Source organism: Corticium candelabrum, chromosome 10, assembly GCF_963422355.1.
Source record: "Corticium candelabrum chromosome 10, ooCorCand1.1, whole genome shotgun sequence".
NCBI classification, from domain to species: domain Eukaryota; kingdom Metazoa; phylum Porifera; class Homoscleromorpha; order Homosclerophorida; family Plakinidae; genus Corticium; species Corticium candelabrum.
In genome coordinates, this window is record NC_085094.1 from 245,238 (window position 1) to 315,430 (window position 70,193).

The window sequence follows — 70,193 nt, forward strand, 5'->3', positions numbered from 1 at the left end:
GTTTCGTGTGGATGTTGCTTTTGTCTAGGTGTGAACATATTGTAATGCTGTTCGCGCCACACAAGGCTAACTGCACCACTCGCACTCACGTTTCCCGTCTATTGGCCAACACACACGCGACTACTGCACGACCGCCAACACACAACCGGGAACCCCCACTCTCTCTCTCTAACTACCCGGATGATAATACAACCTTACATTACCCCCCGGTTCACTAAAAGGCACGCCCTCGTGCCGTCAACTCCCAAATATCCAGTCAGAACTACCCACTATTCACGTTCAGTCCCGTCGTCGTTATGACTGTTTTTGCCGACGTCTTCTTCCTTTCCTTGCAGGACAAGGCACTTCAGCAATCTCTTGGGGACACGGGCGTACTCTCTCCACATTCAACCACTTGGAAGGCTCTTCTGGTCGGCCTACTGGTCTCACTTCAACGTTGTTCTCCGTTGTTTTGATTACCCGGTATGGACCTCGAAATGGCAGTCCAATTTTCTTTTTCTTTCCAACCTCCTCTTCTATGAAAACTCGATCGCCTATCCGAAAGGTGTGAGGTTTCCGGAATCGGTCATATTGCTGCTTGTACCGCTCTTGCGCATCCTTGATCCTCATCTGTGCATTCTCCCAAGCAACAGAAAAACCTAGCAACATGTCCGTTTTGTAGTCATCAACGTCCAGTTGACCCAGGCCAGGCTGCTCTTCCAGGACCGTCTCGGTCGGTAGGCGCGCGTCACGGCCATAAACCAAATAGAATGGCGATTCTCCGCTGGAACTATGCGGCTTGACACGGTAGGCGAAAAGAATATACGGTAGATACTTGTCCCATTCCGATCCATAGAACGAAGCATGTTTCGCGATCATGTCCGTCAGTGTTCGATTCAGCCTTTCGACCATACCATCGGTTTGTGGGTGATAGGCCGAAGTGTTGATCTTTTTCATTCCTGTCACTCTACATATCTCAGTCATCAGTTCGGATAAGAAGTCTGCTCCTCGATCTGACAAAAGTTCATTGGGCACTCCATGTCTGCATATGACGTGTTCAACTAACAGCTTGGCTATTGTCTCTGCTCTATGGTTGGATACGGCGAAAACCTCCGGCCACTTCGTTAGGTAGTCTAGGAATACCACAGCATATCGGCTACCTTGAGCTGTCTGTGGCAACGTTAGCACGTCTACTCCAACGCGATGGAAAGGTCCTCCCACTGGTATAGGTTTGAGCGGAGGTCGGCTCTTCCTACCGGCCCCGGCCCTTGACACACACGTCATACATGATCGGCATTGTCGACGTACATCATTTCGCATGCCATCCCACCAATATCTTCGAGCTAACATTCCGTACAGTCCCTTCTCCGCAAAATGTCCTGAGAACCGCCCGCTATGCGATTCAGCTAGCAATATTGGTCTCAACTTCCCAGGCACCGCTACTCGTACCCTGTGGGGTGGTCTTGTCTCCACCAAACACAATACTCCGTCAATCAGATCAAATCGTGGGCTTGCCATAGCAATCCTGCGCGCTTTCGTCTCGTCTGTCGGTAGGATACCTTCCTCCAAGTACTTTATGACGTCAGCGTAGTAAGGGTCGGTACGTTGCTCTCTGCCTATTTCCGGCAGACTATCGTCTCCTCCAGCAGGCGTTGCGATCCCTTCCGGGGTCTCCTCCTCGCTATCGGCCATGTCCACCACAGCAACTGACTGTGAAGTTGTCGACGATGTACCGCTGCATTCAGAGCCCAAATCACCCTCACCTACCGTCATATCTTGCACTGGTGCTCTAGACAACGCGTCAGCATTGCCATTTCTGCGGCCCGGTCGATACCGTATTTCCGGACCGATCTCCTGAATTGCCATGCCCCAGCGAGCTAACTTACTAGAAGGGTTCGGAGTGTTCCATAACGACTTTAGCGCGGCGTGGTCAGTATATACTACTGTACGATGTCCAAGTAGATATGCTCTGAAGTGCTTCAATGCCCACACGACCGCTAAGGCTTCCAGTTCCGTCACACCATACCGGCTTTCCGTTGGGGTAAGGCTCCTGCTGGCGTACGCCACTGGATGTAACTTTCCATCTTTCTGTTCCTGTTCGAGAATAGCTCCGAGTCCATAGCCACTCGCATCTGTCTTCACGTAGAAAGTTTTGCTAAAATCCGCGTACGCTAGAACTGGCGTGGTCACCAGCCTCTTTTTCAGGTTGCAGAACGCTCTTTGGCAATTCTCTGACCAGTTATACTGCACCCCCTCTCTCAAAAGAGCTCGTAGTGGGTGTGTGAGTTCGGCAAATCCTGCCACAAACTTCCTGTAGTAGGACGCTAATCCTAGAAAGGAACGTAATTCCTTGACATTCTTTGGCACCGGAAACCGTTCAATAGCTTCAGTCTTCCTTTTATCTGGGCTAACTCCATCCGTTGAAATCATATGACCTAAGTATGGAACTTCCCGACTCAGAAACTTACACTTCTGTGGTTTCAGCTTCAGTCCAGCTTCGGTCAGACGGTTAAAAACCTGCTCAAGATTTTGGAAATGCTCTTCGACTGAGTTTGAAAACACGATAATGTCGTCGAGATATACACCACATATCTCTTCCAATCCTGCCAAGATCACCTGCATTGCTCTTTGAAATGTGGCTGGAGCGTTGCACAGCCCGAAGGGCATGACATTGAACTCGAAGAGTCCATGGTGTGTTATGAACGCTGTTTTTGGACGAGACTGTGGGCTCATCGGTATCTGCCAATATCCTGACGCTTCGTCTAAGCATCTGAAGAACTGGGCGCCTCCTAACCTGTCAATGAGATCATCTATTCGCGGAAGTGGAAAAACGTCTCTTCTCGTAATGGCATTCAACCTCCTATAGTCCACACAGAAACGGTAACTGTTGTCCTTTTTCTTGACGAGGACCACAGGGCTCGACCACGGACTTGACGACGGACGAATTATTCCTTGTGAAAGCATGTCCTCCACCATCTGCACTATCTGAGGCCTCAGGGAAAACGGTTCTCTTCTTGGCCTTTGCATAATGGGCTGGTGGTCTCCCGTCTCAATCTCGTGTTCGACTAGATCTGTTCGTCCCAGCTCTCCTTCCAGGACGGCAAAGACATCTGCGTGTTGCAGAAGCCATTCTTTCACTTGTTTTAGGACCTCCTCGGGCAACTCACTGGCAGAGAAGTCTAATTGGGACAACAACGTTTCCTTCCTCTCCTTAACTTTCTCTGCGTCACCCTCACTCATATCCACTCTCTGTCCAGATACCGTATTCACAGTGTGTTCTCTCTCCTCATCTGGGGGCACAGCTGCGCCAAGCATGTCTGTATTCTCTCGGGACAGACGGGCAGCATCGACCAGATCACAGTCTTCCACTGTACCTACAACTTCTCCTTTGGCGGCCTTAGACAGTGTGGCCTCCCCATTGGTCACCAAAATTTGAGCCGCGCCATCCTGATCCAGTACTAAGATAGTATCCTCAGTGAGTAGCTCTCTCTTCCTCTGCCAGTCACGGTTGGGCTCAAAAATAACCGGTTCACAAGGTTTCCAATCTCCTTCCACCCGAACCTTCACAAACGTAGCGTGGTTTGGGGGAACTCGACATGCTCCAACCAGTCGGACATTGGTCCGGGCTGCGTTTACACTCGACCCTCCTGTTGCACGGCGGACTTCTACGCTAGGGGCTAAGGATACTAGTCCTAGCTTCAAACTGGCCTCTAGTCCCAGCAGACAAGGTGGCTTAGCCTTCTCTGACACAAACACAGGTACTGTGGCAGTCAATCCGTCTTTCACAGATAACTCAAGTTCGACTTGAGCCAATACCGGGATCTCCTGGTGATTGTAGTCCGTTAGCCTTACTCCTGGTCGTTTCAGATCACTACTCCGCACTTTACCCTTCCTGGCCACCTGCAAAAGTACAGCTTCCGAAACGATGCAGACAGGAGAGCCCGTATCTAGCATTGCTTCTACTTCACAGCCTCCAACTAGGATTCGGGAGTAAGGACGTGGTTCTACCGCTTCAGTGACAACCGCTACCTGCTCCTCTTCCTGTGTTGCTGCAACCGATAGTCGTAGCCGTCGGAGCTGCAAATCCTCGTATTCCTTTTTAGCCCTTTCGATTCTCTCTTCCAGGCTCACTGACTCTGGTGACTGTTGTACCACTGATACCTGGCTAGGTTTACTTCCTTGCTGTGGCTTGGTCTTGACTGGTCCCTTATCTCCTCCTAAGTCAGGACAGTCAGATGCATAGTGTCCCTTCCGTTGGCATTTGAAACACCTTATCCATGGCTTCCTGGTTGGACCTCCAAGCTTAGCTGAGGTAGCGATCCCTTGCTCAGCTTCCTTGTCCTGCTCAGTTTCACCTGGTATACGGGTTAGAGTGGACTCAGTTGTTACTTGTGCAGTATGCTGCTTGACAGCCTTTCCTCTGGGATTTCCCCTAGCAGACACTCCAAGCAACTGTTCCTCTACCGCTTCTGCCATTCGCGCCTGGCTTACACCATCTTCAAACGTATCCAAGGGGTACTTCAAGTGTGTCTTCCACTTGGTCAACAGTCCCTGTTCAAACTGACCGAGTAGTATCTTGTCTCGCAGTTCGTTGTCCATGCTGTGCCTTTCAAAAGCTTGCATCATCAATCGCTGTAATGCTTCTGCGAAGTCACTAACTGACTCTCCTTCTCTCTGACGTCTGCTGTTAAATTGGTTACGCCTGTAGGATTCCAGTCTGACAGGTTGCAACACCTTTATCAACGCATCTCGGGCTTCTTCATACGTCCTGCGTTGGTCATCTTTCAATGACTCGTACATCCTCAGTGCCCTGCCTCCCAAGTGGACTTCAAACTGCAACCGCCTAATCTCACCAGACCAACCAGCCAGCAGAGAGTATCTCTCGAACTCTTTCACAAACTGTTTGAAGCCATCTTCGTCATTGACCCTCTCCCCTGTAAACTTTTGCAACCGAGGAAGACTCCAGGCCCTCATTGCACTGGCAACATTCGACTCATGACTTTGATGCTCCTCCATTTGCCTACCTGTCTGGTTAGTAGTTCCCAACGATTGGCTGCTAGCGCTCTCTGCCCTCTCAGCAACATCCTCTGTGCGTAATTCGTCCTCCTCCAAGGGTGGGGCTATCTCTCTGGCATCCTCCAATTTCTGGACGAGCTCCTCAATTTGTGAATCCCGTTTTGCCAGCATTTCCGTATACTCATTGCGCATACGCTCCTGGTGCGCTCTCACGTCATCCAACGTCTTTTCTGTTCTATCTCTCACCTCTTCCTTGGCTTCGAGCACTTGCAGTCGAACGGATTTCCGTTCTTCTTCGAGCTCTTTCTCCAGCTGAGAGACCCTCTGCAGCGCTTCCTCTAGCTGAATCTTCTGTTCTTCTACCTGGCGGCGAAGTGACTCGACTTCTCCCTCACTCGCCATGGTCTGCCTCGATCTCAAGTTGTAACGCCTCCCGAAGTCACTCTCCAGGACGGTTTCTCCCTTCACAACGCGATCAAGGTGTGTCTGTTACCACGCCCACGAACGTTCTAGAACAGCACGTGACTCCCGCGTGAACTGCGCGTGATTCCTAGTGCACCCGACGAAACAGTCTGTCTCGCTCACTGTTTCGTTCCACACTTACGTACTGCTACGCTTGACGATTTCAGCTGCTCCGCTTGAGTCTGCTGACAGCACTCTTCTGCCGCTCGTGTACGACGTCACTCTCCCGGACACAGGCCCCCAAATGTAATGCTGTTCGCGCCACACAAGGCTAACTGCACCACTCGCACTCACGTTTCCCGTCTATTGGCCAACACACACGCGACTACTGCACGACCGCCAACACACAACCGGGAACCCCCACTCTCTCTCTCTAACTACCCGGATGATAATACAACCTTACAATATGTTAGATGGTGTGGTAAATGTGTGTTCAGTTAGCTACTATGTGTGTTAGCAGTCTAGTGTCGTTTACCTGTAATTGTAGAATTTTCAATATAACTAAGTCTGTCTTTCTTTGATCATCAACCGAACATGGAGTTTTTGTTTGCTGTTGGCCAGAAATGAGTTGATGAGTGCTGTCGGTTGGAGTAATTCAAGGTATTGATTTGCTGATCCCATTAATGCACGGACTCTGATTGCTACATATTTACACTAACCGCGTACAATGAGTTCATTTCTCAAACTACCGCGCTGCAGATTCGGCGGCCGCGGCGTAAATGTTGGTGAAACTGAATGCTAAAAAGGAGTCGTGACACTGCAGAATATTAGATGGCTCAGCTGTCTAGATACGTACTAGAAGCGAACAATGATGTCAACTATACGCACTTCGTGCACAACACGCGATGTCGCGTGTTACTCAACCTACATGCTTAGCTAATCGAATTAGCTTTATCAAGCTATGAAACCGGATCCGGGTCCCACGCACTACGACGTTCTCGAAAACGACCAGGCTCTTCTCGTGCTGAGCAATTTCGGTAAAAGCTCCTCCTCGTGTGATTCACGTGCGTTTAGCTCAGCGACTGCGCGGAAGAGCCTGGCTTGCCAGGCTAGCTGATGGCTGTCCTGTGGGACAGTCACCCAACAGTTCGTGATCGGCATACTTAGAGTATAGTCTCAAGTCTGGTTACCGTACTTGGACCGAATGTTTGCTCAAAGAACAAACTTCTTTTGGGCCCTGATCCGGGTCTAACTAAAAGTACAGTAGAAGCAAGTGGCGCATGCGCACAGACCCGGAGTTTTGACCCTCGCGCGATGGCCACACTTTCCTACCAGGCAAGTGTGGTGTCGTGCAGAAACGTCCCAGATCCGAGACAGCATGAACATGGAACAGTCAACTGTCGAGGTCTTCGCCGTTGTCTCCCCAGAATTTATCTAACTGAACCGGGACTTACGAACGACGAACAGACTCACCCGTATCGCTATCGTGGCCACTGATGGGGTCAAGACTGACAGAACGATCAGATGGTGAACGAGCATGAGCTCTGCGGTATCTCGACTTCGGCATAGCTAGGAACTTGAACCTCTGACAACGTAAACCTCAGAACAGATCGGTTCTCCACCAAATGTAGACGAGAGGCTGAGGAAGTACACAGGGATCGTACAGTAGACGGAAAGCAATGTATTGTGCTGTGCACTACCTAGATAGTCTCATAACGGAAGTAGGCGTAGTTACATTCAAGGAATATTAACATAACAAGCTCCAATGCCCGGCTTCGCCCAGGGGACAACACCCGGGTAATAGTTTAATCACACAAATTATTGATTTGCAGACATTGTTTGCTATTAATGACAGACAGACAGTACAGACAGACACACAAACAGACAGACAGGTCGCCTTTATAGGTAGAGACTAGAGCAGAAAGTATCTAAAAATGCGTTTGATGGTTGGAGAGGCAGAGGGGTGTAGCCAGGTCACGTACAGTTTGTATAGAGAGATCTTTGTAGATTTCCAAATTCTCTGCTCTAGAGTGTTGGTTATCATCCCTGTGCAAAAAAATTTCCAAATCACAGCACAAACCGATTACACTAACTTATGCCCTTGTCAGCGCAACCTGAGCCAGTCCGTCTGTTCGGAGGCATTGTAGAAACAACGAAAAATGTCGCTTATACACTTGCAATCGTATAGCACTCCCGGATATTGTGCAGCTAGTAGACTGTATTGTTTTGGCGCAGTAGACTGTAATGTTTTGTCAGTAACCGTTTACTGTCACTAAGTAGTAATGCGTGAACCTCCGTCGAGCGTCGCTTCAAATGAAAGCTACGAAGCAAGGTACGCAGAGTATATCCAAACACCGCAGCTGCCGACTGCTCCTTCTGTCGACTGTAGACAGGATAGAAGCCGCTTCTAATTTTTCCAAAGCTATAGTTTATAAATTCTGTATGTCTTTGTGTATCGCGTTAACGTACATTAGTTACCGTATCGGTAGTTGGCGACGCGCGTTAGCAAGAAAATCCCGTACGTAACACGCGCACTACTCTTCCCGTTGGTGCATACTACGGCAGCAAGATTGGATGCGCGTAGATTTTCAGGTAGCGCTACTTGAAATACAACGTTTCTGTTGATTCTGATCAAAAATTGATGTCTTTCTGGCTAGATGTTCTCTCATGTCGAACAGCATGTAGTGATTGGCTGCTCGGCAATTGTCCCTCGTTGCCGCGTGCGACACCGAGAAGAGTAATGCGTAGTGATTGGTTACTCGCTTGCATACCATACATTCCTGAAGCGTGACACCCATATATGATCATTTTTGGCGTACATAGTCAGTCAGCCAGCCACAGAGATTTGGGGCAAATAGAACCCCGTTAGTATACCGCTCCTCGCAAGTCACGTGACTTCTTCAAAGTCCCGTCCCTTTGACTCGTAGCTTTCAAATTAGCTGTGGTGTAACTGCTTTTACCATTTAGTATTCTCATTCATAGTTATATCCCGTTCAATTGCCGTTTCCAAAATCCCGTTGATTGGATTAGCGATTGGTTGAAGCCATTTCGACTTGGACGTTGCTGCCATTGCGAGGAACAGGTGTATCGAACTTGGCATCTATTCGACACGTGTCCAGTTCCAAAAAATCCCGTTGATTGGATTATTAGTCCCGTTGAAGTCATTTCGACAGTCCCGTTGCGGAGAACAGGTGTATCGAACCTGGCATCCATAATTTCGCTGGTAACGTGCAAGTCACGTGCAATACTTACCCGGATAATCCGTTCCCCGTATATAACAAATGCCGACTCTCGCCTTTTCGACAGTCCCGCTGAACGTCGTTTCTTCGAAGACTTTGCTGGCGTTTCGGGGAACAGGTGCATGAAACACGGCAGCTCCGTATCTAACGAAGTCACGACTGGTACCGACTCTCGTCATTTCGACAGTCCCGCTGAACGTCGTCATTTCGAAGACGTTGCTGGCGTTTCGGTGAACAGGTACATCAAACACGGCAGCTCTTCGACGGTCGTAGACTGGCAAACGACGGTGGGCGTATTTTTTCAAGACCCGGATATCAGCAAAAAATATCTTTCGTTTCGCGGCGTCGCCCGCAATTAACGACACGCTCGGCGCGTACCGTCCAACGTCGGGAACGGGCAGTCTGAATTCGGTGGAGATACGACGCGCCGTTCGGAGATATTTGCGCGCGAGCGGAAGCGAGTGCGTTCGGCGGGAAATGGCGTCGTCGTGGGAGAAGTCAGAAAGACGACCACAGACTCACTTTCGACCCGAATGAATTCGGCGTGCGCGAGCCAAATTCGGCCGAGATCGGACTCGCCGTCTTTGTGTGTCTGTGTGTCCGTCCGTACGAGCGTTTCTCAGACAGACACCTCTCCTTTATATATATCTAGAGACAAGCTCGAATGCCCGGCTTCGCCCAGAAGAACAACACCCGGGTAATAGTTTAATCACACAAATTATTGATTTGCAGACACTGTTTGCTATTAATGACAGACAGACAGTACAGACAGAAACACAAACAGACAGACAGGTCGCCTTTAAAGGTAGAGATTATAGCAGAAAGTATCCAAAAATGCGTTTGATGGTTGGAGAGGCAGAGGGGGGTGTAGACAGGTCACGTACCGTTTGTATAGAGAGATCTTTATAGATTTCTAAACTCCCTGCTCTAGAGTGTTGGTTATCATCCCTGTGCAAGAAAAGTTTCAATCACAGCACAAACCAATTACACTAACTTATGCCCTTGTCAGCGCAACCTGAGCTAGTCCGTCTGTTCGGAGGCATTGTAAAAACAACGAAAAATGTCGCTTAAACATTTGCACTCGTATAGCACTCCCGGATATTGCGTAGCTAGTAGACTGTAATGTTTTGGCGCAGTAGACTGTAATGTTTTGTCAGTAACCGTTTACTGTCACTAATTAGCGGTGGTGTAAGTGATTTTACCGTCTAGTAGCAGTCAGACAGAATAGACCTTTTCACAGGGCGTGGCACCAACAACGTCATCACCTACCGCGGCGTCAATTTGGTTCGCTTTTGATGCATTGGCGTTTGCTAACCGCGTGAGTCTAGAGCCAAAGCAACAATTTTTCTTTTCGAACTTTATTCGGTGCGTATAGCGATGCATCGAATTAGGTGAGGCCTCATTAAGACTCGGCTCTTGTGTGTTTTGCGTGTTTTACGGTGATGAACAACCTTTTTCTGATCTCTTTCGTGACTCTGCCGCGTCATTTTGAGTGATGATTTAACATTGAGACTTGACAGACGTCAAATGCAGGTACAAACGTGCGTACGTAATCTATGATGCGTGTTCTGTGTGGTACGCACTTACCAAATGGTTTGGTTTGTACCTCCTGAATACTTCCTAGAAAGTGCATCGTTTAGGGAATGTCTGACGTGAAGAGGAAGTCTTTAGACAAGTCTGGAGGTACTGAGAGGTAAGAAAAGAATGCATGATTTCATCATGAGGTAATGTCCTCAGCTGTAGCTGTCATATAGATAAACCAGTCACTCAGTGTTGCTGTACTGTGTTTACTTTTCCGTCATGTCGTTTTCCAAAGTGCTCGTAGATTCAGTGTTTGGCAAGAGTCCTGAGATGTGTACAAAAAGAGATCTTTGTATGTTCTTACAACGACATCGTACTATTGCCAGTGACCTTGCTCTTTCAACAACTGGAACAAAGTCTATTCTTATTGAAAGGTGAGATAACTGACAATGCATGTGCTTGTTTGCCACTATTGCTTGACTAGTTTTAATTCTGTGTACAGAGTCACGAATGCCATCAAACAAGGAATGTACCTGCTAGAAGATTCTAGTGAAGAGGCAGAACAAGAGTGTGTTTTTGGACTGCCTGATTGTGCTTCAGATGGTTGGCAGAATCAGATGGAGGAAATACACATGGTCTGCCCAGTAGTAACAATAGCTAGCATATTACACCACATGCGACCAGCAACAGGCGTGTCATCAATTCAGGCCGCTGCATTCAGAAGTCTGACAGAAGGTCATACCGTGTGGAAGTCTGGTCATGTCATTGAGATGGTCCTCAATACAACTCAGTTTGCCTATACTTGGATGAAGTTCAAAGTGCTAGCTACAATGAAACAAGAGATCAGGAGAGTATGCATCGCCTTTGAGAAACGTAGCCACAACATCAAATTTGCACATTGCACTTGTCCTGCTGGTCTATCACATTCATGCATTCATGTGTCTGCTGCTTTGTGGTCAATGGAATCATTTGGAAGCAAGCTTGCCCCTACATCAAAGCCCTGTGCTTGGATACAACCAAGAAGCAAGGAGAAACCAACTGGACCTATCACCAGTATCTCTCTTAAGAAGCACAAGATCTTCAGACAAGAGAAGCTTTCTTCCATGACTACCACTAAGGCAAAAGATTTTGATCCAAGACCTCCTGCTTTGAGAGGAAAAGGAGAGATCATGATGAAATGTTTTGCTTCTGACCTTATCAACAGTTACAAAAGTGACAACATGCCATTGCTTGTCAGTGTCTTTATTCCCCCACCTCCCCCACCTCCTCCTCTTCCTGTGGCAAGACCTGAGAACTTCCAAATGTTTTTGTCAGATGATGAACTTTTACTGGCAACAACAACAGACATTGCTGATCCTGTTAAAGACATGGGTCATACTGACCTGAATGAACTGAGTGATATGTGTGCTGACCTGGATGAACTGAGTTGTATGTGTACTGCTTTTAAGGCATCTTTGCAAGTGTCTGATGCGCAGCAGAGTGCTATTGAATTTACAACAAGAGGCCAGGCATTAAACCCAAAATGGTTTGAAGCGAGAAAGAACAGACCAACTGCCTCCATATTTGCAGATGTTGTGAAGAGAAAGGCAATGACATTGCCAGATCCTCTGGTAAAGAGAATTTTAGGTTATACAAAAATACCAACATGGCTGCCTGCAATAAGGTGGGGCCAAGATAATGAGGTAGTTGCTCGCTTATTTTATCTTGAAATGCAGCGTCGAAGAGGTCATGCAGGAATACAGGTATCGGAATGTGGACTTTTTGTTGATACAGAGCATGGATGGTTGGGAGCATCACCAGATGGTTTAATCTATGATCCAAGTAACGTTGATGACACAGATGGTGTGCTTGAAATCAAGTGTCCATATTCAATGCGAACAAAAACCATCTCTGAAGCTGCACAGATGCCTGGCTTCTACTGTCAATGGAAGGATGGCCAGTTGCACCTGAATAGAAGGCACAAGTATTTCTACCAGGTGCAAGGTCAGATGGCCATAACAGGAAGGAACTGGTGTGATTTCGTTGTATGGACACAATATGACATATTTATAGACCGAATTAAGTATAAACATAAATTTTGGTTACAGGAATGCTTGCCTAAATTTGAAAATTTTTATGACAAGTGTGTATTAGCAGAAATAGTTTCACCAAGGTTTCCACTTGGCTTGCCCATGTTGGACCTTAGGTAGCAAGTAGATAGAGTTCTGTTTGTACTATTAATGTTGTAATGATTGAAAATGAAATTGAACAGCAAGTGGTAGTGTGATGTATTCTGGAACATGTGACACACAAGAGTACAGAATTATAACAAAAGCCAATATATTTACTTTTCCAAACAAAACTTAATATCATGACACTAAATAATATTAATCTACCCTACAAAATTAAATCTACCGTACAAGAGGTGGATGCAAATTCGTTAGATACGAACATACAGTAAATACCTTATCTAAAAGATCCATACTTGAACTAAGTGTTATGCCTTGTAAAATTCTATAGTTCTTTATCCGTCTGATCACCCTTTCTACATCGATTCTAAGAGACGCCACTTGCCGGCATTTAATGACTTGCTCCTCGGCAAACTGACCTCCTCCTTTTAGAAAAGGAGGTAGCACAAGAGATGCCCCAACGTCCATGAGAATGTCGGCAATAATAAATCCTTTGTCTGCCATGACTTGGTCTCCAGGCACCAATTTATTAAGAAAACCAGACTGCTTGGTAAGTTCCCTGTCTGATATAGCACCAGTAAATAGTCGTGACACAAACATGACATGACCACATGGCGATATTGCAACCAATGCTTTCACAGTGTGGTGGTGTTTGTAACTGGAGAAGAAAGCTGATTGCAAACCCCTATCTGAAGGACGTTCTGTAAAAAGCTCTGTTGCATCAATGATGCAGGTGGTTTTTGGAAAAGCCTTTCTAAATGACTGCGGTAAACTTCGACGTAGAGTGTCCCTTGGCAACCACCAGTCAACGTCATTCAAATGGCAATAGAGAAAGTTTATCCATGTGACAAAAATATTATGAACTTGAGAAAGAGAGAAGCCAAACCTGTAGCTAAGGTCTTTCATCTCTAGCCCCAAACGAAGACGAACCATTGTCAGAAAAAACTCATTTAGAGGTGAAAGAGAACGAGGTTTTGCTGATTTACTCTCTGTAAATGCTGTATGTCTCTGTGACCAATATTTCAGTGAAGTGGCAGCATACTCTAACGACTTGAAAAAACCCTTGAAATCATTGTAGCTGCGAAATCCTGTATAAAACAACGTCTTTTCATCATTATCTTGAATTGCCTCAACCCTCCAATTCTCGCCACTAGACATTTGCTGTTCAAGTAATTTGATACAGTTTTCTTTTTCCTTTAATTCCTCCTGCAGCTCAAAACACGATGCACAGTCAGAGTGAGGCTCAACATCAATACTTAGACTGTGAAACATGTCTTCAAAGTCTTTTGCAACATCCGCATCTCTGTCTTCATGTTCCCGTATTGGGGAAATAAGACTTAGAGACCGCCTGCATGCTGCAACGTTCTTCTTAGGAGTAGAAGATTTAGGCCTTCTTGGTCTTGAAATAACTCTTGCAGCAAGCCTTTTCAAAGGAGGAGTTTGTTTTGATGGTGACCATGTAAAAGAAGCTCTAACTCTGGATCGCTTTATTGCAGCAACAGAAAAAGGTGGCTTTGTCTTGGACAATGTTGGTATTACTCCTGTTGTTGATTTGGTTCCACGAGCAAAATGCCTACCACATACCCTGGCATTGGTCGAGACATCATCAAGTCCTAATTGTTCTAACCACTTCTGACGTTCCTCTTCATTTGAAGGAAATCTGAAAAACTTCAAATATTTCCCCTTGGCAGATACATTGGTACATCCAGGAACACAGCAAATAACCATGACAGAACGGCAATTACACACTCCAAAAAATAAAACACAGTACAGCAACACTGAGTGACTGGTTTATTTATATGACAGCCACAGCTGAGGACATTACCTCATGATGAAATCATGCATCTCTTCTTACCTCTCAGTACCTCCAGACTTGTCTAAAGACTTCCTCTTCACGTCAGACATTCCCTAAACGATGCACTTTCTAGGAAGTATTCAGGAGGTACAAACCAAACCATTTGGTAAGTGCGTACCACACAGAACACGCATCATAGATTACGTACGCACGTTTGTACCTGCATTTGACGTCTGTCAAGTCTCAATGTTAAATCATCACTCAAAATGACGCGGCAGAGTCACGAAAGAGATCAGAAAGAGGTTGTTCATCACCGTAAAACACGCAAAACACACAAGAGCCGAGTCTTAATGAGGCCTCACCTAATTCGATGCATCGCTATACGCACCGAATAAAGTTCGAAAAGAAAAATTGTTGCTTTGGCTCTAGACTCACGCGGTTAGCAAACGCCAATGCATCAAAAGCGAACCAAATTGACGCCGCGGTAGGTGATGACGTTGTTGGTGCCACGCCCTGTGAAAAGGTCTATTCTCATTCATAGTTCTAGCCCGTTCAATTGCCGTTCCAAAATCCCGTTGATTGGATTAGCGATTGGTTGAAGCCATTTCGACTTGGACGTTGCTGCCATTGCGAGGAACAGGTGTATCGAACTTGGCATCTATTCGACGTGTCCAGTTTCAAAAATCCCGTTGAGTGGATTATTGATCCCGTTGAAGCCATTTCGACAGTCCCGTTGCGGAGAACAGGTGTATCGAACCTGTCATCTATAATTTCGACGTGAATTTGGTAACGTGCAAGTCACGTGCAATACTTACCCGGATAATCCGTTCCCCGTATATAACAAATGCCGACTCTCGCCTTTTCGACAGTCCCACTGAACGTCGTCTCTTCAAGACGCTGCTGGCGTTTCGGGGAACAGGTGCATTAAACACGGCAGCTCTTCGACGGTCGCAGACTGGCAAACGACTGTGGGCGTATATTTTCAAGACCCGGATATCAGCAAAAATATCTTCCGTTTTCCAGAGTTGCCCGCAAGAAACGACACGATCGGCGCCTACCGTCCGACGTCGGGAACGGGCAGTCTAAATTCAGTGGAGATACGATGCGTCGTTCCGAAGATATTCGCGCGCAAGCGGAAGCGAGTGCGATCAGCGGGAAATCTCGTCGTCGTGGGAGAAGTCAGGAAGACGACCACAGTCTCACTTTCAACCCGAATGAATTCGGCGTTCGCGAGCCAAATTCGGCCGAGATCAGACCCGCCGTTTTTGAGAAACGCTCGTACGGACGGACACGCAGACAGACAGACAGACAGACAGAATGTTGCAGATTCATGTTTCAAATATATGTATTGGACAGACAGACAGACAGACAGACAGACACCTCTGTTTTATATATAGATTACTCTACACTACAATCGGCAAGACTAGTTGGTAATAAGCGATAACTGAACACATGGACGTGTAATTGTTGCTCATTGGCCCACTGATTGCACGTGTTTATGACTTTATCAATTATCGCATTCCGTTCAATACAGAGAGCAGGTGTTGATAGTCAATCGGAGAGTGTTGCTAGCGAAGCCAAAGACTCCAAATCAGATCATAATTAACTGTATCTTGTATGAATGTATCGCATTGAATCAGAGTTGATCTAATAGATAGATGATTGGATATATTTTGCATGTCTGATGGTCGAGCGTTGCAGCTGGACTTCTCTCCGATTTCGAATACAATACTGTCTAGACTTCTGCCCGAATTCGAAGCGAATCACTACTGCGTGTTGTTTTATGACAGGCCATGCGTTGCAATATTCGATTTGAACAAAATATTTGCAATTTTAGGCAAATTTATTCGAAAATATACTGAATATATGCGATTTCATCTCTAATAAGATCATTGTCTGAAACATTTGTGCGATTTCGCTAGCCGAGATCTATGCGATTTTTCTAAATTTGCAATTTGTTTTGGTATAGTTTTAATTTCTGTCCAAATATATACGATTGCCCTCCATAGATATGTAGGATCCTGTATGACTATTTTATGCGATTTCATAGTCGCTGCAATGCATTTTTGAAAAATTTGTGCGATTCTTCGTGAATACATGCGATTGTGGCGCAAATATATACGTTTCTGTACTGTGAATAGATGCAATTCTCATGCAAACATTTGCGATTCTGTACTGTAGCGATATGCGATTCTGCATGGTGCAAATATATGCGATTCTGTACTGCGTGTGAATAATGCGATTCTGGTGCAGACATATGCGATTCTCATTTGCCGGCGGCAAAAGTGATAGATTGCTAAAGATAGCTTCGGAGGTGACAGTAATGTCGCAAGCTACAAATTCTACATTCTCTCACCGTTGTGTCAGTGACCTCTACCTGCTGAGTACACCACTTGCCCTAGAGTAATGTCTTTCCTGCAGTATCTGCAAGATGTGTTAGAAGACTGCCAGGTGCATTTGCAAACCGTTGACGATCGTGGATCAGAGTCTCTTCTCGAAAGATCAGCTGTTCGCCTAGAAGGTAAAAAGCTAATTCTATGAGACGGTCTGACGTTTGTGTACGTTAAGTTTCCGCATGCTGGCTGCACCTTTACCTGTATTGACCAAAGCGTTTTTCTGTAACTTTTCCAAAACGTAATATACGACTACGACTAATTAAGAGATTACCAATAGATGATGATGGCAGGGCTTAGATCTCTAGACATTCAGTGCTTCACACATCAAAATATTTGACTTTGCTAAAGCATTTTTTAAAAGTACTATGTACGGTGTCATGTCTGTCTGTCTGTCTTGTCGATCTGTCTGTCTGTCTGTCTGTCTGTCTGTCTTTCTGTCTGTCTGTCCGTCCGTCCGTCCGTCCATCTGTCTGTTTGTTTGTCTGTCTGTCTGTCTGTCTGTCTGTCTGTCTGTCTGTCTGTCTGTCAATACACGTATTTTCCATTTAAATCAAACATTTACATCATGAGCAACTAAAATAGAAACGTCTACAGAAACACTAATACAACGTTAACAGGACCATTACGGTCCTGAACCAATTACACTACGTTATGACGATCTAGCATATCTGGCTATGTTAATAGTTTTGTCCGAGATGACTTTCGCATTACATCGTTGTGGCTAGTGTCACTGATATGATATTGATCGCCACTTTGTCTTGAAGTCGGTCTCATTTCGTTTTCCTTCATCATTCCTTGCACTCTTTGCCAGTTTGCTCAAATACTTTACTACTTGTTCATCCCAACTGTCAAAATATTCAAAAACTAGAGAAATGACCAATGGGCAGCACCCTTCTGGCAGCAGCTCAGAATTATGTTTGTCCGTTAGTCTGTCTGTCTGTCTGACCATTTGTCTGTCTGTCTGTGTGTCTGTCAAATAACATTTATTTCAGACATTCATCTATAATACAATGCTAGCAAGGTAACTATATAAGTTCTGTAACTACGAGAGTTTCCTAGAACTAGATTTAATAACATACATGTAACACTTAAAAAAGAACAATGCAGACTACCCAGAGCCAACTGTCTGTCTGTCTGTCTGTCTGTCGGTCGGTCGGTCTGTCGTGTTCGTCCGTACGTCCATAAGTTCGTTCCTCCATCGACTCTTGATCTGATCTATTCTGCTATAAAATTCTAAGCCTTTAATTATATATAGGGGCAGTGCGCGTACTAAGGTCTTTAGACGAAGAACATCATACAGTTTTACTATCCGAAACACGTCGTGCAATTTCCGATCTGGAGACTCAATTCTGTACTCTCCTTCATGCTTGGGATCAGCTGACTGCTCAAATGGTATCACACCATTGTTCTGCTACATCAGTACTTAGATCGGTTCACAGTTCACATAACTCAGAAAGATACCGACAACGCGGCCGTCCACGAGTGCCTATCGATGGCGAACAATTAATTTATCTATATTCTTGTGGCTTTTCATGTTCTCAAGTAGCTGATATGCATTTGGTTCACCGATCTACAATTTGGCGCCATTGCCAAACCTTGAGGATTCCTACGTCTCTGTGCGTAACTAATAATGCTTTTCGGAATTTGGTGTAAGATTTTGTTTTTAGAAATTTTTCAGATGTTTTGGACGACAACTTGAGGGAAATCGTCCAGGAAATCGTTCGGAACCAACCCCATACCGGCTGTTCAATGCTTATGGGTATTCTTCGTTCCAGGGGAATATACGTCCAAAGACACAGATGCAGGTCAGCTCTCGTAACTGCCGACCCCATTGCTTCGGCTATGCGATGGGCCGCTGCCGTTCAAAGAAGAACATATAATGTTCCAGGACCCAACAGTTTGTGGCATATTGACGGTCACCACTCACTGATACGTTGGCGTCTGGTTGTGCACGGTGGTATCGACGGCTATTCTCGGATGGTTGTGTACTTAACTTGTTCAGACAACAACCGAGCCGACACAGTCTTGGAAACTTTCAATGAGGCTACGAGATTGTGCGGGTGGCCTTCAAGAGTTAGAGGGGATAAGGGAGGAGAGAATTACCGTGTTGCAGCAGCAATGATCGCACATCGTGGAAAAAGAAGAGGAAGTTTCATAGCTGGAAGATCAACTCACAATCAGAGGATATAACGGTTGTGGCGTGATGTACTTCGCTGTGTTACTCAAACGTTTTATTCCATATTTTACTGGATGGAAGACAATGGATATCTAGATCCCGTAAATGAGGATCATCTACTTGCCCTACATCACGTGTACCTCCCTCGGATTCGACGTTGTTGTCTGAATTTAAATCGGCTTGGAATGCTCATCCTTTACCTACAGAGCACAACTGGACTCCACAGCAGACCTGGGTAAATGGGGTAGTGCACCACGAACATACACATCAGACAGCTGTATCGGACATACTGAATGCCGCACAAGATGACATTGCACAATTTGGAATCGATCCAGAAGGTCCAATTACTCAAGATGAAGAAGATTCATCATCAGTCATAACAGTACCGCAGATAGTTCCATCTAGAGATGATTACCATCGCCTTATGCTGTCAGTCGATCCTCTGTCACCTAGCAATAAATTTGGAATTACCTGAAGAGTCTTATATAAAGACACGATTACAGTATTTTAGCGGTATCTATCTGACGAGCCATTTTATTTTTATAAATTAGGGCTGTTATTCCATGCTGTAACACACTCTGTTTGTAGTATTTCCCTTGCCGTTGATTTGTAATCTTGAACAAAACACAACAGAAATTTGAAAATAGCATGCGTGCAACAATACGACACAATTACGTTCTGCAAATCACATCATTCCAAAACCCTCCAATCCGAACTGTAGAGCTTGCAGAAAGTGATGACGAAACTGCTGCTAGCTTGCGTGTACTTTTGTGTTTGCTCGGTGGACACAGGCTCGATTAGTTAGAGACTCACTTGTTATTACACACTCTACAACGCTCACTAACGTAATAACCAAATAGTGCTATGTCTAATTACTACATACCATGCCAGCTAGGTCTAATCTAATTAAGTGTCACACACTACACTCCTCTCCCTTTAGTTTTTACGATACCTGAGAGGTAGCTGTCTGTTCTCTCGAGTTGGATATCTCCTTTGACTGATTTCCTTCTGAGGTTCAGTTGCTCCATTGTCTGTGACTGGATCTTTAGTCTCAGTGGATTTCCTCATGACATGTTCCTCATCTGTAGTCTCTGTAGGTGTAAGTGTACTTGCTGGAAGTGTAGGATCTTCTAACACGGGTCCTGATGAATCTGGTACAGCTGTAGCTGGCAAGATATCCGGTTCTTCTGGAAGAATCACTTGTGTATTGGTCGCATCTCTTGTTATCAAGCGATCAATATGCACATATCTTATGTGTCCGTCTACATTTACCAAATAAGATGTTGGTACCAGTCGTTGTGTCACTCTTCCTGCAAGCCATTTGCTTCGACCATCTCTTCTTGGATTCCAGACAGAAACAGTGTCTCCTGGACCCATTTCTCTTACATTGGTTGTAGCCTGGTTAAATTCTTCTCTTTGATGATCTCGTATCTTTTTCCCAGCTTCCAGTTTCAATAGACTCAGTCTCGTCCTAAGAGAACGTTTCATCAGCAACTCAGCTGGAGTCTTTCAAGTCGTCCCGTGTGGGGTAGTCTGATAATGAAGTAAGAACAATGACACTTGGTGACTCCATGTTCGCTCTGATGGCTTAGACTTCAAGCTCTTCTTTAATTCCTGTACCATCCTCTCCGCCTGTCCATTCGTGGATGGGTGATATGGTGGGGTACGTTGATGGTGGATGCCATTTGAGCGCATGAATTTACTAAACTCCTCTGATAGGAATTGAGGTCTATTGTCAGTTACCATACAATATGGTATTCCATGAGTTGCAAATGTTCTTCTCATACATTCTACTGCCTGGCAAGCAGTAGTATTCTTGTGTAATTCATGGACCTGGCCACTTTGAAAACGCATCTACCAACAATAAGTAGTGTCTTCCTCCGTACTCCGCAACGTCTGCGTGGACACGTTCCCAAGGACCTTCCGGGTATATCCAAGGATGAGTTGGCGTTGAAATTGCAGGTTTATTCCGTTGTTCCTGACACGTGGAACATGATCTGACTATACTCTCAACATCTCTGTCCAAGGCAGGCCACCACACAAAACTTCTAGCCGTCTCCTTTATTCGCACCATTCGTATATGTCCTGTGTGTAGTTCAGACAATACTTGCTTTTGTAGTGAATATGGAATCACTACTCTTCCTCCATATACTAGACATCCCTCGGTAATAGATAACTCGGTTGACCTCTTGGCATAACTGTAGTTCAGGCGACCCATTGGTTGGCCATCCCTCTAGAGTATACTTCAATATTCTGCTAAGGATAGAATCCTTGGCCGTGGCTTGTTTCACTTGGTCTGCTGTAACTGGCAGTGTCCAAGTAATTTATATGGAACGTAATTTCGCTAGGATCGATCGCTTCCACAGGCAGTGGAAGTCTGGACACCGTGTCCGCTTCTTGATTGTTTATTCCGGGAGTAAACTCTAAATCGTATTCATACGCACGCAGTACTATTGCCCAACGCTGCAATCTAGCAGCTACCAGAGTCGGGATCCCTTGTTTCGGTCCTAATACTTTAAGTAAAGGTCTATGGTCTGTCACTAGTGTAAATTTACATCCAATCAAATACTTGTGGAACTGTCCTACACCGTTGATAAGAGCTAAGGCTTCCCTTTCCAACTGTGCATAACCTCTTTCAGTTGAAGACAATGTTCTGGATGTGAATACAATTGGTTGTTCAGTTCCATCTGGCATGACGTGCGTTAAACAAGCCCCAATTCCTTCTGGCGAGGCGTCACACTTGAGTCGTAATGGTTTTGCCAAATAGTAATGCGTTAGACAGCTCGAATTCAATAGTTTCTCTTTGCTTTTTTCCAAAGCTTCTTGTTGTGATTTCTTTCAAATTCATGGCGTAGACTTCTGGAGTAGTTTGTACAAAGGTTGGAGGGTAGTTGAGATATTCGGTAAAATCGACCATAGTAGTTGAGTAAACCCAAGTATAACTTTAATTGAGTTACTTTCTGTGGTTGGGGAGCCTCTCCAATTGCTCCATACTTACTCTCCAATGGTCTGAGCCCCTTCTCGCTAATTAGGTGCCCCAAATACTCCACTTCGGAAGTGTTGAATGTGCACTTCTCTTCTTTTAGTCGACTACCTGTCCTATTCAGTCGGTCCAACACAATGTCTAACCGCTGGTCATGTTCCTCCTGGCTACCTCCATCTACCAGTATGTCATCTATATAGCATATGCATCCTGGAATGCCTGCTAAAATTTCATCCATAGCATTTTGTCAAATAGCAGGTGCAGATGTGATTCCAAACGGCATCCTTGTATACACAAAGAGTCCCTTGCTAGTATTGATTGTCAAGTATGCCTGAGAGTCTGGGATAATCTTCATTTGTTGGTATGCCTGTTTCATGTCCAAACGAGTAGAGACTCTTCCCCTGCTAGGGTTGAAAACAGTCTTGCGAATTAGGCATTGGGTAGCATTCCGTCTCTAGGTAAGGGTTCACACTAACTTTGTAGTCACCATATACCCGTATTGACCCGTCAGTCTTCCTTACAATTACAATAGGTGATGCCCACTCGCTCCTGTTAATTTGTCGAATTATTCCCTCCTGTTGCAAACAGTCCAGTTCTTCGTCTACTTTACTGTGTAGGGTGTAGGATACCGGTCGCGGTCTATGGAACTTTGGCACTGCATCCTGTCTTAGTGTAATGCGTGCTTCGTATCCGTTCAGTGTTCCAATTCCTTCTCAAGCAATTGGGAGCATCTCTTAGTATAATCGGTACCCAGCGTCTTCCGTGGGCTAGTCGGTCTGTCAACCCTAAATAACATGTGCCAATCCAGTCGGATCTGTGAAAGCCAGTTTCGCCCCGAGACTGCTGGTTTGTTTTGAACTTCAACAACTACCATTTTCTCACGTGCGGTCTGGTTGCCGTATACGCGTAACGGATTGGAACGTAAGCTTCCCTCCGTGCCGTCTGTGGTTCTCCGGAGTATGTCTGAAGTTTGACTCTACTCTTCTGTAACTTCACGTGAGTCAGAAAACGTTTGTATATGTACGCAGGTATCACAGTCATAGATGCCCCGGTATGGACATTCATTGTCACTAACGCCCCTCAATTTCCACGGTGACTTTAGGTGCGTTCTGTTTTTCTGTCAGAGTATATATCATACTCACCTCGTCGTCTTCTTCGACTTAATTCGTTTGGTGTCAGGGTTTCGTCGACCTCGATGCTTGCTTGCGGTTCTGAAATTCCGAGCCATAACTCGCTTGATACTTCTGGCCAGATTGCTTCCGTTTCCTGCAAGCCAGCCTTGGCGATATGACCTCTAACGTTGCAAACCCGGCAAATGGCGCTCTTGTACCAACACTTTTCAGAGTCGTGATTGCGTCCATCACAACGATGGCAAACACGCTCTTTAGCTCTGCTATCCCTGGGAGTGAACCGCCTACCTCCGGATGCTTGCACGGTAAACGTTGTCTCCGCTGTTTGGTATGTTTGTCGACTTGATTGCGGTTCTCCTCGCAACAATTTCATTTCATGTCTTGCGGTTTCGTGCGCTTGAGTTAGCGACAGTGCTTTTTCCCATGTCAGGTCTCGTTCTGCTAAGACCTTCTGCTGTAGGCCTTCATGTCGGAGACCGCACACCAATTGATCGCGTAACGCTGTGTTCAGGCTGTCCGCGAATTCTCAATCTTTTGCTAGGCGGCGCAATTCTGCAACGTAATTTGCAATTGATTTGCCCTCTTTCTGCTGTCTCTTCTAAAATTTGAACCTTTCGGCAATGACTATCTTCCTCGGTTCGTACTGATTCTTCAGCAATGTGATGAGTTCGTCGGGTGTCTTATCTTGTGGTTTAGCCGGACTAACGAGGTTCGATAATATTGGATACGTTGTTCCTTCGACTGTCGTAAGGAATATTGCTTTCATTTTGTCCGCGTCGACGATGTTGTTGACGGTGCAATAGAGCAGAAGACGTTGGTGATATTAATCAATCTTGTCATCTGGTTGGAGTGGTTCCAAATGTCCATACTTTGTGTGGCTCTGCGCCATCCTCGTCGCCAATATTGTGTTTGCTCGGTGGACACAGGCTCGATTAGTTAGAGACTCACTTGTTATTACACACTCTACAATGCTCACTAACGTACTAACCAAATAGCGCTATGTCTAATTACTACACACCATGCCAGCTAGGTCTAATCTAATTAAGTGTTATACACTACATGTACTATAGGCAAATACAATGACAAAGTACACGTGGATGCCGTGGCCATTGCTGTAGTGTCATCAGCGTCGTGGTACTTAACGGATATATAGTCTCCGGGTGGGAGTTGTTGTGTGTCGTTGACTGCAGCAGTAAATCGAAGCAAAGCTGGCGGCACAGGAAGGCACTCTAGACAGCACAGACTGTGTATTTGTGTCACAGCTATTTTTGTAAAAGTGCATGTTAGATACTTGAATTACCTTCCCCCAAATCAATTATTGCGCTATTGTCATCGCTAAGAAATTGTTGGAAAAACATCTCAGCTTTTATCTTCTTCTCTGTGTCTGGAACTTCTACGACTATGAGCTGTTGTATCCTAATGCAAATTTACACAGTAAGAAATTAAACATGACAACCAAAGAAGAAGCTGACTTTGAGAAGGTCAAGGGGGTTTCTTCGTAAACAAAAAATGAACGCCATGGAAGAGGGTTTGATTTCATCGCTGCTTGAACGCCAAGCGCAGACAATCCTTTACGAATATGAGAGATAGCCGACCTTCTTTTGTGTATTAATTCATATATAATGATACACTGCATAATCTCTTCCTTGCGCTTCATGATAATCGTACCAGTCCATCCACTCGCGGATATCAACTCTATTACATCAAAAATCGTTCCACAAGTATCTGAAATGCCTCAGAAGTGTCGGCATTGCTCATCTAAAACACATTGCAAATCAAAAGGTAGTAAACGCTGTCAAAGACTGCATGTGCGCAAAGAAACCTCGCTCAACATGCATTTTGTTTCTGATTCAGGCATGTCTGCGACCTGTGTTTCTGCCAAGAAATCTTCTTCGTCTTCAGTAATCAAAAATCTGAATAAACCTGAGGCTAAGCACGACATTCCCATGGCACAGTGAATGCTTGAATGTGCTATGGCAGTGCCAACAAGTTTGAAGACTCTTGACCTTATGGCCACCGCATTGTGAACAGGCCAGATCTTTCTTGGGAAACCTTCAAACAGTCCCTTTTTAACGGAAGTGACGGCATAAAAAATCTTGAAGAACTCCCTGCGAAGTCCTCCAGCGTCAATTCCGTCTTCTCCATCAAACCGAACTCGAAGAGGTCGGGAAAGGCTCACCGTTGAAGAGGACTTGTAAAAGGCAACAGATTGTGCAAACAAGCTTTCACGACTTATCTCCAGATCAAGTGGTGGCCCTAGAACGACCCTCTCAGAGTGAGCGTGAAGCACTCCCGAAAATGACAGGTTGTCACTAGGGTTTTGAAAATCATTCGTGGTAGTGGGGTGTTCTGAAACGTTTAATAGCGACAATGTCGATACGTATACGTACGTACGTACATACATACAGACTTGGACACAATTATAGGGACACCTGGCATTTCTGTGTCTAGTCTAACTTTGGCACTGAATTTTTCTTTACCAAAACCAAATGTTTTCCGAATTTCTTATTTCATGGATTGCGCCATTGTTAGTATGTAACATAGCTTGAGTTCAAGACTGCAGCTGTACTTACTACCTACCGCGCATCTAGTTTGCTTTGAAGAAGGAAGACGGCCACTCCTACTTTTCTTGTCTTTGTACACGTTCATCGCTCTTGGATGCTCATTCTTGGCATACAGTCTAAGAATGCTCTGTAGTAGAGAGTGAAAGCAATTTTGTGGGTCCTCTTATCAACATTATGAAAAAAGGCGAATCATCTGTTTTTGCGCATTGATTTCGCGCATGTCATCACAATTTGAATTGTTTTGCCATTTTAATCAATAAACAAACTTCAACGTATTCAAAAATCATGCGACACTAATTAATTACAAATTAATCCTGCTAAGACAAAAACTAAAAAAGGTATAGCAACAAAAGAACATTGACAGGCCACTTCCGGTCCACGTTTTACGTAGCAAAATCTCAAACTGCTACCACCAAAATGTCAGCTGCACTAAAACCGCTGCCCTTGAGACCGTCAAACTTAGGCGATAAGTTAGCCTGAACGTTCAGCTGCACGCAATTGCAGAGTCTTGTTCCGTGCGATATTTCACGAGTTGCAGCGATGCCTTGAGGTAAACAGTTGAGTCCAAAAACGCGAGAAAAAATTGAAGCCCTTCACTCAGTTGGCCATTCTGTGCGTCAGATCACAGCTTTTGTCCGCCGCTCCAGGAATTCGGTTCATCAGTGCCAGCAACGGCTTTCCCATAACAGCAGCGATTATTAAAAACGACCTGGACGTGAGAAGGCAACGACAATCCGGAAAGATCATCGACTGAAGACAATGGCACTGCAGAACCGACGAGCACAATCACGACTGCTCTCGTATCAGCTGGCTGATGAAACCGGCAAGCAGGTGTCAAGTAGAACAGTCCGTCGTCGTCTCAGTGAGACAGGAGTAAACGCTCGGAGGCCTAGAAAAAACCCACTGCTAACAGAAAACCATCGGCGTTTGCGACTGAGATGGGCAATCACTCACACACAATGGACTTTGGATGACTGGAAATCTGTTCTTTTTACAGATGAGTCAAAAGTCAGCATAGGAAACGATGGTGCTCTGTATGTTTGGCGTCGCAAAGGTGAGGAATTTCTCCCTGAATGTTGTGATCGTACGGTCCAGCACGCGGCTAGTGTGATGGTGTGGGGATCGATGTGTTGGCATTGTGTGGGGTCTCTGGTGAAACTGGAAGGTCGTTTGGACAGCACGGCGTACCAACAGGTTCTGGAAGAGCTCATGCTTACAGACGCAGCGGCACTGATAGAAGACGACTTTGTCTTCCAGCAGGACAACGCACCAATCCACACGTCTCGGTCAACAAGACAATGGCTACGCCAGCATGACGTCACACTGTTGGACTGGCCGCCAAACTCGCCTGATGCGAATCCAATCGAGAACTTGTGGCATGAACTCAAAACTGTTGCCAACCGTCGCAAACCGAGAACTGCAGCTGAGCTCTGGAATGCTCTACAAGAGGCGTGGCAGCAGATTCCAGCCGCGTGTGTCTGGAACTTGGCAGAAAGTGTTCCGCGGCGTTTGGACGCAATCAGGAGGGCGAGAGGCGAGAACACTTGGTACTGAGGAACTGGTGAAGGGCTTCAATTTTCCTTCGCGTTATTAAACCGGCTTTTCTAAATGCCGCTAAACAAAATCAGAGAGAGTCTAACTTACGACGCTTACACAGTCATGACGTCATACACTTTTAGCTCTCGTTTTCCGCAATGCGAAACGTAAAGAGAACAATTTAGGCTCCACAGTATTCTCAAGAAACCTAACAATCAACGCGGTAACTATTAAGTTCTTAACAATATTGATAGTTGGTAAATTGTAACCTAATTATTGTGTTACTACATACCCACAGCGGGGTGTCCCTATAATTTTGTCCAAGTCTGTACATACATAAATGCACGCAGACATATACATACATACATTTTTTGTTTTATTAAAAGAGTCCTTAGGACTCAGTATAAATCGTTTATATTGCAATCATAAGCTAGATACCATTGTCAATTAACACACACACACACACACACACACACACACACACACACACACACACACACACACAAACACACACACACACACACACACACACACACACACACACACACACAAACACACACACACACACACACACACACACACACGCACATGTTAATTAACTATAGCTAGAGTTGCGTTCGATACTAAGACATTGTCATTTGAGAAACTGAGAAAACACCTGTGCGTGAAACACAGTCTTATCTAGAGAATGATACGTACCATTTCTGGCAACTGCCGGTGACAACGGAGTAGTGACTGGCGTTGACGTTTCGTCATGACCACAAAAGCAAAGCTGGAGCAAATTCCTATACAGACAATGCTGCGGCCGTCGGCCTGGAAACCGATTCACATGCAAGTGAGTATGTTTCCAAACTACGACTAGGACTTTCTAGGACTTCATTTTCAAAAGTCGTCCTAGAAGGCACAGGGTTAATACAATGTATAATTAATGCCAATGAATAGCTAAAATGCCTCTTTGTTTCTGGTGAATTCAGATTACTCGCGTCCTAAAATACAAAACGATCAGTAAAAGATGTTAGAGCGAAAAATGTTCTAAATTTGAGGACATTCATAGGCAATGTCCGTTTCTTTTTTAGGATCACGTGTACAGCCCCATGATTAGCCAACTTCTTAACATTATCTCCGTCCCACTTGTGGCTAGAGGCAACAGCAGGTATAGAGATGCGTTTGCCTTCACAACGAACAAAACTATATAAGCAATAATTCAAGTTCAACTTGCTTTCGCTATATATAATTAACTGCATGTATACTGCCTAAGATCTTCACAATCTCTCTCGCCGAAACTTTCGTTTGCAGAGGTCATGACATCAATAATTTTTCTTTTTATGGATTGCTCATTGTCGGTGTTCGAAAATGTAAACTGTCCGTCTACAAGAATAGAATCTCTTGACTTAGTCGTATTCTCGCCTTCATCGAATTCCCTTAGAGCGACTAGTCGCTTGACATAACTGGTAGTTTTTGTTGATGCAGCTCTATCCTTTCCCCGTTTTCTGGAATTGAAATCCCCTCCCCAGCCTCGACTGACAACTGGCTTTTTAGGGTCAAAAAGGGTAGACTGTTGTGGGACCTGTGCCTTGTATGGTTTAAAGACTCTAGATACTTCCGCGGCCACTCCTGGTGTGATGCCTCCTAGGCTTGACTGTGCCGAAGTAAGGCTCTCTGTCGTGCTTACTAACAAACTTTTCCCTATTATTAAAATTGACAACTGTATTTGCAAATTGTAAACAGAAAATTGCTGTATATTTTCAAGCCTAATGATGATAAATTGCAGTTTGGAGCTCTAGTTGAGAAGGAGAAAGGTTGTACAAAGTACTGATTGTCTAGAAGATCCCCATCGTCAAAATAGAGAATATCTCCATCACTGAAAGTTGAATCAACTCGCCAACTGAAAACATTTGGGTGCACCTGCTTTTGTAGTGACTTACCGTATGACGTTGAGTTCTTCAATTTGGCTCCCTAGCTCGTTTGTAACCGTTTGGGCATTGATGGACAAACGCTGACTGGCCACTTGGAGGAGTTCCTCAAACGAATTAGGAAGCTGCAAGACCTATTACAAGTGCCAACCCGTAATAGAAAACTCAGAGTGAAAGAAAATCAAACGTCACGGATGCATGCGCACATACAAAGCCACAATGCTGCTTTCCCGCTCTTCTGACAACAACTCTCATATCCGTTTCCTTCAAACGCTGTCTGTATCTTACGTGCAGTTGCTTTGTAATTAAGTTAAAACTCGTTAACTTGATATAGAAGGCGCAAAATGTTTTACGCTGCCTGTTATGAAACGTCAATGATATGCGATTTAACGTGCCAGCATAGTCGATCCTTTCAATTATATCTGCGATCCTGCTTCCAAATATATGCGATTCTGTTTCCAAATATATGCGATTCTGTTTCCAAATATATGAAAAAAGTTCAAACCTCTTCGATTTTGTGCAATTATTTTCGATGTCGGGCATCGTTTACATGCGATACTGATCTCGAATATGTTCACTACCCTCCCAAACTTATGCGATCCTTTCTTCTTGCGGGTGCTATCCGGATCTTGAATATAATCAATTGCTATCCGTATATATGCAATCATGTCGCTAATATCGTTGATTCGAATTTAGTATAGTTGATTCTTGCCCTTACATAGTCGATTAATTTATACATAATCGCTTAAAATTATCAAATATATACTGACAAAAATCGACAATATTTGAGAATTATTTTTGCAACGTTTGGCGTTCCATATTGTTTGGCCAGAATTTGAGGCAAACAACTACCGCATACTCCAGATACGAACCGAATTTCACCCGATGCAAATACTGCTACGTTACCGCTTCCGTCAGAATACGAAACGAATTCATCGATTTCGGCGCGTGTTCTGCGAATTCGCATCTCAACTTTTCAAAGGAGAAGTCACCGTAATGCCTGCAATCTATATCGATTTGTCTAGCCATCGGTCGCCGTGTGGACTACACAGAAACATGTACCCTGCTAGGCTCACCTGCTGGATTGGTGGGTGCTCACATCAGGGTAAATACCCCACTTGCCTAACCTCGACGCTAGGCCAACTTCGCCTTACGTGGTGGAGTAACGCGCACGATTTTGCGTAGGGTTCACAAGACCGGAAACGAAGTTGCCACCGTAAGGCGAAGATGGCCTTATGGTGGCAACTTCGTTTCCGGTCATGTGAACCCTACGCAAATTCGCGCGCGTTACTCCACCACGTAAGTCGAAGTTGGCCTAACGTCGAGGCTACCACTTGCCCATCATGGAGGGGCATAGCGACACATAAAAATCTTTCGTTCTGTGTTTGTTTTGAATTTGGCTTCAAACCACGCTTGGGAGACTACTATGCCAGTAGTATATGTGGGAGGAGAATAATATACCACCAACAAAACATAGTCTCGCGTAGCCAGACCCCTTTCCGCCGCGTCATGCTTTCCGGCGAAATGGGGTCTGTTGAACAGGCTTTGATGTCGTTGTGTGCCGCGTAGCCAGAAATCGGCTATCTAAAGATCGGATTTGGTTTCTTAATTAAATGCTACACTAAAGACCAGACTGGTATGCAAGCAGTGCAATTCTATCTCAATTAGCTTCGATCTCTTGTTTCGTAGAGAACAACTCGAAGACAACAGCTAGAGTCGTTGCTGTTTGTGAAATCTGCATGTCTACAGTAACAATTAACTAAACGCGTGATCGTGACGTTGATCTCCAGTGATATATGGTATTCGTCGTACAATATAACGGTAAAAACTACGTCGTACAATATAACGGTAAAAGCTAAATCTACAACTCAAAAAAAATTTAGTAACTATACTAAAACTCGTTCAAACTCAACTAGGCTTAATTAATTAACTACCATTTTATACATGCAGTACACAACAACTAAAAACAAACATGCGAGGTTTGCTGTTCTACACACGCGCCTACGTGCAATTCAATCAATTCGCTCAATCGATCACCTCATTCTCTTGAGCTTCTGTCCTTGTGTATGACTCTTTTGTCACTGCAGACTTGCGTAAGCCGGACGACTGGCCAAGTACCTCGGGTATATAGCTCAGACTCGGTTGACTCTGCGCCGCCACCGTCGCTGTGAACGAGGCCACTACCCACTCTATGACTTACTTGCTTGCCCAGCTCTGTCAATTCGTCCAAGCTACGGAGATTCACGCAGAGTGGACCGTCATTCCATGTTGTATTGCAGAGAGGACAACGTCGGCCACTTTGTGACTTGCCACAGCTCTACGCACTGCTGACACCCAAGCCACTGCCGACAGCAAATTGTAATGTTTGCCGGAGGTCTTGTAAAGAGGTGGTACATTAGGCACTGAAGAACCTTCGCTGTCATTTCTGCCAGTCTTCTCGACCGCTGAGAGCGTCGTCTTGGTCGCTCTTGTGCATCGATCAACCGATCCATTTTGTCCTCGACGTTCTCCAAACGATTGTGCAGTCAATCCAGACTGGTCTCTATGCCACCTAGCTGCCTCTGTACATCGTCTATTTCGCCTTCCAGTTTCAATCAGACGGCGTTACTGGTGGGTGTCAAGTTGGAGATGCCCATAGACGTTGTTGACTTTCTAGGTCTTTCAACTTCTACGAACGATGTTGATGCAAGCCTCTTTCTGCTGCCGAGAATGGCTGTGTTGGCTCGCGCCGACTCGATATACCTTCCAATGGTCTCCAGGTCGGAATGCAGGACTGCTCCTAGTTTTCGTTCAAGAGTTTTCCAAAATTCAGCATATAATAAATAACATGGAGTATAGTTGCAAATACTTGGTACCGTATACACGTATGCGCGTGTGTGTCTGCCTGTGTTAGTGCATGTGCGTGTACGTATATCTACGTACAGTATACAATATATAATACATACAGACTCGATCGTGAGTGCAATCTATGTCAGTGGGTATGTCTATACCTCTTGTTCCCTCGTCATCCGGGAATGGTCAGCTCGGCTGTCCACCAGAACGATTCTGTAGTCTGGAGGAATGAGCTCCTCAAATCGCGTTTCCACCAAGTCCGTCATGGCCGACTGACAAATGTCTGACTCCGCGATGCGGATAAATGTCGAAGACCTTGCCTCTCCCAGTTGAAGCCTGTTGTTCGCTACTTCCAGCAGGCTAAGGTCCACATTTCTTAATGTATCTGCTGGTGGTGGTGATCCTCTGCTTTCGGCTTCTCGGTGCAACCGACCTAAACGCGGACCACGAATAGCGTGACAACCCATCTGAATACGGTACTAGAGGTGTCCATGATGTTCCAGGAGCAGGCGTTGATGTATACGTCCATAAAGTTGCACGAACAGGCGTTGATGCAATAGCTGCAGATGATCTAGACGTCGTCCATTCGCTGGCATATCCTAGTACTGGATTGCGAATTTCAGACGCGGGCACAGCAGCGGATAAACTGCCAATAGGATCGCCATGCAGCCTGTATATTTGTCCAGCAGTCAACTCGTCAAAGAGACCGTCAGACCCGGGAAATATTGCCAAGCCGACATCTGTCTTCAGGTAGATGGCATTCATCTACAGCTCAGGCAAGAAATAAAACCCCTACATCGATCGATATACTATTGTCTCAATTTGCAACCACGCACCGGCCTATAGCGAAACTAGTCTAGTTTCGTACATGCACCTCTAGCAGCACCATGAATGCAGTATAGCTAGAGTCTAAATATCTTGAACACTTGTGCCAATCGGTCACGAGTCACATCTGCCACCTTCAGTGCCAGTTCTCGGTCACCACTGAACACCGTTATTATGTCGCCACGTCCGCCATGTTCACAGACTCGTTCGAATGCACAACGGTGTCTGCACCAACGGCATATATACAATAGACATCAGCGATCGACACGCCTCTCTAGGTATGTGAAGCGTAGGCCTCACACTCAGTCTTCGCAGGAGTTCATAATTCATTCCTGACGACGACCAGCAATTTCTAGGCAAACTTTCTAGTGGCTGACCTCCACAGGAGTAAAATGTGAGAGTTCCTGATACTTGGTCTACGAATCCACATTCATGTCTCACTTGTAAGTGGTCACCTATTGCGCATATAGTGCTCTCCTGCATCGTATATCTGCCCTCTCCTGCATCGTGGAACCGAATAGTTTGAAGCTCCTACGGTTAGCGAGCTGCTAAAGACAGGGAACGCCCAAACGCTGCTAATTGGCGGTCAACGGGAATACCCTCCGCACCACAAACAAACACACGTCCCAACCGTCCATCTATTGGTGACAACACGTCTTCATTATTCTAGAATACGTAAGGTATTTTTCGAAATCGCCTATACTAGTCATAGAATATTACACTTCGTAAATTTAAGTCTAACGCAACTCTACATTGTTCTGGCTATGTAGCGAAAGTACCGCTAAGCGTTATGTACAGGTTGCCACAAACCATGTGTTTCGATCTATCCAATACTAAATCGACGGCCACCTAGTACAGGACGTCAATAAGTATACCTACCTCAAGCCAGCACGGTCGTGAATTTGGTCCAATTCTCGGACGACTACGGTAGAAGTACAGCGACCAATATGCTGTGGTTCGCGATACCGCCGAGAATGATAAGAAGCCTAACGAGTTTGGTCCTCCGGGAGCAGCCCTGTTACCCACAACCGCTCGCAGTAAGGATGCCGTCAACTTCGCTGGAGACATTGCCGCTGTAAGCGAAGCAAAGTTTAGAACTCTAGATTTTGCAAACAGAATTCGAACCCCAAAGTACAATATGGGATTCCGCAGTAGGCAGAAGATCAGGACAGGCTAGCTCCTACCCCTGAAGGCTGTGTTGGGATCCCATCGGGATATCGACATGGTTATGATCATAGACAGAAGTTTGCCCGACAACTATATCCATAGAGCTTCCATTGCGGCTGCTGGTAAATTCAACATTCAGCATCTCACCGTATGGATGCCCAAAGTTCCATCGTCGCTCTCCGTGCAGACGCAATTAGAGGCTCTGTTGGTGGCAGGCCCGCAGCGTAGTCTCTACTTTGAGCAAATTAGAGTGTAAAGAAATCAGTTCGGAGCCGCAGAACTGAGCCCTACTTGGAGAGACACTGGAGTTGCCAGAGAGCAATTACCTCGACACGTCTTTTGTTGCGTTTACGTCCATTGAGCGGGATGGGGATCAGGAAGAGAATAATCAAATCTTCGATAATGCCAAGTTGACACGGTTGAGCGTGCGTGTCAATAGCAGGCAGTACCCAGATAGAGATCGAGACAAACTTTGCCGAAGTCTCTAGACCTTACTCGAGAACGTACATGTTATTCCAGGAAGCGGTCAAGAAATATTCGGACACCGATTCGGGAAGCCAAGTGTCTGTAGAAGACTTAGCAGAAATCTACCCGATCACACACGTCGACGTGTTCATGCAAGCACAGAGAAAGGCTGAAGATGGGCACGGCCGAACTCGAAATACGATGGCAGTTGGCGAGCAACTGTAGAAACCTGGAAACGATGACGATTCGGAGTATCACTTCTACTGCGTGGTATTGAGCGATCGATGTTAGGAGTATGACGTAGTATATACGGGACTACTCAGCTCATTCTGACTGAGCGCTGGTAGTGTGTAGTCTATTTAGTTTTGGCTTCTGTACATTGCATGTGTTCTAAGGTTGTGTAATATGATTTCATTGACTTGATACATAGTGACAGGAGTTTAGAAACCCGCTAATGATGTCTAGTGATGAATATATTCGTTAGCCGGCATCTGGGAAGGCAAAAGACACTGCCGTCGCTTCGACAATAGATGCGAGTCAACCGGCGATGAGAAGCGGTTTTATGCAAAGCGTCGTACCTTAGCCCCGACCTTTAGTTATCAAAGAAGGATACATGAAGGAAAGCTGGCGACAAATTTTAGAATTCATACAAAACTATATCGAGATTAAGAGAGCAGCCTCACGACATTAGATTAGCAACATTCATAACGTGTATCAGAGAAGACGCTCTAGAGATTTTCAATAGCTTATTTAGTGATGCAGAAGCAACTCACGGCGACATGGACTTTGTTCTTCGAAGATTGGAGAATCATTTTATGGGGTTAGTTAATTAATGTTACTTATGAACGGTATGTATTTAATCAGCGTAACCAGCAAGACAGTGAGACCTTTGAAACGTACCTAACAGTCTTACGTCTTAACATTCCGTCTAAGCTGTATGCAACAATGTCTGTTGAGGGACAAGAGGTAAGATTCCAACTAGACGCGGTCGCCTCATGTAATGTGATTAACCAGTCAGATTTGCCTTCTCACGTCCCAATACAAGTCACGTGTTAATCACTAATGTTATTCGATGCTTCTAAAGTGCAACTGGTGGGCAAGTGTATTGTTCGTCTTCTCAATCCTAAGAATGGTCATAAATACAGGGGAGAGTTCGTTGTGGTAGAGAGAGGTTTGACCTCTATGTTAGAAGCAAAGAGTATACAGCAGATGAAACTCATGACTCTTCGACGTAAAAACATTCTTCAGGCATCTGTGGAGATTGGTCACCCACCAGGTGAACAACGTGCAGCTCAGCCGCTGACGTTAGATCAGATCGTACAGCAATATAGTAACGTTTTTAATAATAAGTTGGGACAACTGGAAGGACGGCTGCATCTGAATATTGATCCTACGGTGACTCCGGTGCAACTACCGGTCAGGCGTATCCCCGTGTCTGTTAGAGATGAGTTGATTACGGAACTTGAACGGCTGGAGCGAGACGGACTTATTGAAAAAATAGATGGACCGATAGATTGAGTCTCCGCTCTGGTAGTTGTAAGAAAGCCGAAAGGAGGAATTCGAATTTGCATTGATCCGAAACCGCTAAACCAGGCCCTAAAGCGCTGCCATTATCCGATTGCCACAATGATGATCTATTACCACGGTTGAAAAATACGAAACTCTTTAGCGTGTGCGATGATCGAAATGTACTTTGGCGCGTGATCCTGGATGAAGAAACAAGCAATCTCACAACCTTCGGCACTCCAATAGATCGCTATAAATGGAAACGAATGCCGTTTGGAATATCTCCGGCACCGGGGGTATTCCTAAAAAGATTAAATCAAGCAATGGAAGGACTGAATGATATCTACGTTATTGCTGACGACATACTAGATACGGGTGGAGTTCCACTCTTGAAGAGACGAGAACAAATCACCACCAGAATTTACTGGCTTTACTGAAGCGTTGAAGAGATAAAGGTATTAAGTTAAATAAAGAGAAATTTCGATTGAGAGAACCGCAAGTGACATATCTGGGCCATATTCTTACAGAAAACGGGCTGAAACCTGACCCAGAAAAAGTTAATGCAATTCTGAAAATGCCCAAACCAGATAATGTTGAAAGTGTTCGGCGGCTTCTTGGCATGGCTAACTATCTATCAAGATATTTCTCGAAGCTTGCTGATACTTGTGAGCCAGTGAGAGAATTGACACGTCCGGAAAAATGCGTAGGAGTGGTCAGTCAAACAAGAACGGACGCTAAGAGAAATCAAGTTATAACTACAACACCAGTTCTGAGACGGACAACCTATCTCGTATGCTCAAGGCCGACGGAGCCGCAGCGGCAGCAGCGGCCATGGCCGCCCATCTTTTTGAAAATCGACTTCAGCCAGTGAACGATTGCCGCATACTTTCGGTCTAAAGGTAGAGCTGATTAAATAAAATAATATATTTGGTCATCTACCGGATTGCGGCTCTACTAATTTGGTGACTGTTTTGAAGTCTCCTACGACTTCTCTTTCGTTACCTGGACTATATTCCCCGACCTCTGTGACAGCACACTGTGCGCATGCTCACTAATCACAAATGTGTGTTAACCTACCCCTAGCGTGCGCTAAGCCACACCCTCTAACGCGCGCTAGGCCGCTCCACTTTCAAGTTGCTTCCGTCGGGCTCGCAGACTGTAGAACGTTGACTGAGTGTAAAAGAGGATACGCTCAAATAGAAAAGGAATTACTGGCGATAGTCTATGGAATGGAACGATTCGACCAATATACGTATGGACGACCAATGGAAGTACAGTCTGATCATAAGCCTTTGAAATCATTGTGCGAAAGTCACTTCAAACAGCGCCTAGAAGATTACAGAGAATGGTACTGCAGCTGCAAAGATACGAACTCAAAGTAGTGTACAAGAAAGGACAAGAAATGGTTTTGACCGACACTCTTTCAAGAGCGTATTTAACGACAGAGAGCAGGAGCAGTACAGTGGAGAATGGCCTTAAAGTTCTAAACACGCAGTCGACATTTGAAAAGAAATTAGAACACATTGCAGCGGTAGATTGCTACTTCATTACAACAAGCAAGTTACAAGAGATTCAGCGAGAAACAGTAGTTGATGACCTTGCAAACGTTATAAAATGTTATTCATAACAGATGGCCATAGGATAAGAAGAGCTTGAAACCTTGTGTCCACCCGTATTCTCCCTTTAAAGACGAGCGTGTCGTTGAAGATGGTGCGGTGTACCGAGGAAATCGCTGTATATATATATATATATATATATATATATATATATATATATATACCTCACTCTCTTAGACGATTTACATTAGGACGAATACATCAAGCACACATCGAATTGGGAGGATGTGTCAGAAGAGCCAGAGATTCAGTCTTTTGGCCGGGAATTAGTTAATGCAGCGATTGCAGATTAGGTCGGAAAATGTGAAGTCTGCAGAACATAAAGACGGCAACCAAAAGAAACAATTGTCTATCATGAGATATCGAAACTGCCATGGGCTAAGGTAGGCATAGGCCTGATGAGCTTCCATGAGAGAAACTATCTTATTGTAGTAGATTACTTTAGCAGCTTTATAGAAGTGGATCCGCTAATTGACACTACGTCAAAGACGGTTTTGTCAAAATTAAAGGCTCAGTTTGCCCGTCAAGGAATTCCCCAGACGGTGGTGACCGATAAAGGTCCACATTTCGTCACTAGTGAATTTCAGCAATTCGCTAAAAAGTGGGAATTCGATCACATAACAAGTCCGTATCATTCCCAAAGCAACGGCAAAGTGGAAAGTGCAGTGAAAATATGTAAGTATCTGATGGTGAAAGCCCTAGAGGCACGGGAAGACCCGTGGATGGCTTTGTTGCATCAACGAAATACACCACCGCAAGGAACAATAAGTCCAGCTCAACGTCCTTTTAGTAGAAGAACTACCGGGCTGTTGCCTATGAAGCCCGATTTAGTTAAACCTCAAGTGGTCGATGGGATCTCCCAACAATTAGCCAAACAGAAACAAAATATTACAATCAAGGTACTAAAGACCTCCCTCTTATCGTACCAGGAACTGTCATTCGCATGGAACCATTAAGAGAAACAGTTGGAAGAAAAAAGCTGTGGTAATAGAGCAAACTAGAGAACGATCGTACAAAGTTCGAACAGAGGATGGTAGAATACATAGGCGGAATCGACGACAATTGAAGATTACGAATAAGGCAATACTGAATAACTCATCTACGCTAGTGAATAATGACGATGTTGGCTTAGAACAAGTAGCAGCAGAATCCAGTGTCGACCTGCCACCGCAAGACTGCCAACTTCAGGCAGAGTGAGTCTCAGGTCACTTTGAAGAGTCAGACAACTAGCGACCAACAAGAAGAGGAGAAACAGAATCTATCAGAACAGACAAGTTCTCAACCTAGCAGAGAAAGAGTGCAGTACTGAGAGACTAGAGATCAACTAGAAGTGGCCGCGTGGTAAAGAAACCAAACTATCTGCGAGACTACATTTGCGACAATGACTACGACGTGTAGATAGATTGGTGTATTTGTTAACTTTAAGAAGGAGGATGTTAGGAGTACATACGCAGACGTTAGGAGTACATACATAACGTAGTGTATACGGGACTACTCAGCTCCTTGTGACTGAGTGCCGGTAGCGTGTAGTCTACTCAGCTCCTTTTGACTGAGTGCCGGGAGCGTGTAGTCTACTTAGTTTTAGGAGTACATACATAACGTAGTGTATACGGGACTACTCAGCTCCTTGTGACTGAGTGCCGGTAGCGTGTAGTCTACTTAGTTTTGGGTTCTGTACATTGTGTTCTAAGGTTGTGTTTATGATTTCATTGACTTGATACAATCGATACATGACGTTGGATGGGTGAGCGGTAAATGAACGTGATTGTTTAATGTAACCTATAGATATACTCATGCATAGTTACGTCAAGTTTGAATTCACTCTGGCGGATAGACAGAAGAAAGCGTTACAAAATGCCTTTCAGAAACACACGGGCTACACCCTACGATTATCTCACTCACACTTATCAGGAGGTAATGTCTGGAATATGACTCGGACTCAATACAACAAGATCACGAAGGCAAGGACCAACGTCGGAATGTCGATTTGAAACTGTCCAAATCGCGGACCGATCGGCACGATATTGGGTCAATTTACATCTAAAAATCCTCAAATTCGCCCCAGCGGTGCTCGGCACTGTAGATCTTGCCGCGGCATCGGGTGCTATCTCTGGAGCCACTCAGAAAGCCGTCGGTGGCGGTGCTGCGGCCAGTAGAAGAAGAACGGTAGGCACCACCAAAAAAGTGTACTTCTGGGCGCGCTGTTGGCCGGCTTAGCGGCACCTCTCATATTAAATACGTTGGGCATCGGTGGTGGAGCCGGTAGGACAGACAAAAGTTTGATGTTACCCGGCTCAGTAGGTTGTGGAAAAAAGAGAAGGCGTTGAAGCCTCTAACAAATTTACAGATTGACGAGATATTCGAGAATCGAGGGGTAGCCAATTATAGAGGGACATTCAGCAAACACACCCTACCGCACAAGTCCAAAGCCACCGAGTCTCTGGTCGTCAACTTCGAAGATTAATTTGATGGTGATGAGACCCATTGGGTGGCCACCTACAGCGATGCATGGGGTCGAGATGTGGAATACTTCGATAGTTTCGGGATGCGACTTCCGGATGGTGTTTACCGTCATGTGCAAAAGACGGGGAAAGGCATCGTGTACAATTCGAGTATGTTACAAGATATAAATAGCGTCCTGTGGTAGTTACTATGGCATATATTTTATCGTTCATCGGTGGAGAGGGTGCTCAATGCAAGACATTCTCCTCGAATTCTCCCAAGTGCCGTCGTTGAGAAATGAACGCCGTTGGTAGAGGATTTTAATACAACCGTATATATAGCACAATAGTTTCGGGCTGTGTGAGGTGTAAAAGAAAGATTCCGGAATTGAATCCGACTCCTATGAGGACAAAGAACGGTAGGATAGTGCTGAGATCGGTGTGTCCGGTGTGTAAACCAAATAAATCCAGATTTATGTTGAGGAAAGAAATCGAGGGTCGTGGATTGGGTGGAATTATAACTAGTATACCGCTCATCTGGCCGCTTTCGAAAGCATTTTGGCAGTGGAGCCAAAGGTAAAAAAAGAAGTGTTAACGGACCAACTCGCCGAAGAACTCCATAAACCTGCGAAACGGCGGTTTCTGATTAGACGTGTCAGGGTGGGAAGAGAGGCCGACACGTGGTCCACGGATCTCGTCGACATGCAAGTCTTTCTCAAAATACAACGACGGGATGAAACATCTTCTCAACGGCATCGACGTGTTCAGCAAGTACGCGTGGTCGATTCCTCTACGGGATAAAACGGGTAAAGCCATCGTAGAAGCTTTGAATGGCGTCGAAGATGCACCCAGACCCAGGAACCTGAGGGTAGATCGTGGTGGTGAATTTTACAAGTGGACCATGGATCGCTGTTCGTATAGCTAAAAGGAAGACGACCTTTGCAAAGGATACACACCCAATTGAACCGAAGAAGTGTTCGAGATCGTCGAAATACAGAATTCGGATCCTGCATATATAATGGCCTGCTTCTTGTTTTCAAACAGTCTAATAATTAATGGTAAGAAGATATTTTAGGATAGCAAGACATATATACCTCCCTATTACAAATTGAAGAATCAAAACAAGATTAATCAAAGTATCAAGTTACACCTGATTGCACTTGAAATCGTCCTTCTGCAGTAATTGACTCCATTCTGGCTTGTATAGAAAGTCGTACTCTTTGTAGTAGCAAAAGTACGCGCTTCTCCATCATTATCATCGTAGTTAGGAAATGTCGCAACTATTCTGACGGAGAGCAGAATCTGTTTGACCGTTCTAGCCTCCAATGATTCAAACGAAGCTTGCCGAAAAGCACGATCAATATCAGTAGTAATACTACAAATTCTTTCTATAAAATGTCGTCTTTCGTCTCGGGCAGACATGATGACAGCAGACGACAAACCTGTAAACATGATCCAAAAAACCTGCCGGAAGTTGGATTCTTTAACACGTTGCACGGCGAGAAAGGGTCTGGCTACGCGAGACAAATTTGCACAAAGTTGCAAACACTTTCGACCAAACTTACACGAAGCCGCAAACGCGTTCAAGCAAACTGGCATGATGCTGCAAACACGCTTGTGCACGATGATGCCTGCATACATGATGTAACACCATATTCTAGAGACACCTATTTTTGGCAGTAATATGGTTCGCCATGCATACTGTAAGTCAAACACAGAAAAATCATGTGCAAGAATTTAAAAGTATACTCCAGATAGATGGCTTCATGTGTGGATGCAGCAAGTCTTGAATGATTCACTCAGTGACAAAGAATCCAGATTGTGTCCTAGTAAGACAATGCGCTGGATGAACATAATTTGTAACTTTATGCTACAACAGAACCTACAAAATATACGCCTTTCATTGTAATATAACACAAACGTTTCAAAATCAACCCCATAGCCCATAGGAACGCTAACATTGTTAACACAAGGCAAGTCTAAAAAGTACTTCTAGGTTTAGCTATGAGCCATTAGAAACAGGGCTTTGTAAACGTCAGGTGACTGAGCAACTAACGTACTGAAAAGACGTTATATTATATTACATCATTTCCCACCTACGTGGCTGTATTTGTGTGTGTGCGTGTGTGTGTGTGTGTGTGTGTGTGTGTGTGTGTGTGTGTGTGTGTGTGTGTGTGTGTGTGTGTGTGTGTGTGTGCGCGCTATAGCTCAGTAGACTAGACAGTCAACTTAGAGTGACTACACATCTGGAACTCATCAGTGTTGCAAGTTCAAGTCACAGTGATGGCGAGCTATGGCATAATTTCTTTGGACAAACTCACACACAATTCCGTCTCTCCACGCCGGGTATCAATGGGTACCTATTGATGAAAAGTAGCAAAGCCCCCCCCCACACTGCGACAAAGTCCATCAGCCACTGGGATCCCGGTGGGACTTCGGGTAACTAAACCTCAGTTGCCGTAGAAGTAGAATCGGTGCTCCTGGGAGTGCTTGGCCAGGCTCCAGGAGATTCCTTTCTTAGAACGGCCGACAGTTCCTGTATAGCAGTGCACAGGAACCCAGCCAACCGGTTAGAAGTGTTGATACAGCGATGCAAGGCAATTGAAATTGAGCGACAACAAAGAAGGGTGAAGAGAGTTCCGACTGCAGTCGTAGCACGCGTAAAGGAATAGCGCCCACTACTTTCACAAATAGATTCAACCGATCGCGATCTCGGTCTAGTCTTGGTGCTAGACCGCTTTTTGCATGTGAGGTGGCGGAGAGAGAGGGAGGGAAGGCGGGAAAAGAGTGGCGTGGAGACTATCCCGATGGAAGAGGAGTGCCCTTCTTTGAGAATCGGTCTAAGTGGGATCAGAAGCAATAGAAGTAAAAAGGTGACGTCCTTGGTCGACAGTTTGTCGAATAGAGTCACCAGTAAAGCAGCAGTGCAGTTCCAGAATTCTCAGTCAAAAACAGCTGTAGAAGAAATTATTACGGTTATAGAATCCAAGCAACCGCCAGAAACAATGATTAGGGACGCGTTCCATTGGGCTCTTCTCGCCTCTTCCGAAAGAGTCTGGAAAGGCTTGGAAAGTTTCTAAGAAGTTGGAAGACATGACGCCATCAGAAAGATATCCTAGAACTGGAAGACTTTGCGGTACATAACTGGAGCTGAGTTTGTCACTGGAACCATTTCAATTTCATGTCTCGTCTGTGTCTTCATACCGCTAGTAATTAGTTGATGGGCAACTGCTGTTGTTACAAGTAGTGTCACTATCGTCATTTCTAGTGCTTGCTGACCTCTCAAAGTAGTTTCTTTGGCATCCTTTGCCATTCCCACGTCCACTCGAGCGCCATTACAACGAACCAGAGATGCTCACTAAAGGCAGCCGGTTTCATGAAAACAACGATCTTCTTTTTCTCGCGTCATTACAGGATCGAATCTCAGCATGCGTGACACGCCGCTCTTCCAGGTTCCTCCAGCGGCAAAGCTAGTAAAGGTTGGTAGAGCTGGAAGACGTCTAAGAGGATGAACTACTGAAACGCCTCTTCCTTCCACTTTTGAAAGATGCTGATATAGAGCCCAATGGAATGCACACTAGACAAATGAGTGAAATCCAACAGCAGAGGTAACTTCCTCTGTGTCCCATCAAAAGGAATGGGTTGCTAGTGGCTGAGTCTCTTGAATCAGGTACTGATGACAGAGGACAGCAGAAGCGATGTGCAGAATGCTATAGCAAATGGGCGTGTCACACAAGTCAATTTTCGAATGTCAGAAGAACTCAGGTTATGGATGCTGCTGTTGTAGCATGGATGAAACATTGCAGGCAATTGATATGGTACCCGTATAGAAAAACAAGATCGTTCGATTACAGTATGCGTTAATTATATGAAGTTAAATAAAGCAGTTGAAATCTACGTCTCCAGTTACCGGTTTGTGAAAAGCTTTGCTAATATGCAGGAGCAAAATATTCCACAATTTTAGATGCAAGCTCTGGCTTTTAGCAGGTTCCTCCGACTTCCGAGCGCTCTGAGCGGACAACGTTTACCACTCCGTTTAGGAGATACCGTTTCAAACGCTTGCCTTTTGTCATAACTTCTGTGCCAGAGGTACTCTACAGATTATATAATAAAAACGATATTGAGAGGAACATCTAGCTGCAATTGTTTTGTGCATGACGTCGTAGTGTGTGGTTTTTACAATAGAAGAGCGTGACATTCATTTGCGAGAAGTTTGATCATGCTTTAGTGAACAGAGCTTACGTTTGTACACCTTGCCAAGTGTGCCTCTGTGTCCTAGAGTCAAATAAACCACATTTGCAACTCCAAGGGCAGGTACCGTTGACTGAAAATGTCATTTCGCATTGCTACAGCGCCAGAGATATATAAGAGTCGGTTGGAACAGGCACTGGAAGGGTTAGAGGAAATCTACGTGATAGCTGATGACATACTGGCAGCAGCAAAAAGCGCCAGTACTACGTGACACCGTTCAAAACCATGACCGGAGATTGACTGCACTGTTCAATCGTTGCAAGAACAAACAGTTAAAGTAGACAAGGACAGATTCAAGCTGACACAAGTGAAGTCAAGTATATGAGCCACGTGTTAACACACGACGGACCAAACCGGATCCAGGCGAAGTATATCGACGATTCCGTAGATGGACCCTCCTGAAGACGTAGGTGTGCGAAGAATGCTGGGAGCAGCAAATTTACCTAGAAAGGGTTTATGCCTAACCTGGCAGACGCATGTGAGTCTATGAGGCAGCTCACTTACCCAGATATCATCTGGGAGTGGACACAAAGATAAGAGGAGTCGTTCAAACAGCTCAAGAAGATGATTACAACATGCAACCCCAGTGTACAGTTTTTGATCGAGAAGCAACCACCATCCTCCAGTGCGACCTGTCTAGTACCGTACTTGGAGCGGTATTGTTGAAGATGGGCAGCCAGTTATGTATTTCAGTCTAAAACGGAAGAAGAATATGCTGAAATTTAATTAAATAGAACTACTGGATAGTGTTTGCGGCAGAAAACTTGATCAATACATATATGGCAGAAAAGTGATAGTCTGAACTAATCACAAGCCTCTAGAGATGACTATGGCAAAACCACTACAACTGGCACCAAAGGCTTCAAAGGATGCTACCGCGGTTGCAGCAATACCCTCTAGATGTAAGTACCAGAAGAGCTAAAAAAATTGTATTAGCCGACACTTTGTCTAGAGCTTACGCAATACTCACAGAGGAAGCAAACATAGATGAAGTCCTGTGCATTAGGTCTTCATTACCGACGCTTGACACGCTAGGTATAGTAACGTTAACCGGCCACATGACGTACGATCGACCCACCTGATAGGCAACGGCGTAACACGTGACCAAATACATAACAAACCTTATTTTTGAAGTAGAGATGGAACAGATCGAGGCGGTGGAGTGTCTCTACATTACTCAGGGATCATTGCAAAACATCAAGAAAATTACAGCAGAAGACAATACTTTGCAGGAACTCCAAGCGGTGATCAAGCAAGAATGGCTAGAGACAAAAACAAGCTGAACTCCGTATTGATGCCATATTATCATTGCAGAGACGAATAAGTTACGAATAATTGTATAACATTTCCAAGAAATTGATGTGTATCCCTACTGCACTTAGAGCATACACACTTCAGCGTATCTATATTTCTCAAATGAGTGTTGAAACATGCATCAGGCGTGCAAAGAAATGCGTATTTTGGCCGGGCATTACAGCTGGAAAAAAATTAAGGATTACGTAAGCAAGTGTGAGGCCAGTCACAAGTACGTAGGAGCTAGTCTCGTGTAGCCACACCCTCTCCGCCATCATACTTCCGAGAGAAAGAGTCTGGAAAATGCCTAATCAATTCTTGTTCTACGGTCCCAAGAATCGTGGGATAAAAACCTCTTGAAAGAAAGCAGGAGGTCTAAGTAGGTGCCACTCAATCACTAACTTTCATGCAAGCTTGTAACCTACTCGTGAGTTACAACTTAGGTTAGAATCATACATACAAGTAGAAGCCGAGGGTTTAGCACTTCAGTGCTTCTTCAATCACTCATGTTGCAATGACCGGCTGGCATTAGCAGCAGCAGACAGGTAAGTTTCTGTTGCTTATTTTTGAAATATCCACTAATTGCAAACATGAATTAAACTGTTCTGGCAAAGACCATCTCCTTAATTCCACTGTCTGCGGTTGTCATGCACAACAAAACGCAAATACTGCTGAGCACTGCTGCATGACGCGACCGCAAGCGCTAAGCGAATTTTTAGGCAAGGTTTGGACTTGGCGGCTGGAGGAAACGTGTTCTTGTATCTATAGTGTTATTGTGTCACCTAGTACTTACCAATAACCACTAAATGGTTTTGTTGCTCTTCAGGTGATTCCCAATTAGTTGAAAGTTGTTTGTCAAATACGTCATACACGGCTTGGACAACAACTCTCCGCAAATAGCCCTTCATGGAAATCACACCCTATATAAATGATAATACATTTTATCCCATTAGCTACATAATTCTACTGTACGCAGACAAACCTTTAAGCGTAAAACTGACACTTCGTAACTGACACCGGAAACAGAATATTTCTTATCCCATAAAAGACCCTGACAGTGTCAGACACATGTGCAGTAACAGTATTTAACAAATTCTATAACCCTACCTGCAACCAGTCATCAAACTTCAACTCATCTACGTCACCTTTCACTTGAAAGTCAATTGAATTTACAGACTAAAATCAAAACATAAAAAAGTAACTCTACGCAACACTACAGTGTATAACACGCAAAAACTAGGGCAACCGACCGTATCCATATTGTGCTTAGGATCAGTTATAGACTGTCCTATCCTCTCACTCAATACACCGATGTTTCTGCATACAGTGCTGAATTCACACGTAATATTTATATGTTGACTTTAGTTATAAGAATACTTTGCGTTATTGCAATCATAGGCATTCAAGTCAAATACCAGTGCCAAGTCTAGACTAAAAAGATCAATTAAAGTTAACAAACACTGACACAGAAAAATCCTCCGTTTACTCTGCCACTTATGTGACACATACCAAGCTCTTTCAGTTTCCACCAAATTTGCAAAGCCATTAATTGTTCTGTAGCAAAACCACAAAACCACAAATTATCTAACACATGATAAAGACAGTACAAGTTTTTACTGAATGTGCTGTCTGATACTTCTAAGCTGGTCTGGAGAAACTAAATCCAGTTTGTTGATTACTATAGTGTCTGCTACAGCAACTTGCCTTTCCAGAGAATGCTATGTGCAATGTAATTGTTACACCACAAACACATGTCAAGTTACCTCACAGCTTCATTGATAATGCCAGGTTTGGCCAATTGCAAACACTGTCAAACAAATGACAAGAAATGTGATAACAAAAGTGGATGAAGTTGGCACGCTGTAGAATATGGTAGAAAATACGCCTTTTTGCTTTATTAGAATGCATGCAATTACTGTATTATGCCAATGATACTCAACACTGCTTACCAAAACGTCTAAGTTTATCTTCACTCACAAAAACTTCTTGTAGATATAGATAATTGACTAAATGCAATTGTAGTAAGCACGCAGCTTAACACTGTACTAGTCTTTCTGTCCACGTGAATATTAACATAACCAATGCACACGTGTACACCAAGTCATCGTGTAGTATGCAGTTCTATTGACAGTGTACACATAAGTGTGCCCAGAAATTCATGTTACCTAAATAATAGAACAAGTTTCAGTGATTCATTTGAATGCATCTAGATTATTTCTTTCAAAATCTAAAACAAACAAAATTGACAAGCAGCCACAATTGTAGGGTTGCTATATGGCAGTAAACTTGATGAAACTCTTGATTGTAACCAAATTCAGAGTTGGTCACGCACAAGAAGTATGCTAATGTATGACTAAGTATAGTCATATGTCAAAAACGTGAAACTTCACAGTCAATGTGACATTGACTGTGTAGTTTTACAATTTTCACATAAGCAATGACTCAATGATAAATTCATCTTCAGTACTTAAAGTTCATAAGAGTAGTTCATAGTTGCCCAATAACCTAATTCACAGTAGACTTACATAATGTGCAGGTACAAAAAAGTATTTATGCTGATTGTTTACCTTCCATTAGCAACCAAATGCCAAACTGAAATATACTATTTACTTCTCATATCATATAACGCACTACCTTCTGAATGAAGAAGCATAAAGTGCTAAACCCTTGGCTGCTACCTTAGGTTACAAGGATGCATATAAGTCAGGCACTAACTGATGACATCAGGTACGTACAGTCATAAACATGCATAATTATACTATTTCACTAATCCACAAACATGTGGTACAATTACCCCATTGGTCTACAGCAAGCTGCTTTTGTATTAAAAAGACTTCATGTCCTTTCTCAGCCAGCAGTACCAAGGGTTGGCATGTTGGTCCTATAGTTAATGAAGTACCTGTGTTTGTTTAGAAACAACCCACTAGGTGTCAGTATTCCAAATAGTTTCATTTGCATCACAAAACTACAAAACACAGTAGAGTATGTGTACACATACTGCTACAAAGAACAAGTCAACATTCGAAAGAAAATTGACATCCCCTTCTTAGCATAGTAAACCAGTTCAAGATAGCGACTGTTTCCACTAGGAACTTGCACATCCAGGATGTGCAAAACAAACCTACTAGGAACGTCTTTTGACTGAAGAATTGGTCTGCTTTGTCGCCTCTCCCTCCCTCTTTCCCTCCCTCCCTCTTTCCCTCCCTCTTTCCCTCCCTCCCTCTTTCCCTCCCTCCCTCTTTCCCTCCCTCCCTCTTTCCCTCCCTCCCTCTTTCCCTCCCTCCCTCTTTCCCTCCCTCCCTCTTTCCCTCCCTCCCTCCCTCCCTCTTTCCCTCCCTCCCTCCCTCCCTCCCTCCCTCTTTCCCTCCCTCCCTCTTTCCCTCCCTCCCTCTTTCCCTCCCTCCCTCTTTCCCTCCCTCCCTCCCTCCCTCCCTCCCTCTTTCCCTCCCTCCCTCTTTCCCTCCCTCCCTCCCTCCCTCCTCCCTCCCTCCCCTCCCTCCCCTCCCTCCCCTCCCTCCCTCCCTCCTCCCTCCCTCCCCTCCCTCCCCTCCCTCCCCCTCCCTCCCTCCCTCCCTCCCTCCCTCCCTCCTTCCCTCCCTCCCTCCCTCCCCCCTCCCTCCCTCCCTCCCCCCTCCCTCTCTCCCCCCTCCCTCCCTCCCTCCCTCCCTCCCTCCCTCCCTCCCTCCCTCCCTCCCCCCTCCCTCCCTCCCCCTCCCTCCCTCCCTCCCCCCTCCCTCCCTCCCTCCCTCCCTCCCTCCCTCCCTCCCTCCCTCCCTTTTCGGAGATGCTGATTTACACACACACACACACACACACACACACACACACACACACACACACACACAGACACACACACAGACCCACAGACACACACACACACACACACACACACACACACAGCTCTCCTTTATACATATTTATGTATATACCGTACTGATGCGAATAATACCCCAGGCCTCGAGTAAAGTCCCATCCCCACCTTTGGTCCAGGTCCTCAGATTTTCACACCTTTTTGTTCTTTAATTGGTGCTAATTGGCGCTTTCTATATAGACTAGCTTCTTTAATTGCCTACGCATTTGGCAACATGTTCTAGGCAGCTATGCCCAAGAGATATCGTAGCTTCACTGTTGAATACAAGATCAGCGTTGTTGAATGGCATCAAGACAATGGCTCGGTGGTGTCAAAAACCGCCAACCAATTTAGCATTGACAGGAAGTGTGTGTGGGACTGGAATGCAAAGTACAAGGAGCTAAAGTGACACGAAGTAACTCTGAAAGGAAAGAAAGCAAGAAAGATGCACGGCGGACGTGAACCATTAAGTGTACAGTTTAATGACCGGGTGTATGACTTTTTGCAAGAGAGGCGAAACTTTGGCGTGGCAGTTTCTAACGTTGCACTGATAGACGAAGCAAAGCGAGTTGCTGCAGAACTAAACATTGTAGGATTTGAAACAAGCAATGGATGGCTTGTCAGGTGGAAGCAACGCTATAACGTAGGACTACAGCGCAAAACAAATGTGTCTCAAGCCCTTCCGGAGCATTATCAAGATGACCTTCTCAGATTTTGCCGACAAATTATCCGGTTGCGTGACACACATGACAGGTGGTTCATTACTTGTCAATTGATTAAGTTAATTACTTCCGCCAATTAACACCTCCAGGTGTCAGGTTTTGAGTAAAGTCCCATCCTCTAGTTTACCTTTGATGCTAGCCAACCATGGGGGTTGGGCATTAAAGGAAACATGGCTCGTCAGTACGGTATATATATATATATATGACAAAATTCTGTCATGCCAAAGTCGTCTGACGGATCTAGAAGACCCGCAGGTGGAGTTACACCTACTTAGAAGTTGCCTGAGCTTGTGCAAGGTTAATCACCTTCTTAGAACAGTTCCGTCAGAGAAAGTAAAATTTCAGCTCGAGAGGTTCGACAGCGAGTTGCGAAGCAGTCTGGAGGTGATTTCTCGCTCATCTGTATCTGACGTCGCGTGGAAACAGGCCACATTGCCAATCCGTCTCGGTGGTTTGGGTTTGAGAGAAACCTGTAGAACTTCCGCACTCGCTTTCGTAGGCAGTTGCAATTTTACACGGGATTTGAGTATTCGTCTCTTGGGGTGTGCTAAGCCACCTGTTTTGAGGAGCAGTGAAGGGCCAATCACTAATCCTGATGTTCCAGATCTGCTTTTCCCAGGTGAGGTATCGTCTCGTGAACAGCTGCTGTCTACTCTCCTGTCTACCGCTGATGTTGACCTCGGTGGAGCAAGTCAACATGATTTGCAAGAGATTTTCGACAAGTCACTTTTACCTGACATTAAGAACTCAGTCAGTATACGCGACCAAGCACGTCTAAACGCTATATCAACTCCTCATGCAGGCGCATGGCTGCGGGCAATCCCTAACAGAAATTTGGGCCTCGTCATGTCTGCAGAGGAATATGTGATTGCTTTACGTTTACGGCTAGGAATTCCAATTTTTCCTTCTCTCTCTACTAGATGTCCATGTGGTTCAATAATAGATGCCTACGGAGATCATGTGTTAGGTTGCGGCTATGGTAACCTGAGAATTAAACGCCATGATGCGTTACGTGATGTCATCTTTCACACACTACTTGAGGATCACTCTGGCACTCGGAGAGAACAGCACTGTGGCGGATATAACAATTCTCGCCCAGGTGACGTCTACCACCCAGATTTTCTACTTGGTCGTCCAGGATATTTTGATATCACAGTAAGGAATTCCTTCCAGCAGTCTCACATTGTCCACTTCGCTTATTGTGCTGGTGCCGCTGCAGCAGCTGGAGAGATGGAGAAAGACGATCGTCATAAAGACAACGTAGAGGCGACAGGAGGTGTTTTCTACCCGCTGGTAGTTGAGTCCTACGGAACGTGGACCTCCAGTAGCTTACAAACTTTAAAAACAATTGCTAGAAGGACATCTCTCCGTAGTAGTATTACTGTTAGCAGGGCTATCGTTAATTTTCACGGGCAGCTCTCTCTCCGCCTTTGGCAATTTAACGCTAGGATGATTTTGGACCGTTTGTCTTTGTTAGGTTTAGACAGAGACTACTCTGTTTGTTCTTCGTTGTGAGGCCCCTCTAGTGGAGGGGTAGCTATTATTTATATTTGAATAAACTATATGTATAAAAAAAAAAAAAATTTAAAAAAAAAAAAAAAAAAAAAAAAAAAAATATATATATATATATATATATATATACATCTCTGGAAAAAATTATAAGACCACCCTTCAAATTTTGGGTTTAGGGTTACAAATGTACCACATTTTGTTGATACCAGGGCTATCACTGTCGTTTATAACAGTTTGGTTCATATACTAAGATGCTGTAAGACATGCCTGTTTATATGCTTATATTAATCTGAAAATGTATCAACCAAAAATCTACCAAATTACATGACAATTTGTTAGAAGAAGATTTACTAAATAAATAAACATACAATAAGCAGTAAATAACAATAACCAACATTAACAGCAATATGCAACTACAAAAGTACGAAAAACACTCAATATTTTGTGGCAAAGCCCCTGTTTTTAATCACAGCCCGAATTCGACTTGGGATGCTTTCCACCAGCCTCTCACATTCATCTTGAGTGATCGTTTCCCACTCCAGGCGTAGAAAATCAAACAACTCTGCTTTGTTTGAAGGTTTGTGATTCTCCATTTTGCGTTTCATGGTATTCCACAGGTTTTCTATTGGGTTAATATCTGGAGATTGAGCTGGCCAAGTCAGGATCCTGATGTTCTTTTCTTCCATCCATGACTTTACAGACTTTGCTGTGTGGCATGGCGCATTGTCTTGTTGAAATATCCAGTCATCAGAGTTGGGGTATAACATCTGAGCTGATGGAAGTAGGTCTTCTTCGAGAACAACCCTGTACTTGGCTTGGTTCATGCGTCCTTCGCAGAGTCGGACTTTGCCAGTTCCTGACTTACTAAAACAACCCCATATCATCACCGATCCTCCGCCGTGTTTCACAGTTGGGGCAAGGCATTCTGGTCTATACGCTTCTCCTGACCTTCTACGAACCATCAAACGCCCTGGAGTGGGACAAAGCTGGAAATTGGATTCGTCAGAAAAGATTACTTTGCTCCAGTCATCAACAGTCCAATCCTTGTGGTCTTTTGCAAACTTGAGTCTTTGCTTTCTTTGTCTTTCATTAATGAACGGCTTCTTTCTTGCTCTGTGGGACTTCAGTCCTACTTGAAGGAGTCTGTTGCGAACAGTTCTGGCTGAACAGTTGACATTGCACCCAGATTTCCACTCTTTTTGGAGGTCACTTGAAGTCAGTCGTCTATTAGAGAGAGACTTTCGGATGAGGTAGCGGTCTTCCCTGGCACTAGAGAGACGTTTTCTGCCACGGCCTGGTTGCACTTCAGTTGCTCCAGTTGTTTTCTTTTTCTCCTTTGTCTGGTGAACAGCAGTTTTGGAAATCTTGAGTCTGGAAGCAACTTGTCGCTCGCTGTAGCCTTCCTTCAGCAGTACCAGGATAGCTGTCTTCGTTTTACAACTCAATTGCTTCTTCTTCGGCATGGTAGTATTAGTTAAAAATAGCATTTAACGTTACTCCATATATAGTACAGAAATGAAACTTAAATTGTGGGTTTTGCATAGCATGTAGTTATACTTAGTAAAACAATTTCAGACCAGGTAATGTCTCTGTAACTTCTTTTGCTAAAACGCTATTTTTATTGTTTTGTCTGCATTTCATTATCAAAAATGTAATGGTTAAATATTATAGATAATCATTATTGCTCAATCTGATTTGTCAAACCACTTACGTAGTCAAAATGCATCTGGTCTTATAATTTTTTCCAGAGATGTATATATATATATATATATATGGAAACATTAACATATCACAATCACCTGAAGACCATGCTTAGCATCAACCAAAGTCACAATTCCTGTACAAAGATGAGATCTACACTCAAGAAGTGTGCAAATACTTTCACTTGTCTCAGCTTACCATCAATATATAATTCACTACCCAATCCCTCGTCAAGCCAAAACATGGCTGCTATTGGTCCTAAAGACATCAACAATGACTATGCTACTTATATAATACCTACTAATTGTCAATGATATAAGAAACAAAAAAAGCAAGAGTATTTCATGACGAGGTTGTTACAAAGATCAAAAAAATAATATGAACTAGTGCCTTTAATGCTCAAACACAATTGTTACCAACAGGCTAATCATAAGCATAGAAATCAACTTAGAACTGGGAAGCACCATAATAGACAACCTTATGTGGGTGTAAGATAGACATTGGTAAAATGTCAAGCCCTACACATTTATTCGGCGTTGATCAAGTTACAAATATAGCTCTGTTAGATGATATCACAAACTTCAAATATCTAAAACATGACAGTATACAACAAATTCAATTAAGATATATTCCATAACGGCATCGTGTCATACAATCAATGCAACCAAAATACTTCCTTCTACGTTCATTCACAGCAACAAATTTGTCTGCAATTTCACAAATGTTCAAATCATCTGCTCTGTTTTTGCATACATGAAGTATCATTATTTTGTTCAGTCTTTTCTAGATATGCAAAGACATAAAAAGGTTTCAACCGTCTCAGACAAGACAGTGTTCATTCAGCTGTTGATGTTGTTTCGTGTACCGTCCTGTACTACGTACAGCTTGAGAAGCTTCGTCCTTCTGAAAACATTACTCTTTAAACATTGTGATTACGTTTGATAATAAACGTATCATTCAATAGAAAACATATCATTCTTACTTTAGTCACTGACACTATTTGCACAGAACCAAATTTCTCGTTCCAAATTTGGATAGCTGATGGCAACATTTCCAGTTGAACAATTAGCTGATTTAGGCCAATGTGACACTTCTATAACCCCAATGATTCAGTCTCTTCACTAAGAAGTGCCATTGACAGCATTGAACAAAATGCGTTCTATCACTTCAACTAGAGATGTTTCTCTTTTTGACGAAATCTTGTGTCGAGCTCACTGATAGCTAGATCCAGCAATTCAAGGTACTTTTTTCTGACACAACTTTCTAGTGTTGAAAATTCATAGGCAGACAGAACTTTGTCCAGTCATCGAGGAAGTCTTCTATTTCGAATTAGAACAGTTAAAACTTTTGCTTCTTCTAAAGTATGTGAGAACAGAGTGTGACGAATGCGGAGAACAGAGTTTTAGAACAGGGAAAAAGTGGGGCACATGCCGCCGTGCTCGTGCTTCCTACATTAATCCTAATGACCTTCAATATGACTTAGTTGCAACAACATGTACATGCATACTAGCTAATGGACAGAAGGGAAAGTTGCAAATTTCAAAAACATCATTCAAGCTCATAATAAGACTGTACCACACAACCTCATGTCAATTGCTCAGAAATTTTAGTCCATTGCATGCTTGTAAACGTTTCGCCAAAGACTACAACACAACATTATATTAACTGCAAACTTTCAGAAAGAGCAATACAGGTAGGTAAAGATTCAATTTCCAACACTATTTTAGCAAATCACAGTTTAAAGGCGATAAATTACTTCCTTAGCCTAACTGCAGCTGGTGCAAACAGCAGGTCATAAGAACTTGCACAAGACAGCACACATTCACAAAACAATTGTATGACTGACCTGGATCTGCCAGTCCTGTTGTTTCCAACACTATGTAATCAAATCGACCTTTCTTTTTCATCAGCTGTTCCAATGCCTTGATGCCAGAATCTCTAGAACGTAAGCCTTGCCGGTCGACAGTAACAAAGCATCTTTATTGCTAACTTACTTTACAGAGCAACAAAGACATCCATTCTTTAGTTCAAGCCATTCCTCATATAAAGTATTATTTTCTTGAACAAAAAGAGACTTTTCAATCTCAATGCCTTAAAAATACAAAATTTTGTCAAAGATGCCAGTCTTCTTCAAACATACTTACAGTAACTACAAATTCCGTCAATTAATCTATACATAAGGGGCTGTCCAAAATTAACAATGTCATTCAAAATGGAATTTTTTTGTTTTGTCCTTTAAGTCCTGTTCACAATACGACACGCTGACTCTGATGCTGACATTGACATTGACGATGACGTTCATTGGTTTCAGATGTAAAGTATGAGTACTTGTTGTCTGCAGCATTAGCTTAAACGTGAAGAGTCATGGTTGGACATGCGCACTGCATTCCTTTAAAAGGGTGCTCTTTCTCAAACAAACAGTAAACACGAGAACTTAGACGCTCTAATTTGCACTGAAGGCATAGCTGACCGAGGGAGTCTCTCTATAGCCTGAATTGGAACGATCAAGACGCTACAGTATGAGGTTGCGTTAGACCGTGACTCTGATAGCTAATAGTCTACGGGAAAAGTCTGAAATTAGCAAGTTGCATTGTAACTTTCTTCCAACAATCTAAAGCTAAGACATATTGTAGTGTACACTTCTAGATCACCATCGACGTATGTTGGCCTTCGATCAGATCAGGCTATCTAGATGTAGTTCTCAGAGTTTTTCTTCTAAAACCTCAAACTGAGGTTGCTACACTGCAGTTTCGATAAAATTCGACTAGCACCCTCGCACTTCAATCCAGATCGGATTTCCTCACTCTGCACATGACCAGAAAGCAAACGTCACATTCCCATATGTTGCATCTGCTGTAGCCATGTCTTTCTCTCAGAGTAACCAAGCACACTCAGTTCAGTGAGCACCAAAAATTTGTATTGTTTAAACTGCTACAGTGCCCATCAATCAACACCTAAATAGCCGGTTTCGCAGTAGCTCCGTCTATTGACCTTTGCGCATGCACAGCATACAAATAGCATTTGAAGGGCTTACTCGTGATCGACACTGATTTTCTTGCCAGGACACTTGAACGTACGTCACGTACAATAGATACGACACAAAAGCTACCTCACTTGAGATCAGCTCAAGTGCGTATGTCCAACCGTGACCCTGCACCTTTAACTTTGCTTCTTATTGATTACATAAATATTTTTGTATCCTTGTTCCTGTTCTTTTTTATAGAAGTATTGTTACAACTCATAGCATATTTGAGAATTGCTTAGACTGCTTCTCTAATACAGAAGTAAAGTTTCATTAGTACCAGGCAATGCTAACATTATAATATTATTACATATTACACAAACTAATATGAATGATATGCTAATTGGCATGTGCATTCCAGTCTCACGCAAGCAGAACTCGTACCCGCACATTCTCTTCTACCAGTTAGAAAGAACGATCTCTATCACACACACGTGCACGTTTTCTAAGAAGATCTTATAACGAACATGGAGATCCTGTTTGTGGGCTCAGGCAGAGAAAGGGGAAAATCCAACAAAACTGTTGACAAGTTGATTGGTTGGTACTCAGATCTCGCAAGTAAATTGACAAGCGTTTCAAGTAACAGGCCAAAACCGCAAGCAAAGATCCTGTGAGCAACACAAAATCCCGTGAGCAAATCGAAGATCCAGTGAAGGAAGTGAATTAAGATCCTGTCAGTCTCTGGGCATGTGCACGCAGACAACGGCGAAAACGATCCCACTAATTTACATAACAAGGGTGTAGTGTGGCATGGGCTAGAATGGGCTATAGCCCATCATTAGTAGGCATGGCTATCCATATTATAAATACGTGTGAGAACCAAAGCTGTGTATAGTATATACATCACTCTTTTTTCCAGCCTTGATCTGCCACTGATTCTACCTAGCCTCGACAATTCCAGGCGCAAGAGTCTGGGATCATCCCGCCTACTTCCTGCCATATCTCCTTACTAAATGCTCACTAAGTGTCACCCCCAACATCATCACTGTCACCCCCAACATCATCACTGTCACCCCAACGTCATCACTGTCACCCCCAACGTCATCAAGTGTCCTGTAACTTCAAAATTAAATTAGCATTAGAACTAATCCAATAAACGTATCACACGGGATGCTATGACCATTGTTTGGTGTTTGTGGCATATCCAGCACTTGCAGACAACTGAAGCATGTTGAAAAGGTAAGTCTATGGAGCGTTGGTGATGGGTGTCATGTAGGCTTGTAGTCTGAGATCTACAATTGGCAGAGTGATGACCTACGTAGATCACATGCGGCCATTACCGTTTGCCCGCAGACTAGACTCTGTAGCAAACAGGGCGCAATGACAAGGGAAGGGATTGATCTTGACATGAAACTACCGTCTGGAGGGTCAACTTGAAGCCTCCAGGGCTCTTCTTTTGCAAAAAGATGTATTTGTTTTCATACTTGAAGACTTCTCGATTGGTAGACGGTAGTTTCATGTCAAGATCAACTCCCTCCCTTGTCATTGCGCACTTTTTGCTACAGAGTCTAGTCTGCGCGCAAACGCTAGTGGCCACACAAAAGATGCGCGTGTGCACTAGGTAGAAGCTCATCACTCCGCCAATTGTAGATCTCAGACTACAAGCCTACACAACACCCATCACCAACACTCCATAGACTTACCTTTTCAAAATGCTTCAATTGTCTGCAAGTGCTGGATATGCCACAAACACCAAACAATGGTCCTAACATCCCATGTGGTACTTTATTGGATTAGTTCTAATGCTATTTTGATTTTGAAGTTACGGGACACTTTATAACGTTGGGGGTGACGCTTAGTGAGCATCTAGTAAGGAAATATGGCAGGAAGTAGGCAGGATGATCCCAGACTCTCTCGCGCCTGGAATTGTCATACGAGCACCGGACAAGAAACTAATACACATTTGCTTCTCTCAACTCAGGAGTATAAATAAGTACCTGGTCATTGATTGGGGTCCTAAGCGGTCATCGACTGTGACGTGACATCAGCCACTGGGGTCTTGGTGAGACTTCGAGTGCTCACACCACAGTTGGCTTCACAAGTCGGTGCTCCTGCGAGTGCCTGGGCCGGCTCCAGGAGTTCGCTAGCGCAGGCCCAGAGTTCCCTGAGTAGCGCACAGGGCTCAGCTTAACAGCTGGGGGCGCGACCTCTGAGAGGCAGCTCCTGACATTTAGGATTTTATTTTTTATTTAGGTGTGTGTGTGTGTGGGTGTGTGTGTGTGTGTGTGTGTGTGTGTGCGCGCATGCGTGTGTGTGTGTGTGTGTGTGTGTGTGTGTGTGTGTGTGTGTGTGTGTGTGTGTGTGTGTGTGTGTGTGTGTGTGTGTGTCTATCTCATGGTCTCTATACACAAGCAGAGATCACAATACCTAAAGAAATGGTTAAATCTTTCTTTTTGTGCAGCTCCCCAGATTTTACATTTTCCAATGAACTGCCTGGGTTTGAGAATGCCTTTAATTTCTACAAAGAACAAAACACTTCAGATAAGTAGATTCTACAGTCTGATGTGTTCACAAGACACATGTGTTCGTCGCCTGGTAAATCACAAGACGTCTGTAGATAAGGAAAATAATCATCACAAATTTAGGTCTTCAGAATCAACAGAATCTTTACTACAAGATAACTACTGTCGGTAATAATGGTAACAACGCAAATGCAAGATGACATCCATCATCCAACTTCAAGACACAAACAAGCGCCTAGATCATCTAAAATCTTGTGTTGTACAAGGATCTGTGTTTCGACTTCCATCATTTAAAGGAGAAGAAATATGGTCAAATGTTGTCTCAAGATTCAATGACAACACCGTTTCATTTGTTATTAACAGTATTCTTGATGCCTTACCACATAAAGTCAATCTGAACAAGTGGCAAAAACCAGACTCCAGGAATGTCCACTCTGTGACTCTGATCAAACCTTGATGCATGTGTTGAACAACTGTTCTGTTTCACTAAAGACCAATCGATACACCTGGCGTCACAATTCTGTTCTAGCAGCTCCAGTCGAGTAAATTGAAAGGAATCTAGCTGATAGCTGGCAGATTACTGCTGACTTACCTGGATGGGTATATTCATTACCATGTGATATAGAAGACATCACAGCACGACCAGACATAGTTGCTTGGTTCAAACCACACAAACAGATTGTTATACTCAAATTAACAATTCCATTTGAGGAATCTTAGCAGATGCTGACAGACGGAAACAAGATCGTTATGCACCACCTTGTAAACAAATATCGAGCTTGGGTTGGTGGACAAATAACATACCATTGAAGTTGGTTCGAGAAGTCTTTTAAACAGCCCAAGCTTACGATCAATAGTTTACCAAGTCACACCACTCACAACGTCATTTCTTTTCCTTCCACATGAAATCTGCAGAATTGTCATTGGATGCTCATATGCAATATGGTGCAAGCAGGACAAATCTGACTGGATAAAAACTGACTTGTTTTCATAGATATCACAGAAGAAATGTTAACGTTAGAAATAGTATATGTAGTGATTAGATACTAGTGGTTCATTGTTAGTTTCTGCGCCACATCTGTATGTGATGGCAGGGACCACAGATACGCCCATGCATTTATGGAAGAATAAAACACTGTCTGTCTGTCTGTCTGTCAAATACATATAGTTTTAAACGTTTCACTATAATACATTTGATACTAAGTGATAAATCTCAACACGAACAGTCTCTATGACCTAATTATAAGCTAAAACAAAAGCATGCATAACTATTCTAAAACCAGATACATAGAGTGCCCTGAGGTACAATTTAAGGAAAAACTAAGTGGCAATCAAGTCAATTCAGTCATGAGACAATTGGCATGGCATCAGTTTACTTGATGTTGTCGGTAAGATATTTGCAAGAATTATCCAGGAAAGGCTACAAGTCATTGCTGAAACCATCTTACCAGAATCAGTGTGAGTTTAGAAAAGAACATCGATGTGTTGACATGATATTTGTAGCGAGACAGTTGGTGGAGAAAGCATCCGAGCATGCTGATAAGTTGTTTCTTCTGTCTGTTGACCTAAACAAGGCATACAACTCAATCCCTACAGTGTTCTCCCCAGAAATCTTAGAAGGCAGAGCGGAATACTCCGTGAAGTGGGCGTTACCCAATGCCATGCCCAATGGCAGTTAAAACTATATTTTACAGATCAATGAGGCTCAACTTTGTCAAGCTCTAGAAATTTCGTCGTCCTTGCTCGACAGTGCACGGGTTGCTTCTCTAGAGACAGCTGATTCATGGCACGAGCGGCTTTCATGCTCTAGTAGACTTTGGCGAGTGATCGTTGTACATGGGATATTAATCTAAATAGCTTTACCTAGTGCACATCTTTTAGTCCTAGATTGTGTCTTTCGACAAAGAGAGCACAGCAATGACTGTGTCTCCTTTTCTGCCTCACTACAGCTAGAAGCCATGACCGGGAAATCATTTAGTCACTGGAGATCTACTCCAGTCGTCCTGTGCTTCATCAGTTGCCGCTCGTTTTCTTTCAACAGTGCAGGTGTTGTTATCTTCAACAGCGTTCCTCGTAAAGAAAGACTCAGTAGTTCTCTGCGATGCCCACATGACACGTGCACTTCGCTGACATGTATACGTATATACCAACTTGCACCTGAACACCAGCTGGGAACATCTGGTTATTAAGGGCTGCATGCGTGGGTGTAAAAGTGTTAGTGTTCCACACAACTAGTCCGCACAATTAGATGCCACCTGCTGTCTTAGTTAATTAATTTAATAAGCTTACTTTAAGATCCTCAAGTCTTGGCATCTGGATGATCTACTTTACCTAAAAGCTTAATTGCTTAGAATAACACAGAGCGCCCCGCTCTGCCAAAAGATCCTGAGGAGAACACTGCCCTACAAATTCCCTCTGGAGACTGTTGGAGAAGATTGGTGTGCCTCCTACCATGAGTCAAATCATCAGATCATTACATGATGGTATGAGTGCAGTAGTCAGAGTTGGTTTCATCATACACAGATTGGTTGGAAGTAAAGAATGGCCTCAGACAGAAGTGCACCCTGGCTCCAACACTCTTTAACATCTACTGCGGTACTGTAAATTGGCAAGTGGAGGCCGCGATGCCCGTCTGCTGGAATGAATGTGAGATTTAAGAATGAAAGAAAGTCAGTAGGAGATCGAACGGCAAAGAAACACCTAACTGTAGTGAAGATAACAATCACAATTTGTGGATGACACAGCTACTTACACAACCTCTCGGGGAATCTTTGAGAATTCAGCTATTGAGTTAGTAGACACAGTGAAAGATTGGGGAATGACAGTAAGTGTTGAAAAGACCAAAGCAATGGTGGTGGGAATACATGCAGTTGAAGGCGGCACTGTACCATTGTGGATGGGAAGTGACTCTGTAGAATGGTAAACAGTTTTCCCTACCTTGGAAGCATCATAGTGAATGATGAGAAATAACATTGGATGTAGCAAGTCAAATTGCTAAGGGTTCTAGAGCATTTGGGTGCTTGAGGAAACCAATCTTCAAGGACACTTAACTTATCTGTGTCAGCAAAAAGGACTGTCTACTGTTCTGTGGTTTTGTCGGTTTTGCTTTATAGAGCAGAGATGTGGACTATCAAAGCCTCATGTACGAAGCGGATGAGTTCCTTTCGCAATCGGTGTATAAGAACTATACTAGGGCAACAAAATACAAACAATGGAAAGATAGAATTACTTCTAAACAACTTGCATGTGAGTTTGGTATGGAAGAGCCACTGGAAGACTTAGGGCATGTTTCCACTAGCGTCTAAACAAGTTTAACAAGTGGTTTAAGTAAACTGGTTTAAGAATTGACCTGTTTCTACCTGCACTAAACCAGTTATATTTTAAACCTAAACCGCTTTCTTAAACCTACTTCAGAGTAGGTTTAGCAGAGTGGTTTAGGTTTAACTGTCACGTGACAGTAGCGCACGCTTGTTTAGATGGCTTCTGACACTGCCGTTTTGATGACATTCACTATTTTGCTGGTATAAGATTGCCTTAGAAGATGTAAGGGTTGTTATCTAGGGGAAAGAAATCAGCAGCTGAGGAGAGAGAGAAGACGGTGTTCTTGGTCATCGTCATGCAAATTCCTACTGAATCAGTGAAACCAACAGTTGCTCTGAGTCTGACTCGTCGACAGAGCAGTCCAATACTTCAAAATAAGGCGTTCCTAGACGGTTTGTTCCGGATGTGCATCTTCCTAGTAGAAACAGTTGCATTCTTGAACTGGCTTAGCTTTTAGACGTGTTTAAGCTAAACTAGTTTAAGGTGCAGCTAGTGGAAACACGGCCTTAGTGATGAAGTACCATCTAAGATGGCTTGGACACCTTGGCAGAATGAGAGAGGAAAGACTACCTAAGATGTTGTTTGGAGAGCTAGAAAAGAAGAAACCATACCATGGGATAAAGAAGAGGTGGCAAGATAGAATAATATCTGATCTGCGAGCACTGGAATTGGGGATAATTGGTACAGTCTAGCACAGGATAGATATCTCAGTGGCACACATTATGCGATAAAAGAATTACAAGTCAACATAAGAGGACCAGTAATTATGCGCCAACAACAGAAGCACTGACCATCCTGCCCTTGTGGTAGACTTTTCGTCGGAAGGGCGACTTCACCAGACACAGCCACTTCTGTAACAGTTAATGAAACGCTCTAGTCATTTGTCCAGAGCTCTATGCTCAAGGACACCACTATCATCACTTTTACGATGGACGGGTTCAAGGTTCAAGGTGTGTATGTGTTTGTGTGTGTGTGTGTGTGTGTGTGTGTGTGTGTGTGTGTGTGTGTGTGTGTGTGTGTGTGGCACGGTGGAGTAGATGATAGAGCTTTGGTGATGACATCCGGGATCTTGCATTCTGTGATGAGTGTTGAAGGTTCGATCCTGGGAGGAGACACTGTCGCAGCTTCCTTGAGCAAGAAACTCACACACACTTGATTCTCTCGATTCAGGAGTATAAATGAGTACTTGGTCATTGACTGGGGTGGACAAGACCGCTGGCTTAGCAGCAACATCATGCAGCAGACGGGTACGTGTGTGCCTTGATGTCCAGTCCCAAAGCTGCGCCATTGTCAATGCCCCAGGATGACTCTGGCCAAGCTCCAGGTGGACTGTAGCACTGGCCCCAAGACTCCACGTGGCACATGGAGGCCCTGTCTCTAAAGCCAGAAGAAGCTATCTCCGCAACTGACCTCAAGGTCGACGTCGAAAGACGTGGACGACTTAACATTTGTCCATTTTTTGTGTGTATTTGTATGCAAGAGTGTACATCCAAAAAGGCAAGCTGCAGCACCGCCAAACTATTTTGCTCGCCAATGCTAAATCAATGCAGCTCAACAGTGAGATTGTCATCGTCTTCCGGACTTCTTTCGTGACAACGCAATTTCCTGCTGATCAATCCCAACTCCATTCATGCAAAAAAATTCTCTGGAATGGCGCATCAAATCTGGATCTCCAACGAATTTAAACTGCACGTTCAAGATCTCGGACGGTACACACGGAGCATTGCAGGCAATGTCGAAAAAGGCAAGATAATTTTAGTATACTGTAAATCCAGTAATTTTAGTACTCGAATTTAGTACTTCTGCCCATGAAGTAGTTCGTACACATGTTATTTTAGTACAGTATATCGGTACGGTACTGCAGCCAAATTCACATGCATCTATTTATAAATTTTAGTATTCGAGTTATTTTAGTACAATCAGGTATCTGTACGAAAATAACTAAAGTTTTCATGAGTACGAAAATTTCTGGATTTACAGTATCCGGGTCTTAAAAATATACCTACCTTGGTTGGCCGTATACGTGTATCGAAGAGCTGCCACGCCTTCAATGTGACAACGTCCAACTAGACTATCAAATGGTTGCGAGACGAGACCTTTGATTGCACTACATACGGGTGATAATAAATAACACATAACTTCCCGGCTTCTGCTGCCTGGATACATGATACTCGCTGTTAATTTCTCTGAACAACAGAACTGTCGAAATGGCGAAAGTCAAACGCGAGGACGTGACTTGGTATATATACAGGGAACAGTTTCCTGGGTGAGTACGTAACTGCATGTGACTTCCAAGTTCTTGCTGCCCGGATACGTATTTCTGAATGGTTTTTTCGGAATGGGACACTTGGTTACAACGACAGCAACGTCGAAGTGATGAGACGTCCAAAGAGACTGTCGAAATGATGAGAGTCAGCTGAGATATGACTTGGTATATATACGCCGGGGAACAGGATGGGTGAGTGAATAACTGCGTGTGATTTCCATGTTCCTGTTCCCAGATATAGACTTCTAAATCGAATTTTTCAAAATGGGACACTCTGTTACACATTTCCATTTGTCTTCAACGGGATACTTAGCAATCAGTAATCCAATCAAAATAATTTTTCAAAATGGGACACTCAATTACATTTCATTTGTCTTCAAGAATCCAATTAGCCCAGGCAAAGAACAGGATTTAATTTTCTTCTCAAGTGAAACAGGTCGCACTAACAAGTTTCAAACTGACGAATGGGATATTACGTAACTAACAATCAATAATGCAATCAGCCCGGGAAAAAGAACATGATCTGTAACGGCATATATTCTACTTTGAGATAATTGATCTCAGAACGGGATATATCATTGAACGGGATATAACTCTCAACGAGACATATCATTGAACGGGATATAGCTCTCAACAAAATACTTCATGAGAATTCTGTCCGGTTGCTAATTCTTAAGAACAGAGTAACTACAAATGCATGTGAACATGATATACTTCATCAAAAATTCTCGGAATGGGATACTCATGCAACAACATAACTTTGTATACCACGTTAAATTAACTAACAACTAACAATCTAATCTGCCTGTGCGGAGAACGAACTATTCAGCTAGTTGGAGATATAAATGTTGCTCTCCTAGTGCACAAAGTGTGCGACTTTAGCAACATTGTAGTACTCAATCACTCAACCAGAGTTTCACTGCTACTTTTACTACCAATGCCAAAACAAAGTAACTGAACATGCGTGACCCACCTCCTCTCTCTCCCTCCCTCCCTCCCTCCCTCCCTCCCTCCCTCTCTCTCTCTCTCTCTCTCTCTCTCTCTCTCTAATTCTAACAAATTGGGAGCTGGTATAGGTCAGTAGAAGTTATAGCCTGTTGACATGAGCACTTGTAACCAGGCCAGCACAACAGGTACTGGTTGATTCGTTCATAGTCATTTCAAATTTGCATTATATCAATTCAAAATCGTACTTTGTCAGTTCAAATTTATACGCTGTCTTTTCAAGTTCATACTGTCATTTCAAATTGGTCACTTGTCATTTCAAATTCATTCACAGTCATTTCAAATCTGTCATAAGTGATTTCAAATTCGCTACTGATGCATATGTCAATTGCACACAACTGCAACTTTACTGATTGCCCACAATAGATTGAAACCGGACATAGATACACTATATTCTGTAAACTGAGCAGTGACTGCATCACACAAACGATGTTCTAGCATTACAGTACACAAAAAAGCACAACACAGTCATCTTCCAAGAGGGCCGGAAATCACATCTGTTCATATTACATAAAGGTTAGCCAGTGCCTTTGACTACAACAACAGACAACCAGCAGTGGATCTAAAGTTGATTCAACTGCTTCTTTAGTAATTCTTTCGTAACTTGACATTTACGTGCAACCTGATGCGTTGTGCCCGGTTGGGTGTTGTACTGCCTTCAGGAATAGTCTTAATTAGTAAACTACTCAGAGTTTTGCTCAATCGCTTAACGGCACATCTAAATTGAAAATACTACCCAGACCACATAGAAACAGTGCAATCGACAAGAATCTACACAATAATTAGCACGACAGAGAATTTGAAATGACTCATGACAGATTTGAAATGACTGTGAATGAATTTGAATTTTACAAGTGACCAATTTGAATGACTGTGAATGAATTTGACTTGACATAATGCCAATTTGAAATGACAAAGTATGAATTTGAACTGACAAAGTACAATTTGAATTGACAATGCAAATTTGAAGTGACTATGAACGAATTTGATCTGGAAATAGTGTAGTGTAAAGCACAACGGTTCCTTGCTTGCTGGTCTAAATCTGACCAAGGCGAGCAGCAAACAATGTTTTCCTAATACAGTCATTACAGTCACTACTAGTGTCAAGCACAGCGAAGGTTCCTTGCTTGCTGGTTTACCAAATCTGAACAAGGAGAGCAGCAAACAAGGTTCACATACCATATATAACCTCAGTCCTTACTGTTCTTATTTATAAACTTTGCATATGTATGATCCACTGAAAAAGTTGAGTTGACATTTGTGTTCATACTGTACTGACAAAGCATGCAGTTGACTTTGAACTTTGCAGGCGTTAGGAAAAGTTCAAAAGTTTCCGAAACTCGCGAGCATGCAGGCAAATACATAAAGAAACAATTACATAATCCAGTAGACAAACATATGATGATAGCTAATTGCACTCACCTCCTCCAAACTCATTCACAACCACAGCTATCTTTTTCCCATGAGACTCTGTCAACATATATTTTAGCAAAGTCGTCTTGCCAGCTCCTAGGTATAATACGTGCTAGTTACAATCCGAACAGTTTACAGTCTACAGGAAAGAGTGTAGTGTTGTGGCCGTCATGGCTGTACTGCTGGTGATCATCCCATTACAGTAATATTACTCTGACTATATACTTACCTAGACAGCCAGTCAGAATCGTGACAGGGACACGCGAACTGCACGCCTCAACGAGTCGGGGACAGTCCTCGTCCATAGACGTAAGCTGAGTCGTTCTAGATCACACAAATGCTAACAGCAAAATATTCCTCGAAAACTCAAACGCTTCGCGCTAAAGCTCCATCTCCCGTATGTTCTAAATTCTAAATGAACAGAACTGCGCAGCTTTAGTGCGCAGCATAATGCGCAGCCGAAATAGCGCGGTCCGGTGATCGAGGGAGTTAGGGATGGCTGCTTCGTATGAGTCGTAAACTTGTTAGAACACGATCGATGACAGCGTCCTTTGCCTTTATCGTCAAAGAATCTCACAGAACGTCTATTTTCTCGAATGTTGCCGAACGGAAATAATCGCACGAAAAGATGGTCAGTCTCTTGACAGTCTGAAAGTAGCACGACGGTTTCCACCGTACTAAGAGCGACGGGAACAACAAAGAGATCGTTTCCGGGAACGTGAAAGCTAGTGAAACGTTTTCCAATTACGCTCACGTGAGTAGTGTTTCTGGTGTAGAAAAGTTCGCGTGCTGTAGGAGTGAAAAAGAGCAGATAACGGTTTGCGACCACATGTCTAGACAATACGGAACAAACAATCATATGGCTGCGTCCATGGAGCACTTTTCTTTAGATATCTAGACACTACAATTAATTAAGAACATATTAGATAGAAATGACGAGAAATGTAGGGATTGCATAGAAACAATAGAGAGAATTTGACATAATAGGAGCGCAAACAAATTTAGAGGCGCGTTTTGCGTACTATACGCGCCAGTTTATATATATGTATATACGTTGTGAAAGATCGAGCGCTAGTGATCTCTTTCTTTATTCTGATCGCCTCTGATCTCTGCTCTCCCGGATAAGTATCTAGAACACTTTCTAACTAACAACTATTTAGTGACACCCACTAGGACTAACAACCCACGTCATCCCAAGTATCCTACATCTTCCTTTTTCTTACAGAGAAGAGTCAGTTCTTCTCCACAACATAGTCTTTATGCCAAACCGGAGGCCTGACTATTCTTCCCGACGTCTGTCCTTGTGAAGCTTCTCTTTCCACTACTGCATCTCCGTGATATCCTTCTACCTCACCTCCAATGGCTGAGCACTCATCATTGCTGCAATCATCATCGTCGTAGATTTCATTTACGCCTACAGGTATTACTTGGATTTGAAAACGATTCCGACGATACTGTTGGCCACTGTTGAGGCGCACCAAGTATGGGCGCGTTTCTTTATTCTCCACCGACTAATCCGGTTGAGGTGGTGGACCTCCACCGGATTAGCCGGATGTATTCCGGTGGAGGCGGATTAGTGTGGAATAAAGAAACGTGCCGATGGAGGTGAGCATGCGCATTCGGATAATATTGCGAAATGGATTGTTCTTGCCCTACATGCATGGCTATTGTTGCATTTGCAGCTTCCCTGTTCACTGACTTATTGAACGACAACGAGATGTTGCTTTTGGTTCTACATTGAACGTCCGTCTTCTTTCCGCCATTCTGTGTAGCAGTGAGCATGCGCAGTGATCTACCTCCACTGGACCTCCACCAGCTCCACCGGTGGAGCTAAATGAAACGCGCAGGAACTCCACCACCTAATCCGGACTAGACGGTGGAGGCTAAAGAAACGCGCCCATAGATCGTTCACTCGGACGCTTCACCGCCATGTGCGCGTTTGTAGATCCCACACTAACACCGAGTCGCCTGGCTCTAAGGCATCCAACGCTTCAACTCCATTGCGTCAGTTGTAACGCGTTGCCTGCTTGAGCTTGTTCGCCGCGTCGACTTCTTTCACACGACCCTCATCCACTAAAACGGGTCCCAGCTTTGAAGACACCGCTGGCAGTCTTGTGCGCATGCGTCTCCCCATCAACAGATGAGCTGGTGAAACTTCAGTGGTCTCGTGAGGAGTGGTGCGATACGCTAATAAGGCCAGCTGAAAATTACTACCAGCGTGTACTTAGATTTTTGTAGCAGACCCTTGATGGTCTGAACAGTGCGCTCGGCCAACTCGTTACCTTGGGGATACTGCGGTCACCGGCGTATCGTCGGGGGAATGGGAGAGGCTATAGCCCCTCCAAAAAATTTTTGGGCGTGTCACTTTGCTTCAAGTAAAACTATCATTCTAAGTAACTAAACAGTAACAATCCTCATAACCTCATAGTATGTTGACAATCAACAACGACGATAACAAAATCTTTGTGACAATACACATCATCATTACAATATGATAAAACCAGTGTCGGGAAGTCGTGGACACTTGTGGAGAATAGAATTTCCTGCGGCTCCGAAACCTAATGATTTGCTTGCACTCCAAGGTACTTTCTCCACTGGTATATTCTATTTATTAATTAGAAAACTATAGCTAGACCTATATTGCTCACTAGATTACGAAATGCTAAAATTGGTCAGCGTCGTTTGCACTGAATTGGTTTTCTAGATTCTATTGCTATCGAGATGCCATTTAATTTTGACGATCGCAGCGAGTCACGAAAACCTTTCTGGCACGGACAGTAACAGTGTTTCCATGCACTTCTTTATAAGCACACTGACGGTACTCAGTCCCACATGTACAGTTTATTTGTAACCTGAAATTAATACTAGTTTACATAGATATCTATAAAGTGTGAACTAAAAAAGTAGAAAATGGGTGTGGCTTTGTGTGAAAAATGGGCGTGATTTGCGGCCTAACCTTGAGGTATTGCGATGAAGATGTCGCATGTTTGAATTCGTACTAAGATGCGAATTTCGTAAATGAAATGTTAGCATACTGAGGACCATTATCGCTAACGAACAGTTCCGGTATACCATGACACGCAAATATTTTCTGGCACGCCGCGATGACATAGTTGGCACGTAAATTCGACAGAGGACGCAGTTCAGGGAATCGAGAATAATGATCCACTATCAGAATATAATGTTTCCCGGCCGTCTCGAATAAATCCGAGCCAACTTGTTGCCAGTTGCGCTTAGGCATCGGAGTAGACTGCAATGGTTCCCGACGTTGTTAGTGCCTAAAACGAGCACATGAGTCACAGCGGAGCACGGCGACTTCTAAATCTTTGCCATTCCAGGCCACCACATGTGTTCGCAGGCTCTTGACTTCGTCTTGATCACCCCCAAGATGTCCTTCATGAGCTTGTCCAATCCTAGCTCGACGAAGAGCGCTAGGAACCACAATTTGCTCACCTCGTAGAATGATGCCATCGACACAGCTAAGCGTGTGGCGAATATCCCAAAAAGGACGAGCTTCCTGTCCAACGTTGTGCCGCTCCTTTGGCCAAGACGACTGCAGATACGAGAGTACCACGGACAACTGCTGATCTTCCTGCGTTGCAGCACGAAACTCCCCAAATAATACGTCAGTAATCGACAAGCCTGCAACCGTCACAATGTTGATGTAAGCTTCAATGTCGTTCACCAAATCATGTTGCCTCAGCC

The 70,193-nt window shown here is 44.0% G+C and overlaps 8 protein-coding genes across 13 annotated transcripts; 3 read left to right on the top strand and 5 right to left on the bottom strand.

Moving 5' to 3' along the window:
• The first annotated feature begins 9,673 nt into the window (after positions 1-9,673).
• Positions 9,674-11,735, top strand: LOC134185972 (uncharacterized). The gene is made up of 4 exons (XM_062653866.1): positions 9,674-10,329; positions 10,391-10,591; positions 10,660-11,665; positions 11,727-11,735. Exons 2-4 carry the CDS (start codon positions 10,437-10,439, stop codon positions 11,733-11,735), a joined length of 1,170 nt encoding a protein of 389 aa, XP_062509850.1. The 5' UTR covers positions 9,674-10,329; positions 10,391-10,436.
• Positions 11,721-12,427, top strand: LOC134185582 (uncharacterized). The gene has a single exon (XM_062653400.1). It carries the CDS (start codon positions 11,747-11,749, stop codon positions 12,344-12,346), a length of 600 nt encoding a protein of 199 aa, XP_062509384.1. The 5' UTR covers positions 11,721-11,746; the 3' UTR covers positions 12,347-12,427.
• A 31-nt stretch (positions 12,428-12,458) lies between these two features.
• Positions 12,459-14,820, bottom strand: LOC134185581 (uncharacterized). 3 transcript variants are annotated; one of them, XM_062653399.1, is made up of 2 exons: positions 13,953-14,820; positions 12,459-13,898 (listed from the first exon to the last, which is right to left on the bottom strand). In XM_062653399.1, the coding sequence occupies exons 1-2, from the start codon at positions 14,051-14,053 to the stop codon at positions 12,548-12,550; spliced, it is 1,452 nt and encodes a 483-aa protein (XP_062509383.1). In that variant the 5' UTR covers positions 14,054-14,820; the 3' UTR covers positions 12,459-12,547. The 3 variants fall into 3 exon arrangements, with proteins under 3 accessions (XP_062509383.1, XP_062509382.1, XP_062509381.1); XM_062653398.1 differs by having other exon boundaries at positions 12,461-14,233; positions 14,341-14,820; XM_062653397.1 differs by having other exon boundaries at positions 12,461-14,249; positions 14,341-14,820.
• A 5,697-nt stretch (positions 14,821-20,517) lies between these two features.
• On the bottom strand, positions 20,518-20,910 carry LOC134185975 (uncharacterized protein K02A2.6-like). The gene has a single exon (XM_062653868.1). The coding sequence runs from the start codon at positions 20,908-20,910 to the stop codon at positions 20,518-20,520; it is 393 nt and encodes a 130-aa protein (XP_062509852.1).
• A 16,717-nt stretch (positions 20,911-37,627) lies between these two features.
• LOC134185978 (uncharacterized) lies at positions 37,628-39,220 on the top strand. The gene is made up of 3 exons (XM_062653875.1): positions 37,628-38,128; positions 38,187-38,422; positions 39,031-39,220. Exons 1-3 carry the CDS (start codon positions 37,628-37,630, stop codon positions 39,218-39,220), a joined length of 927 nt encoding a protein of 308 aa, XP_062509859.1.
• A 1,550-nt stretch (positions 39,221-40,770) lies between these two features.
• Positions 40,771-41,311, bottom strand: LOC134185701 (uncharacterized). Its single transcript, XM_062653561.1, has 2 exons — positions 41,236-41,311; positions 40,771-41,184 (listed from the first exon to the last, which is right to left on the bottom strand). The coding sequence occupies exons 1-2, from the start codon at positions 41,309-41,311 to the stop codon at positions 40,802-40,804; spliced, it is 459 nt and encodes a 152-aa protein (XP_062509545.1). The 3' UTR covers positions 40,771-40,801.
• On the bottom strand, positions 41,270-55,086 carry LOC134185699 (zinc-regulated GTPase metalloprotein activator 1A-like). 4 transcript variants are annotated; one of them, XM_062653560.1, is made up of 13 exons: positions 54,994-55,086; positions 54,846-54,937; positions 53,198-53,257; positions 53,098-53,135; positions 46,978-47,021; positions 46,832-46,918; positions 46,724-46,768; positions 46,592-46,645; positions 46,465-46,531; positions 46,322-46,390; positions 46,197-46,265; positions 46,008-46,134; positions 41,272-41,496 (listed from the first exon to the last, which is right to left on the bottom strand). In XM_062653560.1, the coding sequence occupies exons 2-13, from the start codon at positions 54,904-54,906 to the stop codon at positions 41,435-41,437; spliced, it is 783 nt and encodes a 260-aa protein (XP_062509544.1). In that variant the 5' UTR covers positions 54,907-54,937; positions 54,994-55,086; the 3' UTR covers positions 41,272-41,434. The 4 variants fall into 4 exon arrangements, with proteins under 4 accessions (XP_062509541.1, XP_062509543.1, XP_062509544.1 ...); XM_062653557.1 differs by having other exon boundaries at positions 41,270-41,496; positions 46,592-46,768; XM_062653558.1 differs by having other exon boundaries at positions 41,427-41,552; positions 46,592-46,768.
• Positions 55,087-59,802: 4,716 nt separating this feature from the next.
• On the bottom strand, positions 59,803-66,872 carry LOC134186207 (uncharacterized protein in trpE 3'region-like). Its single transcript, XM_062654122.1, has 3 exons — positions 66,718-66,872; positions 66,498-66,584; positions 59,803-60,048 (listed from the first exon to the last, which is right to left on the bottom strand). Exons 1-3 carry the CDS (start codon positions 66,791-66,793, stop codon positions 59,948-59,950), a joined length of 264 nt encoding a protein of 87 aa, XP_062510106.1. The 5' UTR covers positions 66,794-66,872; the 3' UTR covers positions 59,803-59,947.
• Between the last annotated feature and the right edge of the window lie 3,321 nt (positions 66,873-70,193).

Excerpts from the sequence above, each read along its gene's own strand:
- LOC134185972 (XM_062653866.1), top strand. The coding sequence starts at position 10,437 with ATGTCGTTTTCCAAAGTGCTCGTAGATTCAGTGTTTGGCAAGAGTCCT. Across the intron at positions 10,592-10,659 it reads AAGTCTATTCTTATTGAAAG|AGTCACGAATGCCATCAAAC; the intron begins GTGAGATAACTG and ends TTCTGTGTACAG.
- LOC134185582 (XM_062653400.1), top strand. The coding sequence starts at position 11,747 with ATGACATTGCCAGATCCTCTGGTAAAGAGAATTTTAGGTTATACAAAA.
- LOC134185581 (XM_062653398.1), bottom strand. The coding sequence starts at position 14,053 with ATGGTTATTTGCTGTGTTCCTGGATGTACCAATGTATCTGCCAAGGGG.
- LOC134185975 (XM_062653868.1), bottom strand. The coding sequence starts at position 20,910 with ATGGGTCGCCTGAACTACAGTTATGCCAAGAGGTCAACCGAGTTATCT.
- LOC134185978 (XM_062653875.1), top strand. The coding sequence starts at position 37,628 with ATGAGCTTCCATGAGAGAAACTATCTTATTGTAGTAGATTACTTTAGC. Across the intron at positions 38,129-38,186 it reads AACAAAATATTACAATCAAG|AGAAACAGTTGGAAGAAAAA; the intron begins GTACTAAAGACC and ends GGAACCATTAAG. Across the intron at positions 38,423-39,030 it reads GACTGCCAACTTCAGGCAGA|TTACGTCAAGTTTGAATTCA; the intron begins GTGAGTCTCAGG and ends ACTCATGCATAG.
- LOC134185701 (XM_062653561.1), bottom strand. The coding sequence starts at position 41,311 with ATGTATGCAGGCATCATCGTGCACAAGCGTGTTTGCAGCATCATGCCA. Across the intron at positions 41,185-41,235 it reads GAACGCGTTTGCGGCTTCGT|CCAGACCCTTTCTCGCCGTG; the intron begins GTAAGTTTGGTC and ends TGTCTCGCGTAG.
- LOC134185699 (XM_062653557.1), bottom strand. The coding sequence starts at position 54,906 with ATGAAAAAGAAAGGTCGATTTGATTACATAGTGTTGGAAACAACAGGA. Across the intron at positions 53,258-54,845 it reads AACAGGACTGGCAGATCCAG|GACCAATAGCAGCCATGTTT; the intron begins GTCAGTCATACA and ends TGATGTCTTTAG. Across the intron at positions 46,266-46,321 it reads AGTTTGATGACTGGTTGCAG|GGTCTTTTATGGGATAAGAA; the intron begins GTAGGGTTATAG and ends TGACACTGTCAG.
- LOC134186207 (XM_062654122.1), bottom strand. The coding sequence starts at position 66,793 with ATGGACGAGGACTGTCCCCGACTCGTTGAGGCGTGCAGTTCGCGTGTC. Across the intron at positions 66,585-66,717 it reads GATTCTGACTGGCTGTCTAG|GAGCTGGCAAGACGACTTTG; the intron begins GTAAGTATATAG and ends TATTATACCTAG. Across the intron at positions 60,049-66,497 it reads TGTGAATGAGTTTGGAGGAG|GTCAACAGACAGAAGAAACA; the intron begins GTGAGTGCAATT and ends TGCCTTGTTTAG.